General features: G+C 35.5%; 5 protein-coding genes and 1 long non-coding RNA gene across 9 annotated transcripts in view; 3 read left to right on the forward strand and 3 right to left on the reverse strand.

Moving 5' to 3' along the window:
* The first annotated feature begins 7,836 nt into the window (after positions 1-7,836).
* LOC140792768 (ribonuclease J) lies at positions 7,837-26,109 on the forward strand. Its single transcript, XM_073143955.1, has 17 exons — positions 7,837-8,153; positions 8,688-8,916; positions 9,599-9,722; positions 10,549-10,605; positions 10,899-11,090; positions 11,174-11,251; positions 11,751-11,933; positions 12,061-12,141; positions 14,638-14,703; positions 14,803-14,895; positions 15,564-15,689; positions 16,678-16,791; positions 20,190-20,285; positions 20,374-20,471; positions 21,861-22,309; positions 22,603-23,021; positions 25,647-26,109. The coding sequence occupies exons 1-17, from the start codon at positions 8,042-8,044 to the stop codon at positions 25,737-25,739; spliced, it is 2,610 nt and encodes an 869-aa protein (XP_073000056.1). The 5' UTR covers positions 7,837-8,041; the 3' UTR covers positions 25,740-26,109.
* Positions 26,110-26,637: 528 nt separating this feature from the next.
* On the reverse strand, positions 26,638-30,439 carry LOC140792218 (O-fucosyltransferase 37). Its single transcript, XM_073143072.1, has 7 exons — positions 30,388-30,439; positions 28,440-28,755; positions 28,016-28,181; positions 27,783-27,872; positions 27,392-27,675; positions 27,043-27,301; positions 26,638-26,961 (listed from the first exon to the last, which is right to left on the reverse strand). Exons 1-7 carry the CDS (start codon positions 30,437-30,439, stop codon positions 26,704-26,706), a joined length of 1,425 nt encoding a protein of 474 aa, XP_072999173.1. The 3' UTR covers positions 26,638-26,703.
* A 5,966-nt stretch (positions 30,440-36,405) lies between these two features.
* LOC140791695 (uncharacterized) lies at positions 36,406-36,844 on the reverse strand. Its single transcript, XR_012109618.1, has 2 exons — positions 36,724-36,844; positions 36,406-36,643 (listed from the first exon to the last, which is right to left on the reverse strand). It is a non-coding gene; the product is annotated as an uncharacterized lncRNA (long non-coding RNA).
* Positions 36,845-36,958: 114 nt separating this feature from the next.
* LOC140791694 (adenylate kinase 4) lies at positions 36,959-43,816 on the reverse strand. Its single transcript, XM_073142308.1, has 6 exons — positions 43,616-43,816; positions 40,801-40,946; positions 40,597-40,716; positions 40,341-40,508; positions 39,595-39,684; positions 36,959-37,335 (listed from the first exon to the last, which is right to left on the reverse strand). The coding sequence occupies exons 1-6, from the start codon at positions 43,728-43,730 to the stop codon at positions 37,237-37,239; spliced, it is 738 nt and encodes a 245-aa protein (XP_072998409.1). The 5' UTR covers positions 43,731-43,816; the 3' UTR covers positions 36,959-37,236.
* Positions 43,817-46,510: 2,694 nt separating this feature from the next.
* LOC140791987 (4-coumarate--CoA ligase-like 5) lies at positions 46,511-59,171 on the forward strand. Its single transcript, XM_073142735.1, has 6 exons — positions 46,511-47,665; positions 48,859-49,048; positions 55,963-56,108; positions 56,905-56,972; positions 58,349-58,451; positions 58,767-59,171. Exons 1-6 carry the CDS (start codon positions 46,643-46,645, stop codon positions 58,884-58,886), a joined length of 1,650 nt encoding a protein of 549 aa, XP_072998836.1. The 5' UTR covers positions 46,511-46,642; the 3' UTR covers positions 58,887-59,171.
* A 7,480-nt stretch (positions 59,172-66,651) lies between these two features.
* LOC140791988 (4-coumarate--CoA ligase-like 5) overlaps positions 66,652-71,849 on the forward strand; it is a 19,350-nt gene continuing 14,152 nt past the window's right edge. For 2 of the 4 annotated variants that reach the window (XR_012109663.1, XR_012109664.1), the window contains exons 1-3: positions 66,731-67,852; positions 68,053-68,242; positions 70,177-70,440. Coding sequence is in view for 1 of the 4 variants with exons in the window: in XM_073142736.1 (XP_072998837.1) it covers positions 66,839-67,852; positions 68,053-68,242; positions 70,177-70,322 (1,350 nt within the window). In the remaining 3 variants the exon portion in view is untranslated. Of the gene's footprint in view, positions 67,853-68,052; positions 68,243-70,176; positions 70,441-71,849 lie in introns of all 4 variants that reach the window. The other 2 variants (XM_073142736.1, XR_012109662.1) reach the window with 2 other exon arrangements.

The raw sequence follows: 71,849 nt of genomic DNA on the forward strand, positions 1-71,849 counted from the left end.
ATACAAAAAGGACCACTAGTTAGATGGATTAAGTTTAGTATGATTCAACTATTATCACATAAAAGTGTGTATATTTTTGCAACAAATTAAGTAACCCTTGCAAGTGCACAAATCTGTGGAGTAAATCGGTAAGGCGAGCAAAGTATTGATCCCACAAGGACTTGTTTGAAAACTTGAATTGTTTAAAAAATCTCAAAAATAATTTTAACCTAGTTGAACTTTTGGTTTAGAAGATTTATGGAAAAAAAGGAAAAAAATTTACAGATTTTTTTTAAGTATGAGAGAAATAAGGTCTTTACGGGATTTGCTACAAGACAAACAGTTGAAATTGGTAAAATTGTTGGTGTGGCAGCACGTGAATGGGCGTTTGTGGTGTTTGCTGGCGTGGCCGGATAAGGATCAAATCCGTTGCTTGTGCAGTATTTGATGTAGAGTCCGGCTGCAAGATTTTAGTGCATCCAAAATCTGTTTTTAATATTTTTATCATCTAAAAGCTTAGATTTTTGTAAGTCTAGCCTATGTAGGCTTAGCATAACTTCTCTAAACTTTATTCTAATAATAAATATATTTTTTAATCAATAATTTAGCATTTTATAAAGTGAAAGCATGAATTTAGAGAAAATTATTTAAACAACTAAAAAAATTTATGTTTTAATAATTCAGCTAGTATATTTAATAGTATTTTTATGCGCTTATCAGTTATCAACAAGCTTCATCATCAAGCTTAGGAAAATTAGAAATTTATTTTAGTAATTAATAACACAACTTGAATAAAAATAAATATGAGATTAACACTAGAGAGTTGCATAATACTTCTTTCAAAAATCATAAAAAATCTAAATTAAGAAACAAGAGATTATGCTAAATAAAAATTATAATATAAAATTTATTGACTTATAAGGCTTGCAAATTTCTTCAAATAAGTTCTATTGGTGTCAATTGAATTGAAACAATTGTAAGTCTAAAATCTAAAATTTAAATTACAAAAAGTATCCAAAAAGACTTTTTTTTTCTCTACCATTCAATCCCTTTATTTATAGACTTCTTGGACTCATAAAAATCAACTCTAAATTTATCGAAAATTTGCTATGATTATGTTTGAAATTTGTTTAAAATGTGCATAAAATCTGATGAAAATTTGCATAAAATATGCTACTGCATTAATTGGTTAATTTGCTTGGGTAGAAGCCTAGAATTTGCTATTCAAATTGGAATTTTGAAATTTATTTACTGCTACAATTATTGCTGAAATTTTTGCTAAATTGGAGCTAAAAATCTATTACATTAGGTAAAGATTTCTTGCTTAAATTTTGCAACTTGATAGAAATTTGATTGCTGAAAATTTATTGCTTAATGGAAAAGGAAGAGATTTTGACTCATTATGATTTAGATAAGAAAGAAAGTGATTAGTGGATCTTAGTTTGACTTAAACATAACTTGAGATATCAGAGGTAGATTGAATTGGTTAGTATTGACTAATTAACTTAAGTGGCTAAGCCTAAATCTATTTTGAGCCCAAATTTGACCATTTTGAGTGATTAAATGAAATTTAATTAATCAAATATTTACATATAACTAAAATATATTAATTAGTTAAAATAAAATATTAATATTTAATAATTTGGTCATAACAAATATGATAATTATGAATTTAACATATACATAAGTTCTTCTTAAAGCAATCGACCCTAGCTCTGCTAGGATTTTAGCTTCTCCTTCTTCACTTTTAAAAAAGTTTTTATCGTCGACGTATCCACTCTCCTATATCCTAGCCTAAGTGGCTAGGAGAGGAGAGAGGTCTTTCTCCCTTTTAGAGAGGGTTATCTTAAATTTTTTTATCATTTCTTCTTCCCCACTTCTCCTTCTTCTATAATCGTCATCGGCATTCAACATCTCTCTCTTTCGCTATCTTTTCTACCCACATTTTCTCTCTCTTTTTTACCTTTGACCTCCACAGCCACTCACGTGCTAACAACATTTGACTCTACTCCTTATTGTCAAATTCACCTCATCGATGTCATCACCACCCCTTCATGCTTCTGTCATTATCTTTTTTGAAGCATCTATCATAGCAGTTTTAGATTTTATTTTTCTGTCTAAAGTCATTTGTTTTAACTAATTAGTGTAGGGTGTTGGTGTGATTGCTTCATTGTTGATCCAGATCCATTAAGGTCGCAATGGGGCTGATGGAAGCTTTTATTTTAGTGTAATGGTGTGATTATAATTGTTTTATTTTTGTCTTTTGTGTTTAATATAATATGTTTACTACTGGGCTATTAATATTTTTTCAAGTTGTGAAACTTGTTTAAACTATTTCTCTATATTCTTTTGTGTATCAGAGTTGTGATTTTTTTGTTTGAAATTAATAATATCTCACTTACGAGCTTTTCTTTAAAATTAAAAAAGACAAAGTGTAAGCGTAATTCTACACATATATAGACACTTTTTGATATACCAAGGATCGTCTTCTCACAAAATAAGGCCATTGGCAAAAATATAATTATAGAACTATTTTAAAACTGCAATAAAAATAAGATATAATAAATAATTCACATAAATAAATTTTGTTGCTTTTGACATGCAAACTTTCTAATTAAAGTTTTGTACTTAAGCTTTGGAAGTGATATTAATTATGATGAAGTATGTTTGATGTGTATCTTATATAAATAAACATTGTGTACACTTGAGTCAATTAAAAGATGGAACTCGAAAGATAGAGGAATTTCTATTTATACTCTTTTTTTTGTAGAGATCGAAATATGGTGACTCACTAACTATTCTATAAATAAATACTAAAATAAAATATAAAAGAAATTAAAAATTTACATTAAACTTCGCATGACAATCTTTAAAAGAAATCATGTGCAAAACTCTCGGCAACAACACCAAAAGTTTGATATGTTGAAAATAAGTGTCGCAAAATCTGCAAACATAAGTTAAATATAAAATCAAATATATGCTTCTAAACATAAGTTAGTAATAAAACTAAGTCGAATCCATAGAGAGAAAATGATAATTATATTAAAATTAAATAAAAAATAGCCAATATTTTTACTTATGAATAATTAAAAAATATTTGAAACTAATTACTAAATAAATTTGATTACTTAAAAGAAAACAATCTAAGCTCCTATTCACTTTAGTGATATTTTTTTTTTCTTATTCTAAAATATAACTCATTATTCTATAATAATAGTTGAACACCATAATATTCGTATTCTAGAATACAAATACTATTAATCAAAATTATATCTTATACCATACACTAATACAATTATTTATTTACACTTGATATCTATCCTATCAACCTAATTTATGTCAAATTAAAAAGTATTCCTGATAATTTTATAAAAATCAAAACATATTTTTTCTATCTTTTTATTACACATTCATTCTAGAATATAAGTGAACATTAGAATATTTATACTTATTTGAGAATAACAAAGAGAAATACCTATTCTAGAATTAACCATTTTTCTAAAGTAAATGAAGCCTAAGAAAATTTTGGATTTAGAATCCACGTAATTCTTTGGCTTAGAATCATAAAAGCATGCAAAATAATTTACTCATCAAGGCATGATTTATCTACTGAAATAAAGATGTATCAATAGGCATAGAATATCTCATTGAAAAGAAAGAAAATAAATTAATTAATATATAAAATATTTATTTTCTCGGCATAAGTTATCCTTAGAATACTGAGTGTCTAGGGTTATAACATATCTCATATTTAATCAAACGTAACATTATATTAGAAAAATAAAGTATAATATATTTCATAGGCGTAAGTCATCTCTATAAAAAAAAAACAAAATCTAATCATTGTGTATATATTCAAAGGTTCAAAGATGATGAATTAATTATTTTATTACTCTATATTGATGATATATTGATTATTGATCATGATACTAATAAAATTGAAAAGCAAATTTTTGTCACGAAAAATATGGATGTTATGAGAAACTTTCATGATAGAAAAAAAAAAGAGGCTTTGGTTATCACAAAAAATACACTGAAAATATTATTAAATAATTTAATATGAAAAATGTCAAATCGATTTTCTCTCTACTTTTTAGTCACTTAAAGTTTTACCGGCAAACAATATCTTACAAATGAAAAGGAGAATAAAGAAAGCAAATGTTTCAATAAATTTTAGTAGTATACAGTTTAATGTATGCAATAGTATGCATAATGTCAGACTTCATTTATAGACTTAAGGTGTGGTTAGTAGATATCTCTCAAAGTTTATCAAATAATATGAGTTATAGTGAAATAAATTCTTAGATATGTACTCCAAAATTAGTTTATATTTTCGAAATAAATGATAAACCCGAGTTAGAGGGCTTCACAAAATGATGCAGACTTGACTGGTGATATTGATACTAAGAAGTTTTTATCACGTTACATAATAACTTTTTTAGGGGATATTTTTTTTAGCAATCTAAGCTACAAAAGTATATCTACTAGAGATGTTAAATATTTTGCAGTAACAGAGGTATGCAAGAAAGTATTGTGGATGAAAATAATGTTATAAAAATTAGGCTTAAGGCAAGACAAATACATTACTTTTTATGATAATTTGATTGCTATTCATCTTAATAAAAAATCTAATTTTCGCTCTAGGTTAAAGCACATTAATGTGAGGTATCATTGGGTGCAAATTGTGTTGGTAATAATCTGAATCCAAGCGTCATAAGAAATCTGATCCAAAATATGTAAATAAATTAAAAAACTTATAAATTATATAATGTAAAATTCTGTATAGTCGAGTCTAGTGTTAGACACTATCTCTTTAAGACCAATTCGTCCTCCACTGGTTGCTTCTGCAACGGTGGACTTCGATCTCGTAGATACAACGGCTATCTTGTACTCAAAAGAAAGTAGCTATTCGAATGTCTTGTCGAACTCGAACTGTGCTATACTCTCTCTCTCAAATGTAGACAAAAGACTCAAACTAGACTTGAATGGAAAGAGCAAAATTCAGTGCTCAAAATAATGCAGATCCTTTCGAACGGTTAGATCTGGTCACGAATGGATAATAGATGCACCATTTTGAGTTTGAACTGATTAGGAACATGTATCATGTAAAAATAATTTGGACTTAACCCGTGTGCGAACCGAACCAAATTGAGCCGAGCCGAGTGGTGTGTGTGAGTTAAGTTGCATAATATCTTTTATCTACAAAATTGGTGCCATTTTTGGGACCCAAAACTCATAAGAAGTTTAACACTTATATACCAAACTAACATTTCTTAAATATCCAATATAGATTAAACTCACTTCTCTTTATTTTTCATTGCCATAATATCCACTTTAGAGCCAATTTTTATTCACTTTTTTTTCATTGATTTGAATAAGTGAATATATGACAATAAAATACTCTTTGAGCTAAATTAATTTCACCATTAGTCCATCATAAATAATGTGTGGTCCTCACTTAAAACTTACCTCAAAGTTAATAAAAATTCATGTCAAATATATGATATTTTTAATAAATTGTTATGGAAAAAATTTATTATATCTTGAAAAATCCATACTAATGAGAATAAGACGGATATAATGATAAAATCATTATCAAAGCAAAAGAATAAAATTTGCATAGTCAAGACAAACTTGGTAGAGCCCCTCACATAGGGTTGGAGGGAGAGATTTGTTAGGTTTAGACATCCCACCTAATACAAGAGTGAGAGTTACACACTTAAGTGAATAAGAAAATTAACTTAAAGAAAAAAAAGATAGAAAATGGGCTATGTTTTATTCTATTCAAGAGAAATTAGAGACAAAAAAAGTTTTATTGTAAAATCTATTTTAAGGAAGGATGTGAAAATCTTAGTCAATCATTTTTAAGAGAAAAAAATCATGCCTAATCTATCATCTTTTGTGACATTGTTCTTATGAAACATTAGTCTTTTTGTTGATTGTTTCTCTTTAGTTTAATATAAGAAAGTGATATTTTAGATTTGCCTAAAAAAGAACATTGTAAGTCAATTATTATTGATTATAGTGGAGGTTTGAGTTGAATTTATGCCTTGTGGTTTTTCCCATATATTAAATTTTTTCACATAAATTATTTATTTTTTATTATTGATTATTTATTTGCTTTTGTGATATGAATCAGATTTGAGTGATCTATTTGTGAGAAATTTCTTAGATTTTTTAGTAAAGACAGTCTTGCGAGTTATAGATTTAATGACTTTATAATTAGGTGACTTCGAGATCAGAGTAAAAAATATGAGTGAAATTGTGGAGAAGGGTCAAAATTGGACAAAATCGAAAATTCGATGTTTTGGCGGTCGTTGGAGGGTGGTGGACGGTTGTGAGGTGGTGAAGGTTCGCTGTATGAGTAGGCGGCTTATGGATATTGATAGTGGCTAGGATTGTGAGGTAAAATTAGGCTTCTAAATTACATATACTCCTAAAAAAATAAACGACTTCGATTAAAGAGAGAATAATATAAAAAAGTGGCTAAACTGTTATTTATTTCTTGACAACAAATAAATAATGACTACTCCTATTTATAGGAGTAGAGACATAGTAAGTCGAATCACACTCGCCTTACTGGGTTTATATATGCAGATTATGCACTTTAATTTAAATTTAATTCAACTCAACCTAATTAACTTGAATCTTATGGTCGGATTATATCATTTTGAATGTAGTTAACTCATTCTATTTACACAATAGAAAATATAGTATATTAATTTGAGTTTTTTCGTAACACTATCTCAAATAATACATATAAAGAGAAAGGGAGCCGTATGAAGACCAGTCAAATTAATCTTCTATTTATCTTCTCTATAGATATTGAAAATCTAACTTGTCAATAAAATTAAATAGTACCACTACACACAACGGTATTAAAAATCTCATTTTTATGAAACAATCCATATATAACCAGAGATAGAAAAAAATTTGCATGAAGTTGACAAACTTTTCATGGAAGTTGATAAACAGGTTGGGAAGAAGGCTAACTTCGTTTCTATTAATAACTTCTCTCATATTTGGATTGGATCTTAGAATAGAAAGTTTGGAAATAAAAATATTGAGCTAAAAAGTGAGGTTACTAAAAAACAGTGAGTTTATTAAGTTAGCTGAAAGTAATAGTATTACTATATATTTCTAATTAGTTTAGTATATTGCTCGATGATGACATCTTTATGCAAAAGTATAATACTAATTTTGTTTATTTTGTTGGCTTCACTCACTTGCGGAATAAGGTCAAAACTAGTATAGTTATTTTAATTTTTTATACTAACGGCCTATACTGATATAAACTATTATAGTATTTAGTTGTATACTAGTATAGTGCATAATAATTATATTTAATGTGATATATAGTTAAAATAATAGTTTAACAAATAACTAAAATATTTTTTATAATGTATGAATGAGAAAAAGTGAGAGTAGAGGAAGATAAAAAAGAGAGATGGAAACGCTAGTCGTAAAAGTGATGTCTTTTCAAGGGTAAAATAATAATTGACAAAAATAAAAATATTAGATAAAAAAAGAGAGGAGAGAAAAATAGGTATTAATATACTAGTATAAGTCTAAATTATTGTTTACTTATTATATCAGTATGAAAAAAACTTATAATAGAATAAACCCATTCATCATTCTAAAGTGAAGGGAGGCTAATGTCACCATGGATTTTACTCACCTGGCAAAGAAATAAGGCCACTGCACTACTCGGAATAACCCAACTTATCCCTTTGTACTGCACGGATCTCAAAGCACCGGAAGCAATAGTCACGTGCACTCGGTACGGGGCTGCGGCCGCAGCATGGAGGAGATAAGAGAAAGATATTTCCACTTCTAGGTAAAGAAACGCTTGCTCTCACTTGCGCTTTTTTCCTTTCTTTTTTCTCTTTCCCGCTTCCATTCTCGCCTCATCTCTTTCCTTCACTCCGGGAGCTAAAACCCACTCCGATCCCAAAACCCTAGCTAGTGTCTAGGGTTTTAGGGTTTCTGACTTCCGTCGCAGAATACTTCTCCGAGATCTCCCTCTCCTTCTCATCTCCTCTCACTGTCCGTGAGGTGAGCGATGGCTTCCCTCGTCGCCGTCCCTTCTCTCTGCCCCTGTAGGCTCGCTCGCAGACCCAAGGTCGGGAAATCCGTGGTCCGTTGCTCCGTGGGATCTCCATCCACGGCGAAAGGTCTCTTCTTTGATTTGTTTTTGTTACTAATAATTCCTCACTTTAAATTTGTCCTTGGTACGTTGCTTTCCTAGAATTGGGTGTTGGTTGAAATGGATGGAATGAAAAAATAAATCCATTTGGGCGTTTTTTCCGGACTTATGTGTGGATGTCGGTATCTTCATGCTAAATATTGAACCAATTACATTTACTTGGGATAGATAATACGTTTGATCACGAAAAATCTTCGATTTTATTTTCTACTATCTAAGTGCACATTTGAAGATATTAGTGTATTGTCTGTTTGGAGCTTTGACTTGATGCAGTGGGTTGCCAAATTTACAAACCGTACGTTTTCTTTCATACAGCCTAAACAGTTTTCCTTGTCTGCTATTCTTGTAGAAAGCACTTACTGTTGTAGGCGGAAGTAATACCTCATTGGCAGAAATTGTAAATTTTTGTTTTCGTGAAATATAGAAATGCCTTTAATGGAGCTACATTAAGGGTTAATCTTTTCATGAAATTCCTGTGGTTGCACTGACTTTTTCCTTTTAGGTGCTCGTGAATCTAAATTGCCCCGTAGAAGATCCAGAAGAACTGAGGGATTGGGTAAAAGCTTGGAGGATTCTGTTCAGCGTAAGTTGGAGCAGTTTTATGAAGGATTAGATGGTCCACCACTCCGAGTTCTCCCAATAGGTGGTCTTGGGGAAATCGGGATGAACTGCATGCTTGTAGGAAATTATGACCGTTATATCTTGATTGATGCTGGAATCATGTTCCCAGAGTACGTGACATTAAGAATATTAGCTTAAATGTTCTGTTAAATTGTAAAGCAATCTGGATATATCAGTGTTCAATGTAGACAAAGTCAGTAGCTTTTCACTACCAATATCATGATTTTTTAATGCATTTCAATGTAACAAAAAGTTCCAGAATTTAGATACTTGCAATAGCATTCCTGCTTTTTGAATAATCTGAGAAAATAAAATTGATGACCAAGAGGGACTCTACTGTAAATTTCTTGTGATTTTCTACTCAATCTCCTGTGCTTTCGCACTAGGGTGCAATTTTCGACTAGTCCTTTGGGTTAGAGAACACTTTCAAGCACCTATGATTCCAAAGTCGGTGGTTCTATTTTGAAAAAGAAACGAAAATAAATAGATTAAATGAAAGAAATTCTTTTTACAAAAGGAAAATCCTTTCTTCATACTAGAAAAAACTACTCTCTTCTCTAGAATGCTTATTGTAGCATAGCAGTCATAATTTATTGTTGCGTCATTTAAGATGAAAGATGAGAACATTTACTTTACGTTTGCTCTATGTTTTATATCTCATGGATCATATTTGCATGCCTTATGCAGAGGTACCTACAGTTGTCTTGCTGTTCATATAAATATTTTAGTGCATTTCTGCATCATTATTGATTTTCAGATATCTTCTGATTAGCAATTTTACATGCGTATCAGCTATGATGAGTTCGGTGTCCAAAAAATTATACCTGACACCACATTTATCAAAAGGTGGAGACACAAAATTGAAGCAGTAATCATAACACATGGCCACGAGGATCACATTGGTGCATTGCCTTGGGTAAAGTATTCCATCTGCTTCTCTTATCTCTTATTTCTAATGAAGCCTCACACTGTTACTGTTCATTACGTTCTAGTTTTTGGAGGCCGATTACGGAAGAGCTCAACTTGAAGTCTTTATTATATATATATATTTATCTTGTATGCATAAAATCTTGTGAGACATCTGTTCTAGATATTGTAATGCAGGTATTAATTCTTTTAGAGTTCACATTAGAATGTTTTCCAAAGGCCTATAAGTTTCTAGTTCTTCATGCTACTTGAGATGCTAGCTAAAGTTCAAGTTGAAGTATTGTTGCTATTTACATTTCTTTCCTATTTGGTAGGATACTCAGGATCTAGAAAAATATTAATTGGTTTAGATATACTATCCAATTGATTTAGTTGGTTTGCTACGCTTTGTATATATTAACAGCAGATCTAATCATCTAATTGGTCAAAACAGAAGATTTCAGAGCTGTTTACCATGATTTAATTGTCTAGATAGACTATGTAATTGGTTTACTATGCTTTGCGTATGGGATTATAATGCTATTATCAGATTTGAAGTCCCAAGTGTTATCTACTGATTAAGTCAAATAGTGGGGGCAGTTCCTGCTTACAGATTCTTGACATTCTTGCAGAAAACTACCTATTTTTATATCAGATAATTTGTTTGCAACTTATAAGAGCTTTTGGGAGTGCTTGTTTAGATCTGCAAGCAAGTCATTAGAAGTAATTGTTTGCTTAATATTTTAATACCTGGACATGATATATAATAGTTATTTTATAGTCTATCTAGACAACAAGTCTAAGAATGGTTCTCATGCATTGGTCAATTTGAACAGGTTATCCCAGCACTGGATTCTGATACACCAATATTTGCTTCATCTTTCACAATGGAGGTATATGCCAGTAATGAGCACCATAATGATTTATTTCAGTATTTCATATTACATTTAGGCATTGGGTTGTTATTATTAAGAAGATCAGTATCTGGTTTGTTCTGGATGGCAAATCATTGTCCAACACCTTCTACTTATATCACAAGATATCTTTTCTTCTCTAGACTTTCCCCATTGGGTTTTGCATTGTCCAAGAAAATTGTCTTCTCTGATTGTTTCTCCTTCATTCCCTCAGGCTTTTTTGGCTGTATTTTGAGTAATTATGTTGGTGCTATTCTTTAACTTTTTGACAGCTAATGAAGAAGCGTTTGAAGGAGTTCGGAATTTTCCTACCATCCAGGCTTAAGGTTTTTAAAGTTAGAAAGAAGTTCCTTGCTGGACCATTTGAGGTGGAGCCCATCCGCGTAACTCATTCAATTCCTGATTGTTGCGGTCTGGTGCTTCGCTGCAGTGATGGTACAATTCTTCATACTGGTGACTGGAAAGTAAGTTAATCAGTTATAGCATCTGTTTATTTAGTTTTTCCAATGTGACTCTTTGAGTCTTACGAGTAATCTTTGTTCGGAAGATTGATGAGTCACCAGTGGATGGCAAAATTTTTGACCGTGAGGCATTAGAGGAGCTTTCCAAAGAAGGGGTGACTCTGGTAAGTTTTACAAATAATGGGATCTTCTTTTTTTGGGTCTTATTTTGCATCTTCACTGCTTAGTTTCTTATGCAGTTGATCAGTCTATATAATACTGATTTAAATTTTTAGCAAAAAGAATTTAATCCTTTTAATTTCTTTGCTGTACAAGATTTTCAGGCCTCTTGTATTTCTATCAACAAGTAAATAATTTCAAGTATATGTCTTGCAAACTTGTTCAAGGCACAATTTGATTTTAATGCATTCCCACATGTGAACCTGAGAGATGCAAGATTAATAACCAAAGCCCTGACTATGAAGTTTAGCATCTTGACATCTTGCTTGCTTCTCCTTCCTTTTAGGATCAGATGAAGTTCTGTAGGTTTTGTCAAGGATACTTGTTAGTCATTGGTCATATTGCAGAATCTGGGATTTGTGTATATGTTTATTCATCAATTCCCAAGTCCCATAAAGAGACAAGTCCTGATATTTCCTTTTTTTCTCTTTTCTCCTTCTTAAGATGATGAGTGACTCAACGAACGTGCTATCTCCTGGAAGATCTAGCAGTGAATCTGTTGTAGCGGATGCATTGGTACGGCATATATCAGCTGCAAAAGGAAGAGTAATAACTACACAATTTGCTTCTAACATACATCGTATTGGAAGTGTCAAAGCCGCTGCCGACTTAACTGGCCGAAAATTGGTAACATCAAGTTTTTTAATTATATATTTATTACTCACTTTCCTAGGGAACTGGTTGGCTTGCAATTGTGATCTAAGTCAAATTTTTCTTCCTTTGTCAAGCGTCAATTCTTTTCACTATGGAACAGGTATTTGTTGGCATGTCACTTAGAACTTATTTGGATGCTGCTTTCAAGGATGGAAAGGCACCAATGGATCCTTCAACCTTGGTATGGAATGACCTGACAATTATGTGCCTTTCTTTTCCTACAGAATTTGATAAATGATAATTATATCTAAGGATTAAGCTTATCCCTTTTATGGGCTTGTGAGGTTTTATATTTTGTGTCATTTTTTTTTCTTTCACGTTTTTGTTAACCAATCAATCTAGAGCATATTTCTAATTTTCTATATTCATATGAAAAATTTGCACCGGGACCCCTACTTTAGCCTACAGTTAAACACATTTCAGTAAGGTTTCAAGTATCAGAATCAGGATCATGATTGATCGTTTAGAAAAACGATATGTATTAGCCGTAGCAGCAGTATTGGCGGTATGGATCGTCCGTATCGGTTTGTATTTTAAAATAATTCTTAAAATGTAAATTTTTTTTAAATATTTTAAAAATAAGAATAATAAGATATACATATAAATTATTCACATATAAATCTAAAAATAAAAAAATAAATATTATTTTTCTTAATTTTTATCTCTTTTTCTATTACTCACACTCTCTTTTTCTCACAAATAAAAAAGTTCTTTCTCTCTCTCTTATCAAACTCTTTCCCCTACTCTCTTTCTTATTGATTTATTTCCCATTAACTCCTTTCCTTCCGGTAACTCTTTCTTGTATTAACTCTCCCACTATCTCTCACTCTCCTGCTACCACTCCCTCTCCTTCACCGACTCCCCCTCATTAACTCTCTCTCCTCTTCTCTTGCATTGACTCCTTTCACTCAATCCCTCCCTCTCCGATTCTCCCTCCTCTCTCTCTCTCTCTCTCTCTCTCTCTCTCTCTCTCTCTCTCTCTCTCTCTCTCTCTCTCTCTCTCTCTCTCTGTCTCTCTCTCTCTCTCTCACTTAAGTCTCTTTCTCCCTCACCGACTCCCTTCTCTCTCAGTCTCTCCCTCTCTGATTCTTCTCTGGCAATGCTTCTCCGACGATCTCCAATGGTATTTTTTGTTCTCACTCCCTCCGATGAGCTCTCTTTTATCTCTCTCTCTCCTCTCTCTTTTTTTTTTCTTACTCTCCACCCTCTCTTTTTCTCTTTCTCTCTCCTAATTCCGGTCGGTTTCAGTCGATATCGCAGATCCCGATCCGAAATGGATTTGGTATCGGCCGAAATCAGTCATTGGATTAGTTTCAGCCCGGAATTGGCTGAAATTTGGAACCATGCAGTTCAGGACTACCTCACTTTATTGGTCCCTATCTTGTTTTGTTGCAAGGATGCCCTATTTATTTCATTCTCCCTCCAATGCTTGGAATAGTGTTCCATGACCACACACGACTTTATATTTGAATCAACATCATTGATTTAGCAAGAGAAGAAATATTAGGTATATAAGTACGTAATAATGTCTTGTGTTTCAACTTATTTTGTGTAAGTTGAAGTAACAAGGAGATTGATGATGTCAATAATTTAAAAGAAAGATGTAAAGATATGGCTTATTAAGGTTTTACATATTAACGATTTATATATAAAAATAGCAGTACTTAGTGGCCATGAGACGACTCGGGCTTGCAGTGGACAAATGATTCAAACATAACCAATACCATTCATCATAGTATAAAGTGTAAAAAAGGATACAATATTGAAGAATGCTAGACCAGAAAAAACTGCTCGTGGAGGTGTAATTAACAGTCATCCCTTTTCTCCCACATCTATCTGATCTATCTACAATGAGATCATTTTCCTTTCGGGGAATTTTGGAGCCTGAGGAAAGATCTAAAATAATAGCCATGATTAATGTATATCAGCTTACTATATCCTTTAGTTCTTACTGCTATATATTTGCCACTGATCTGATTTCAGGCTGCTCACCTATCTTATCATCAATAGTCAATACACTCAAGGTTGCCTCAAACTCGATGAATTACTTTATTATGATTCACAAGCATACGAAGACCACTGTTTTTGGTGGCTCTGTTTATGTGTATATTACCTTCAATATCTTTGTACATTCGGAGGCAACATGTTGATGGAGGTGCCCACTTGACTGATTTTATTCTTTCATACATATCTATTTTCTTGGTATATTTTTCTTAAATTTTATAGTTTGAAGTTTTACCCGAGACTGAATAGTAACAACCAAAACTTAATGAAAACTAAAGCTGAAACTCATTGGTTAAAGTCAAAATTATCAAAATTTCTGGTTTTGAAATTTATTTGGACTACAATTGGCTAAAACCATTCTATGTTGGCCTAAAATATTAACTTTTTTCTAGGGGTCAAAACTGAAACGAACCGAAACTTTGAAGCATATAATCCTTTATTTTGTAAAAATTGCTCTGAAAGAGAGTTGGTATCATATATAAGATTTTTTAATTATTTTCACCGCTTTCCTTTTGGTAGGCACATTATAAAGGATATCCAAGATCTCATACAAAGAGATGATTTCTGTGTTACTATATTATGTTACTTATCATATATCATTTGGATATCCAGTCAACCTCACCTTGTCATACCATGCAAGCAGACTAAATTTTTCAAAGACAAACTTGTGCAGGTGAAAATAGAGGATATTGATGCCTATGCCCCAAAAGATTTGTTGATTGTTACCACTGGTTCTCAAGTAAGATGCTTTTCCTGTCTCACAAGAATTGTTCATAGTGCCTGTGAGGTCCTCTTAGGATTTTTTGCTAGCATTTTACTGTGTTCAATATTGTGTCAGGCAGAACCGCGAGCTGCCCTAAATCTTGCATCATATGGGGGCAGTCATTCTCTCAAGCTGAACAAGGATGATGTGATTCTCTATTCAGCAAAGGTGTTTTTTGTGTCTCTTTATTGCGGCTTAAATGTGTTAATAATCCTATATGAGTATTTCTGATGAAGTTAATATCACCAAAATCTTATTATTTTAGTTTTTCTTTTTCATATTTTCTTTGATTTATGTTGACATCTGTAACACTAATTTTCTGTTTTCGATATGCTCAAACTCGCACCAAGATATTAGCCGAGCAAGGCGTTGGCACATAATGGATCTTCAAGAATAGTATTGCATTCCCTTGATCAAACCTTCTACATTGGGACTTCTTTCATCCGAGAGAGAATTGCAAACATAAATTGAAAATCAGCTTTCTTTCATGAACTTTAGAGTGATTTCTTCTGTAACAGTATGACCTTTAAGGTATAACTTTTGTCATGAAAAGGGAGATAGATGTAGGCACAGTGTGAGCCATACACAACAAAATTGTTTACTTGGAGTTATAATATAAAGTATAAACTAACTGGCAGTGTGTTTCCTGTAGCATATTTCTGGAATAAAAGAATTTGTTTTCTTTTTTTACTTTGTCATATTTGAGGCTGTTATTTGGAACTCTTTCATCAATGTAAACTTGATCTTTTTGATCAATCAGGTGCAAAATAGTAATACACATTTATGACTTTTTTTAATATATAATGACTTGTTGCGTTTTCAAATCCACTCAACAGGTCATACCTGGAAATGAGACAAGGGTAATGAAGATGCTAAATCGCATATCAGATCTTGGATCCACAATTGTGATGGGTAAAAATGAGGGCCTGCATACTTCTGGGCATGCCTATCGTGAAGAGCTGGTGAGTTTGGTCCTTGATAATAGAATATTGTTTGACATGTTCTTGTTGGTTCCTTCTTCCATTTTGCTGTTTGCATCATGTTATTTTTGTCTTCTTGGTTGCTAAACAGTTATTGATAGGGGTGCAACTGGGACAAGTCAACATTGTTTCGCTTTGCGACGTAAGATGTATATAGTGATCATGAACTAATTGTCAACACCCAAAACCAAACTCTCAGCCTTTGGTTGATCGGACCGTCTATTGTCAAGCTTGTTAATACCTGGGCTAGCCTGGTTGATCCAATATTGTTTAGTTACAAAATGAACAAAGAAGGTGGGAAAGTTCAATTGCATATAATAACTGCATACACATGTATCAATAGATTCCCATTCCTTCGATGTGAGTGCAACTACAGTAGGCTAAATTACAAATGGTCAACGTCAGGCATGCTGTAGTCTCGTTGGAGCTAAGGAACTGAATATAGAGCTCAATGTTTTATGCTTTTCATAAAATAAGGGCCCAAGTAAAACAGCAAAAATAAATTTAGACCTGTGTTCTATTTAAGCACAAAAGAGAAAAACCAACAATATTAACCAACTACAAAGTACAGTTGTTGGAACAAAATCTTGAATGGTGCTGATTGTGGCATGGGTTAGTTATATGGGGATGCTGCCGGATGAGGGAGAGCATTCCCACATGTTGGGAAGGGGCTTTTAACAGGGGAGGTGAAAACACGTGAACTCATGCATACACAAGACATAGCAAACAGAGAGTGTCAACCCTTCACTGTACTGCTGGATAGGGTTGTGGGTAGTGAATAAGTGAATATCATTAAGGACCAGCATTAAATCAAAGGGAGAATTGTCCCATCCTACTAGTGTAACAGTTAGCACATACGAAGAAATGTATATTACGTATATAGTCTAATACATGTTCTCGTACGAGTTGCACCCACTTAAACGGTGTCTTCAACCCTCAATGATATGTCATTAACTTTTCAAATTTGTAGGAGGAAGTTCTACAGATTGTGAAGCCCCAGCACTTTTTACCCATTCACGGAGAACTCTTGTTTCTTAAAGAGCATGAATTACTTGGACGGTCTACTGGCATACGACACACTACTGTAAGTTATTATCATGCAGATAATCTTCAAGCTTTCTTCACCTATGTCAATACCATACATATATATACATGTGTGTGTGATTTTTCTCTTCAATACATATATAGTGACGATCTTTTGAAGGAAAGAATGAATGATAAGAATGATATTGGATAAGAATATTTTGTTCTCAACCAGTAGAAGGGCTAGAGTAATGTAGACCTGCTAAGCATGCATGAATTTGATATAACTTGGAAGATCAATCTATTATTCTTCTTGAAAATGAGCTCTTGGTACTTGCCTTTATACATGCGTATGGTGTACCTTGTAGAATGAATACCATATTATGTTGACTGAATGCAGGTGTCCATTTAAAATACCAAGAGTTTTAGGACAAAAGACAACATTTGAATTTCTGGTCTTTAATTGTGTAGGAGACATTAAGCTTAAATTGTCCCAATGAACTATAGTTCAACTTGAATTAATGTTTCAATTATGTAGTTGAATTTTGGTCCACTCAGTCTTGTGGAGTTTAAGTTTTGACAGTTTTAATGGTTTACTATTTTCATTTTCAATTGAAAAGTTTCAGAAGGTTTTAGAACAATTAGGAAAAACTTAAGAAATTGTAACTTCTCGGGGAGGCATAAATCTGACAATTAGTACACTTTGTAATCAGTAATATTTGGATTACTTTGATGTAATCAATAATTAGTTTTCAAGTTGTTTCTTGCTGCAATATCATAAAAAATAAGTATTAAATGAAAATCATAACAAGTGCTTGTTTTTATGTCCATTTTAGATTTGTACATGTTGAACATCTTTCAATATAAGGAGTTCACATTTTTAAATATAAGCTGTGTCCAGGTGCAACCATCAATGTTTTGAAAGGTGCCCGCAATATGCGGGCAGTTTGACCATTGCATAATGCCTAGGCAATATGCAAGCGCTTATGTAGTGTAGCATTTTTAATATGTTAAAAGATCGCTTATAATATAAATACACTAGAATGCATAATCTATTCATGAGAGATAATCAAAGTGTGCACAATACCACAAAAATATCATAATAAGGCAAAAATGATAATGTTAATATGTGATACTACAATTCAATATTTTGAGAATATATACCAAACATTGTTTTTCCCTTTATATATTACATTTATAGGTTATAAGATTGCAAATTACTACCACAATGGATGGAATAGGCGAACTTGTGATTTTTGCAGTAATCTGCAGTTCTGCAATAATATTCATTTTCTTGGATCCACTGACTTCTGATTTTTGCAGAATATATAGAAAATTATTGCAATGGATGATTTCTATTATAAATATCTGCAGCATATGATATATCTTATGTCCAAAATGTATCTCAAGAGTGTTCGAAAGCCCCAACTAGTCTCCAATTTATATTTCTTTAAATATGGGATACTTATTAGAAGTGTTTGAGATGTGTCCAACAAGTCTCCAATGAGTGTTGGTGTTCGACAAGTGTTAGACACGGACATGCTATTTGAAGTGTCTGCGCTTCCTAGCCGGTAAGCCAAGTCGAAATGCTTTGCTGATCAACCGACATAGTTGGCCCTATACAACTTCCGCAAATGCGACCTGCTAAGTAGGGCTGTCAAAATAGATCGACTGCTAGCGAGTTGCTCAAGCTCTAAACGAGCCGAGCTTAGGTTTTAGGCTCAAACAAATAATCAAGCCGAGCCAGACCCAACTCGCTCGAGCTTGGCTCGAATTAACTCGATATGGTGTAATACTGTATTATATATATATAGTTCAACAAAGTATACCTTCTCTCTAATATAGCTGGTAAAGCATTTATTTTTTGCATTGGAGATCGAGGGTTCAAGTCCTCGCCATTACATTTATTTAAATGGCTTTATTTTTTTTATGTTGTTGCTTTTGCATTTGCTTTTCCTATTCCCATATCGAAAAACTAAAGAAAGAGAGTAGCCTTGATAGTTTTGAGCTCTTCCCCAAATTCATCTATTATTTGATTTGTTTTTCTTCTAGATGTGATTTTGGAAATGAGCTGTATTTGAGCCCTTATTAGCCGACTTGTCTCGAGCTTAAGCTGGAGTTTTTCCAATTTTTAGCTGAGCCGAGCTAAGCTCAAGTTGCTTGAGCTAGGCTTGTTTACACCCTTACTGTCAAGTGCCAGGGTGGGCCGCCAAACCGCCAAGGCGCCCAGCTGCACTTCAAGGTCGGCTTCCTATTTGCATGGTGATCGGGGTGCACCACCACCAAGGCAGCCACCCAACTGATTTTCAATACATTGGCAGCCGTGGGCTGCCAAACCGCCAAGGCGCCCAGCTGCACTTCAAGGTCGGCTTCCTATTTGCATGGTGATCGGGGTGCACCACCACCAAGGCAGCCACCCAACTGATTTTCAATACATTGGCAGCTGTGGGCTGGGATGCCATGTGCCACTACATGCAATGTGTTGACACATGGCAAACCTTGTTTGCCAATGGAACAATGCATGTGCCATGCTGATGGCATGCCTACATGCAGAAGGCATGGTGGTAGTTGGGTAGCATGACTTGGGAGTTATGCAGTGAGGTTTTTCACCTTTGTTGGATTGTTGGTTAATGTGCAAGCTGAAATATTTAGTAGACGTGATACACTGATGCTGCTTCTTTAGTTTATATCTTAGAGCTACAACATTGCTGTTTTTGCGATCTATTAGATAAATTGTTTCGAAATTTTATATAATTGTCCCATATATATGTGATCTTGTTGAAACGTGTAGTATTTTTTGAATTACTGTGAGAAAATAAGTTTTATTCTAACAACTTGTAGACGAATCCAGATTAAAATTTGAAATCCTTAGGTCTGTTTATAAAATCCTTAGGGATCTGTAGGTAATTATTGTGAGAAAATAAATTGTTTCATTGTAATTCTGGGTTGTTTCATTGTTAGGTATCTGTCTTATAACTATCTCGGAATTGTTATTGCCTTTCTCAATTGAAGATATTTTACTAGTCAATTAGGGTTCTTATTTCTTAAAGCCTTAAAGCTGAAACCCAGAGCTGCTATTTGTTTTATAGAGCATGCCTGTGATGAGACAGCACTTTTAGGATATAATTCTAGCATTTTAATTCAGTTACACTATCATACACCATTATGATGTTAGTCATGCTTGTATCGACATTTTGATATTAGTACTGCTATATCGGAAAACATGACAAGGATTCATTCATAGGAGGTGGTCAATTCATCTGGATGTAGAATGAGTGTACTGATGCTGTTTGGTATGCCTTACAATTTATTAATGTTGATGGAGAAGGTTTCACACTTAATTGTAGTTTATATTTATCATTCTGGAACACATAATGTTCTCTTAGCTTCATGCACCTTGTATATAAGATTATGACCTGTTGACTAAGTCAATGCCATAATGTTTTCTATTATTTGCAGGTAATTAAGAATGGAGAGATGCTCGGTGTTTCACATCTCAGGAATAGAAGGGTTTTGTCTAATGGGTTTATTTCACTAGGAAAAGAAGAATTGCAGGTATCTGATGTTTTAAATCTTTTTGTTTTTCTCATTTGTTTGTTCTTTTTTGTAAATTTAGTTCTTTAAAACATGTTGGGCTGTTCAGTTGATGTATAGTGATGGAGATAAGGCATTTGGGACATCAGCAGAGCTCTGCATTAATGAGAGGTTAAGGATAGCATCGGATGGTATTATCGTTGTTAGGTAACAGCTCAAAGCTGACTTTTAGTGTTCATTTGATTTCATAACTGAGATTGTAATTCTTGTGATACTATAATTGCAAATCTTATACTGTTGACCTGGTGCATGAAGTTCCCGTCTCTTGCTAGTGTCGGTTCCAGGAAGGGAAAATATGTATGGAACTTTACTCTCCACTGTTGGAGAGGTTGTTTCCATGATTTAACTAGGAGAAATCGGAAGAAATGTTAGGGCATCTTTATGAGTCAATCGATTGGTTGAACATACCTCAATTTAAATATTAACATGAACAAAGGTGTCCACTTAGGCTTCTCAATAGGATGGAGCTAAGTATATTAATCCAAGAAGCACCCCTTAGAGCATGTCTGGACTTTTTCTTCATAGCAGTTATGCATCATATCATGTTAAGATCTTGTTTTTGTGATTCATTACTTGGGCTTGATTATGAAAAGTTTGGATCTTTTGATTGACATGGCTACGGGATTTATATTCCAAAAGGAGAGATACATGTTTTACATTGGAAGTTATTTTGCAAATCGGAGCCAGCTTAAAACCTGTTATAAAAAGAAACTGGTGCAATGAAGGGCTCCTTAATATCAGGCCAAAAGGTAGTAGTCCAATGCATTGAGGCTGCCACTATGCATTGTCTAGAGAGGGTGAGTTGTGTGCAGCCTTTCCTCCATTATGGGAAAGATTATCTGTTTTACGTGTGAAGTGAAACTCTAATCATGCATGAGTACCGTGTACTAACTTCAGATCCATCAACCTTTTAGTTTGTGTAGGTGATGACTATGATGCCATTATTGTCAGAAAGTGGTATTCTGATGGTTGGTTCCAATATAACTTTGTTAGAAGTTCTGTGCTCCTGCCTTTTGAATGAGTTATAGCAAGAAGCTTTTTTGTGCTTCATATTAGGATAACTTCCTAAATCAGAATACAATTAGGGCCTATTTGGATAGAAAAATTCCCCATAGGAATCCATGGGAATTACAATTTCCTTAGGAAAATCTAGAGGGATAGGAAGCAGTTCATATGTTGGGTGTTTGGAAAGTTGTTCCTGGGGCAAAGTTTCCACATGAAATGACTCTTTCCATTTGGTCCGACCTCTTCCTCTTTTTGATATTGCTCTCTCTCTCTCTCTCTCTCTCTCTCTCTCTCTCTCTCTCTCTCTCTCTCTCCTATTACTCTCCCTCCCCTCTCACATGGAAAATCATCTATGTTCCTTATTCTTTTTGTTTCCCAGAATGTATGTTAATATTAAATTGATTTTCGACAATTTCTAGTATTCTAACAGACTCTTCAGTTCATCTTTCACTTGAAAGATGATGAAATTGAATAATGGGTGTTGGGAAGTTGGTATTAAGCATTCATTGTTTCTTGATCTATTTATTGCAGTATGGAAATTTCGCGCCCGCAGAATGTTGATGGTTTATCACAAAATTGTTTGAAAGGCAAAATAAAAATTACCACACGATGCCTATGGCTTGACAAAGGAAAGCTATTAGATGCACTTTACAAAGCTGCACATGCTGCACTCTCAAGCTGCCCAGTAAACTGTCCACTGGCTCACATGGAACGGATAGTATCTGAAGTGTTGAGGAAGATGGTGAGAAAATACAGCAGTAAAAGACCTGAAGTTATTGCAATTGCTTTGGAGAATACAACTGGAGTTCTCACTGAGGAACTGAAAACAAAATTATCTGGAAAATTTCATGGGAACTCCAACTTTTCTGCAGTCAATCAACCAGCTGATAGACATCCAAATAAACTTTCAAGCAAGAACATGGATGAAGACACTGATGAAAAGCACTTTATGGAGAGCCCCACTGAAGAGGAATCTCAAGGTACCATTGCTGATGTGATTTATAAATTTGCATTTGAGTAATATTGCAGTACAAATTGATTATTTCTAGAAATGAACAGTATACTTTTTTTGTTGAGAAAACTCTTGGGGAATTTCTTTCTTTTAGCATTTGAATTGTGTTCTTTTGCTAGCTATGGCGTCTAACTTAGTTGGGGCAACATTTCCTTCACTTTTGGTATAGCTAAGCATAATTAATTTCAATATGCTTTGTTTTGTTTCTTTTTATGAATTATATTTAGCTTTATGGATCTTTTCTTTTAACTCATCATACAGGTGACAATTCTGATCTTGAGGAGTCACTACCTGAAGATGCATCTACAAGTGAGAGCCCTGTAAAACTGGAAGGTCTTTGGGAATCATTCAAAAGGTCGTCAAAACTTGAGCCTGTAGAAGTCCCCAATGGCTCAGTTCCAGGAGACAAATTGAGACTAAGCAAAAGAAAAGTAACAAGCAAGGAGCCTCAGAATTCAGACCCCCTTCCGACAGTTAAATCTGCTAAACGGAACAAATGGAAGCCTGAAGAAATTAAGAGACTGATAAAATTGCGTGCTGAATTGGATAGCAAATTTAAGGCTGTGAAAGCAAGAATGGTTCTTTGGGAAGAGATATCTTCTAATATGTTGGCTGATGGAATGAGTCGTACCCCATCACAGTGCAAGTCTCTTTGGGCATCACTGGTACAAAAATATGAGGTATTGCCATCTATCGTCAGTTATATATGCATCCTCATTTCATGTCTATGATAATAGTAGTTAAATGCAAGATGATCCATTTAAAGTTTCAATTGTTAATGCCATTTCTTGCCATTAGTTGAGTTATAGGATATTTTGTTTTTCTACCAATTGCAACATCTATTGGATAACTGAATGCTTGAGATTATAACATAATAAAGGAGCACAGAGCCCTGATATAAAGGATAGGAAATGGAAATTATTGGAGTATTCGGCAGTCTCAGAGCCATCAGAACAATGCCATGGATATGTTGAGAAGTCCTTAAGAACCTGAGAATCTTCTTTTATTAGGTTTTATTATTTTATATTAGATATTGGATATCTGATATTTGGGCATTTCAACTATTAGGATTAGTTTTATTTAACCATTAGTCTGATGAGTCAACAGACTGCATTTTTTTTTATTTTCTTTTAAAAAAGGTTATCCCCACTTTATAGCTTCTGGCATCAAAGAAATCGGGGGGAGAGCCATAAGTTATCGAGGCATCTGCACGAATAGTCTGAATGTCTTAGAAGAGTTTGCTAACTCTTTACCCTTATTTGTTTTCGTAAGAGTAAAATAAGGATACTTTAATTAGTTTATACTATTTTTGCATTAGAAGTTGAGTAGCTGAAAGTAGGACAAGTCAAATATTAGGATTGGTTTTTATTTAACCATAGGCCTGCTTTGTCAATGGACTGCATTAGATGTGATGGATAAAGACCTTTTGAATGATACCAAAATATCATTCCAGTTTTACTGGGCTGTCACTTGTACATGCGACTTCAAGTATAGTGTCTACTCAAGATCAGAATTGTCACCTGTATGATGAGTAAAAAGAAAAGGCCCATAAAGCTGATAATAACTTCATAAAAGGAAGTAGAAGCATATTTCTAAATGTGGCGGCATCAAAATGAAAATTCAAAGAGTCAATCAGCAGCATAAGTGATTAGAGGTGATGTATCGAGGATTTTTTGACTGACTGGGGTTCAATTGTGTCAATTTTTTTTATGTTAGATCATTCTATGACTGAGATTAGAATAATCCAGCCATTAAGGTTACATTATTAAGACATAGGGCTAATAGCAAAGTACTACATTCTATAATTTTTAATATTTTAAGTAGCCAGTTTGGGGAGAGAACCAAAAAATACTGGCACATTTATAAGTTTGACAAAGAAGTTGTCTTTTCCGCCTGTTTTTTTCCCTTTAATTCTTTGATAAGGGCTCGTATTAGTCCTTTGGATCAATAGGTCTCTGTCGTAGCTAATTCTCCAAATAAAGATTAGGAGTTAGAGAATGAGATCTAGGAGGGATTTAAGAATTTCTTTTTTCAATTCCCACTAAAAAGTAAAATTTTCTTTCATTCTTTCAAGTATTTGGTTTTACACTTCAAAAAACCAATTTGCGGTTTACAAATGAAGATCTAGCAAGATTGCTATACTTAACTTAATTCTACATGATTTATCATTTGCAATTTAATTCTATTTAGAAATAACATTTAGTGCTAGATCTATGATAAATATTATTTAGAATCATTTATCAAAAACATACTACGTTTTGCATTTATTATCATTTATAGACTAGCTTATGAGTATTTGTCATTTGACACTTGTATTTTTAGTTTAATGCCTGAAAGACATTTTGTCGCAAATTTTTTTAACCCATAGTTACCGTATAGATGACTTAAATTAACTATAGGTATAGAATGACTTTTATACCCATAACTAAGCAATTCCTCAAAGTGAAGGCAAGTCAAGTTCAAGCATGATCACCCCTAAATTCTATAGCATAATATGGCAGAAATACATATTAGAAATTCATGTAATAATATTAAGACAAGCTTTATTGTATACATTATCCTTATTTTCATAATTTTTCAATCTATAAGGTAAGATATTAAAGTAGTAGTCTTCAACCTATATCCATATCCAGAAATAACCATTCAAATATGTATTCAAAAATCAGATAGGAAGTTAGATAGGTAGATCTACGTTCATAATCAGTAATGCTCATATGGGAATGGGTCGGATATTATCCAACGCGTTTTTGCCTTAAATACCTACATGAGGGTCTGGAAAAGGGTGACTAGCTTTTCAAAGAGAATCTACAACTTGGCAAGCTAAATGAGTTTGAATCCCAGGGCCTGAGTCCAGCAATTTTTATACTAAAACAATGAATGAGATGGCACGAATCAATTTAATTTGTGGCTCTTTGTTATCTGAAATTAATATAGTAGTTTTGAAATCAGTAGCTATTCACAAGATTTTTCCATATTAGATGATCTTTGATTACTTAACTTTCTTCATAGTTCTTGTTTAAAGGTTGCTATGATATCTCTCACAGTTTTCTCAGTTGTACCAGTTGCGTAATCTAGATTAACCACTTTGTTTTAAGTAGCTTCTAGTTAAATGTTTAATTAGAAATCCAGCTTACAAGTACATCAAGATAAATTTCGAGGTGTTGTTTGTTAGGGAGCAAATGCCAACTTTTAGGTCTTTTCTGGTTTCATTTCTCTTATTAGATCAAGTAAATTTATGCATAAATCTTGTTTTTATTACAATTGTTTTCATCAGAACAATCAGCATTCTATTCTTTTGTTTATAGGAAAGTAGGGGAGACGAGAAAAGTAAAAGCACCTGGCCTTACTTCTCCACCATGGATAAGATCCTGTCTGTTGATGAAGGGGCAACGAAATAGATGGATTAGAGTTATAGCTTTGCACTCAATTCAGACCAGATTAGGGAGCATTTAATACTGCTACTGCTTTGTGTCATGTTCTCCTGTAGAAGAGGTTGGAAAGAAAAATGGTTTCCCAAGAGCAATAAATGGTAGATGCGAACATGCTGCCACTCGCCAGTGAGAAATTTTTGATGTGTTTGTTGCTGGAAGCTGCGTGTTGTATTGAGAATCTCGTGTTGGTAGGGAAGTAAGAAGGCGAAGAGAAGACCCTCAGTTTTGATGAAGTGCCGCCCTACCAGAAAAGGTTTTATGTATAAAATTTGACAAGCATTTGAAGTGCTTAATCTTGATTACAAGCCTTATATTGGATTAGCATGAAATTTTGAAATGTCGATTTTGCAAGTGATTTTTTTTAATTAATTAATTTAATGTTGCATGCATCTATATGATGTTAGAACCGAATGCATTCGGATATCATTTTCTTCATATGGAACGCCAAGCATTTGTACCACCGTTCTGCTCTAAAAATGAATCAAAGCATTATTAAAGTCAATCTATAGCTGCAGAGGAAAGAACGTTTCATTTATCATATTCTGTTGCATTACATGTTTGCCGTTTACCAAGTTACTTGATTTACATCCTTCAGCTGTTTGAAGTTGACATCAGTTAGCCGTCAATACGTTGTTGACTTGCACGTACGACTTCTTTGGTACACCGTCATAACCACCGTAATAACCAGTAAAATGAGTTTGTTCCTAAGAAAAACAAAATTAATTTGTTATATAAGATGGCCAACAGCAACGTGGATCTCATCTGTGTCCTCTATATTACAAAAATCAGTTTGTCGATGCATGTATTCAAAACAAACAAACTTGGTTCTCAAAGCCTATTTACAAGGTATACAGCTAACATCTCGACATATCGAATCTCCCAGCAACAAAATAAAACTAAAAAAAAAAGATACCACCGTATATATATATAGCTACACAAACAGAGGAAGAAGGCGGCGACGACGACGACCACGACGGCACATGCACTCCGGTGCAGGGTACGCGATCACGTCGCGTCCCTTCTTCCTCCCCCGCTCCTCCGGCCCTCCCATCCGGCCTGCATGCACTCGCCTCATCTCCCTCCTTATCTCCTCCTCCGTCGCCCCTGACGCCGCTTCTCTTAGTACGTGCATTATGGCATGCTTGTTAGGCCTTATGTACTTCATGTGCCCCGTGTACGCTCTATAACCCTGCAACCAATTCAAACTCTCATGTAAATATATATATATAACTGAGTCGCCTCAGTGAGTTGGTATGCGTGATATTGATACCTGCATGACTCGGGCCATGTTCCCCCCGTGCGATGGCACGAACACGTCGCTGCTCATCGCCACCATGAAGTCGATCGCCGCAAGGGCCGATGACTTGTTCGTGTAGTGGGTGAGCTCTCCGGCGGTTGCCAACGTCCCTTTGCTGATGAGGTTGGCGAACTCGGACCTCAACGACTGCAATGCCAACTCGCCTCCGAGTGGCTCACCTCCAGCCCAGTACACCCGGGTGCTATTCGGTGCTCCCAGGCCCCTCAGTAACCTTCATCAGTGTCATCATCATCATCAAACTATATATACACACACACACACACACACACACTCTATTGAGTCTATTCCTAATTTTTGTTACCTGGCAACTTGCAGAGCGTTGAGAGGGCAAAGGCCGGCTTGATGGCGTTGGTGGAAGGTGAGGTTGAGCCGACCAGTGAGGAGGTCCGGGTTGGACCGGCGCTCGCGGAGAACGACCCGGTCGAACTCCGGTCCGATTCCCGGGAGGCATCCGGTTCGGACCCAAACGTCCTTCTCGAGCCGGAGGTGGACGGCCACGTACGGACCCCCGCCTCGCATTCGGTTTGCCAACTTTGCCCCCAGCTCCCGGATCGGCGCCGCGAAACGCAGCGCATGAAACGCCACCTGGCCAGGGTATAACAACAACAACAACAACAACAACAACAACAACAAGAGAAGAGTAAGAGATTCTCTATTTCCAATAATTACGTAAATGCCCTTGGGGATACCACCTTGCAGCGTAGCTTCTGAAGGTCCAAAGGGAGATCTCTGGATAGCCTCGAGTCGAGGCCTTTTAGGACCAAAACGCCGTTCTTGTTTAACTGGAAAAGACCAAAACATTTGGGGGGGAGGGAGGGGGTAAAACTCGGCATATTGAGAGATTAATATTAAAACAATTTTATTGACAAAAATTGAAGGGGGAAAAAGAAGTTGTAATTGGTTTAAATCGTTTTATTAATTGGACCTTTTGGGCTAATCGGCTGCGGATCCAAAGGGGTGAAACGTTGCGAGGAAGGGAAGCTTTCGTCGGTGGACGGCTCCGATGCGATGGAGGAAGTGTGGGGACTACGCGGACGTCAGATCGAAGGGTCTGGATGAAGTGATCAACATCAAAGATTTGGGAGAATTCACTGCACCCAAAACCACATTCTTATGTCACAAAATAACTCTTCTCATAGTGCATAAAAAATTAATTACTAACCCATATCATGCGCTAGTAATTGAGAAAAACAAACAGAAAGAAAAAGAAAACCAGTCGAAATTAATCAAAAGGGAACCAAGAAATCCAACTAAATTATAACCCATCTATTAAGGATTAACCCAAAATAATTTATTAAATAAATTCACCACTACTCCATTTCTATGTATGTATGTATGTATGTACCTACCTGGGATCACCCCACACGACATTAACTCTCAGTATCGGCACGACAAGCGCCGCCCCGAGAATTCTGGCGACGATGACGGCGTCGACGATCTGGTTCCTCTGCTGGTTCAACCCACCGGAGACAAGCGCCACCACGAACCGCCGGTCTTCTCTTCCGATTTTTCTCGACTCTCGCCGATACCTGAGGCTGAACTGAATGCACGGCCGGTAGCCCATCCCGTCCGGCTGCCCCCAGAACTCGCGTTCCTCCGCCGTCACGTTCGAGGTTGCAGTGCCGGTTTCGAGGACTTGTGGGGAGCCGGGGTGGAAGAAGAGGTCTGGGATGGATGAGAGGAAGAAGGAGAAGAGGAGGAGGAGGAGGAGGAGGAGGAGGTAGAGGTAGAATGTTAGGGGGATGTTGGGTTTTCTTGGAGTAGTATTGGAGATCAGGGGAGAGAGGGAGGTGGGAGATGGAGTCGTTGGGAAGGTGGAGGAGAAGTGGAAGAGGTAGGAGGAGATGGGTTTTGAATTCTTCTTGGGGATGAAGGTTGCAGCAGGCATGGTGAGGAGGACACTTCTTCTTCTTCTTCTTCTTCTTGCATGGAGTGGGATTCGCTTCAATTGAGGAGAGAGAGAGATGGAAGATAGCGTTTGTGAGATGATGGTATTAATTTGTAGGGTGGATTCTTGCATGGGTTTTGGCGGGCTGAGACGGGTGACCGTTAGTTAGTTAGTTAGTTAGGAGAGTTAGTTGGGGCCCACAATTATGTGAGTAGTTTAAATAAGAAATAGCCTTGAGATTTTGTTGATGATGAAGTTACCAAGAATTCAAGGGAAATTTTCTTTTTTTCTAATTTTTTTTTTTTGGGAAATATAAGTTTCATAGGAACAGTAGTAGTTTTTGAGAGAAATGAGAAAATCCCATTAGATTAAAGTTTTTTTTTTTACATAATTGCAATTGAAGATTCTTTAAAATACCATAATAGTCACTGATTTTTTTTAACCCTCTTCAAATTACCATTACATTGGCTAGTTTTTTTTTATCACAAATTTGTAGAATGTTCCTAAAAGATAATTAAGAAAGTTATAAAATATAAGTAAAACTTTTTCTTTTATAGTAAGAATAATGGTACTTAAGTTCTTACAAAATAATAAAATTTTCTCTTCTTATATTATAATATCATTAGAACCATTTGATGCAATTTATACTAGCGGCAAAATATCTAATGTTAATTAGAGGTCATGTTTGACAATGGTTAGTTAGATCTAATTACGCAAATGTGGTCGTCAAGTAGTTCAATAATTCAGTGACAATTGTAATATTTTAAAGAATATAGTAATTATTATAAGATTTTAAAAGTTTTCACAATTGTATACAAATCTCTAGATTAAATCATATATATAGGAACAATATTAATTGTGTGATAAGCCAATGAAATGTTTGTCAGGAAATCTATGCATGCTTTGCGATTGACAAAAGCTAGCAAATTGATTAGAATGTTAGACTACAGAGTTTCAGACAGATATTTTATATATAAAAAATTGCATATTATTTATATATACTTTGCCTCAAAGATAGCTTGTTCAATTTTGACATTAGAATACAGTTCATAAATTGTTACAGAACAAATATATTATTCTTTACAGTTAATTGCTCAAATATCCAGTTAAACTCATGGCAAAAAAACTCCCAAGATTATATCCATGAGGAATTATATTACATAACAAAACCACCCAAAGTTATTTTCCTCTAACTTGCTTTTTTTTGTTTAAAATTTTCTATTGATAGTTTCCATTGTAATTTCTTCTTGGTGTCTCGCAGGATTATGTGTGCCTAGGTCTGCAATAGTCAGAGTTACCAGATGCTAAGCTCTCTGTGCATGCAGTGCCATTTGGAAAGTGTGTCTTGTATTATTTATGGATGTTCCATTCCTAAGTGCTTGGGAATAGTTGCACTGTCTGCCACTGACTCGCATCTCGGGAGGCCTTTACTGGACCAGATCGAAATAGGGTTATGTACATTCTTATTATGAGAATGGGTCATTTGAGACATTTTTTTATTGTGCTATTTAAACTTTTAAGAATGTATTTCCTTTTTGTGTTGAAGATGACGCGGCAGTTTTGGGCTTGTTCATAGGCCATTGTCCAAACTCTCCCTTTCTATTGTGCGGTATTATAAGAATTAAAATTTTTTTCCCCTCAAAAAAGAAAAAGAAAAAAAAGAAGAAAAATACATTCAGTCTAGAATAAGATATGTATGTTTTTTTTTTACAAAAAAAATATTTCAAGTATTTGCTTAGTATATTCGTAAAATTAAGAGAAAGGAACACACTAATTTGCATGGTTCGATAAATTACCTATATTAATTCTAAATATATTAATTCTTATGAGTCTCTAATTAAGTTAGCAATATACCTAATTACTCGAGTTAAAGTTCTTCATAGATGTTTAATGATAGAGTATATCGGCCTGTATATCCAGACTTATGGATATGATTATCCCATTAATCTTCTTTAGGTTTATATTTGAAGAAAAGTAGAACGAGAAATATACAATAATCTTAATCTACTCATATATATCCAGCAGAAAACCAAGACCCAAAAATTAGGTATGATTGGTAGTACTTAATCTCAATCCTCTCTACCTTGACTGTATGATTGATAGTACTGAAAAATTAAAATGGTGGTCAAAAGCTTGGAAAGAAAAATAATAATCAACCTTAGTTTTTCTCCTCTCTCTCTCTCTCTCTCTCTCCCCTCTCCCTCGCCCCTAAAATTTCTATCCGAGAATTTGTTCTCTTACCTAATTTCTTCTCTTTAGTCTTATAATAAATTGACTAATATTAGCTTGATATACTTGTTATATATATATATCCATATGTATTAGAGCAGCCTGAGAAGGACCAGACCAAAGATTATTCTAGTCTTAATTGTGACACCCTCCTAGCTTTTCTCACTTGTCTCTTGGTCAAAAACACTACTATGCTTTCAAATATTCTATAAAAGTGATGAATAAGCATCTTATTAACTCTTAATTATCATAATCAACGCATAAGATGATGCCACACCATCATTTCTTTTACAATGCTTGTTTGTGAGCTAAGGTATTTTTTCTTTGGGTGGTCAGTAAACCATTCCTAGTTATTTTTAATTGTTATAAAAGAGATTATTTTTTCAATAACCAGTTACAATAAAATCCATTTGGTTTGCAATTAATGTTTCAATTTACTTATACAGTATCAAAGTATAGTAATTATTAGAATATATAAAAGATAAATTATCCTAATTCTCTAGGACTATGTAGGTTTATCGGTGAGTTATCAATAATTATAAACATTATTAATTTGTAAATGAGTTAATCTTGATTCATTCGTTTCGGCTTGAAATTAATCCAACGAGCATTCCGCTTTTTAAACCTCAGTGAAAAGGATTATAATTAGTGGGAAAGAAGTCAGCCGTTTTTTTTCTTCTTCAATGGCCTCGATTGTTTCTATTGAGAAAATTAAAAGTCAACGCCAATTTCTAATTCGATACATCATACGTATATATGGTTGACCAGCAATTAAAAAACAAAAAGAGAGCAGAATGATCATCAAAATCAGACGATCATGGAGTCGTTGCAAAATCTTAGTTAATATCTTAACACGTGGTTTAGAGAACAGTTCGACAGCATGACAAGTTAGAGTAACATCTAAGAAGTATTTAGTTATGAATAATAATTCAGCGACACATATAACTTGAAACTTAGATTAGATGGTTTAGTATGCTGGCTAAAACTTGGTGAGATATAATATATTTTTATCTAGAGAAGGTTGATATTTTATCTGGCCAATATTTAATTTTTAGGTTCTTAAATAATAAAAAATAAATAAAAGAAAAACACCTTGTGATTGGCTCCTTGAGGGGGTTTACATGCAAAAAAATCCTTTAAGAATATAATTTTCTACTTGCCTAACTTCAACATCATTGTTTATAGGAATAAGGTCGCTACTATTTAGGCTGGTTTGATATTTGATTCAAGTAACGTTTTGTGGTCCAATTAGACCAACCAATTTTCTTTCAAGGCTTTGAAATAAACAAAGTCCAAGAGAATTATCCATCCAAACTCCTTAAAAATTATACTCTCATTTACTTTGATTAATTCTGATAAAAAGTTTCTTTAAACTCGTCTCCATCTTCACCTTCATCGACAAGCTAAATCAGTGCTATTTTCTTGGTTAATTATTATTTGTAGTCTATAGTTTTATATACTTGATAATAAGGTCATGCTACCAAATATTGATATATATATATATATATATATATATATATATATATATATATATATATATATATATATAAAAATGCTTTACATTTTAGCATAAGCTGCTCTCAAATAAATAAATAAATAAGTGCATCTTTGTTATTTCAACTATTTAAATATGTTAAAAAAACATTTTAACATAACCAAAACTCAAGGCTGCGTGCGTGTCACGTGCCAAGTCCGGCCTAATCCACCGGCGGCCGCCAGCTCCCCAGTTTGGCTCGGTCTCTCTCTCTCTCTCCCCCCTCCCCCCTCCCCGCCCCAACCCTGCATACCTTTCTATAGACGGCACCGACTTTCCAACTACACGACCACGTCCAATTCCACACCTCAGACTTTGAAAACCAGACGGAATTTATTACGATTTTAATTACGATTATGAATCATCTTAACCCCACGATCTTTACATCATTCAAACCCACCAACCTAAGTACCTAACTCTCTCTCTCTCTCTCTCTCCCTATGCATATATATATATATATATATATATATATATATATATATATATCGCTTCTTTGTCCGTCAACAACGTATTGCCACCAACCATCATGTCTTGTTCTCTATGTAGATGGTTTGTTCTCTTCATCTTCATCTTCATGCTGTCGGTATCTCCTCTTCTTCTCACTTCAGCTCGGCCATTGAGGTTGCCAGCCGATGCGGCCGCAGACCGACCGGAGTTGTCTTTGCTATCTTCCTCGGTGTCGGAGCTCCTGCAAGTCTTGCCCAAGGGGCCTGTGACATGGTCGGGTCCGTCGACTTGCACCCATAACCCTGGACACGGACATGGTGGCACTCTGAAGTGCCCCCTGAGGTTGAACCAAGTCGCTCCTTCGACGTAGAGGAATATTAGCAATATTTTATGTTAATGATGATGGGCAGTAGAATTTTTATCTTTATTTTTCTTCACCATTTTCTTTTCTTGGATGCAATATGCACGAGGCGAGAGACCAACTTGAATGGTTTTACAAGATCTTTTTCTTTAATTTTAGGTTTACTTCTTTCTTTTTTTAATCTCCCTCTCCAAGGATGTTGAGAGGAAGGCGATTCGTTCATTTTGATTCATGTGAGAATATTGAAAGAATAAAACAAATGTTACACTATTTCTATTAATTTACTTGAAAGAATATTAATTTTGATGTGAGATTAAGTAAATTAATCAGGACTTAATTTGATGTGAGTTGATATCACTCCTTTAAAAGCATTTATATCACTCCTTTAAAAGAGCAAATAAAAGAAGAGGAAATTTAATATCCCTAGATCTTTAACTTAATTTTGAGTTGATTATGTCAAACTTTCTCAATCATATATGATCTAAAAGTCCTAATAAATCAATCCTAGAAACACAACTATTTATACAAAAAAGAGTCTACAATGACTCAAATAAAATGATTTTATTCACAAATTTACTAGTATTAAAATATTGCTATTACAATTAGTTTACTAATGGTAAATCGAATGATATTTGAGAATAAAAGCAGCGGTATATATAGTTGGTGAAAGAATATGTTATAGATCATTGGAGCATTAAGTATGCATTTTTCCTAGAATACTAACTTTACATATTAGCAGCCATTTCAATTAGAAACTGACTATGAGAGTAAACTCATTTTACTGCACTTCTACTCTGACTATTATCTTATTGACTGCTATGTGTTGTATGTAATTATGTAAAACTATATTTATTCATAGTAAAGCAATGCATTATATTGAAACATTTCTTAGAATTTTGATTCGTAGGTTAAGTTAGTCGATTCAGTCGAATCGAGTTAAGTTAGTTAGTTAAATTTATTTATTATTTTTAAATTTAAATAAAGTGGATAATTCATATGTGGATCCTGTCTGTTAGGATGTTACTCCTATAAATAGGAAAGTGGTTATGAGTTGATAATTATCGTAGAATTAATCATTGAGTTTAGTTATTTTATTATCTGTCTTTATATTTTATTTTAGTCATTAGATCGTTCCTATCTTCATAAGAGTAGATTGTAGCCGTAGAAACTCTCAAGCTTTCAAACCCTAGTCACCGTCTTCCTTCACGAGCCATCTTACTCTAGGCCATCTGTACAATTCTTGCACTCTTTTATTTTTAACTTTTTATCTCAATCTTAGATTTACGTTAAGATAAGCTATTAGAACCCTAAATTCTAAGTTTACTACCCACAAAAAATATCATAATTTTTTTATATTCATATCGATCCAAATTTGATTGGTAACAAATTTTGACCATCAATCGTGAGTCTGACCTTCTACTAGTACTCTTATCATATTGTGAGAAATGGAATTAGGCTATAATTTCCTTGCATGCACAATTAGAGAATACTTTCCCGTATTCCTGTTGTACGTATACACAGAGGATGTGGATTTTTATTGTTCAATGCTCCGTTAAAAGTCAAAGAGCACCTCGAGTCATTTTTAAAAGTTTTTGACCGAACTAGACCCATCTTTATAAATATATATTTTTTTTATCAAATTAGAATGACGCTAAAATTTATTACCAAATAAAATTTAATTCACTATAGCCCTAACAAAAACTAAGTTAAAGAGATTTATATACATACAACGCTGAACAGTTCAACGTTTTTATTATTAGACAATTTTTTATCATAACTACTAATAAATTAAATTAAAAAAATTATATACATAAAATATTGATCAGTTTAATATTTTTATTAGGGTCACAGTGAATTAGACTCTATTTAATAATAAGTTTGAGCAGTAGTCAATTTCGGTAAAGAAAATTTAAAACAGGACTAGTTTGGTCAAAACCTTCATTTTTATCCTACCAGAAACTGAAAAAATAGATAATATTATGTTACTTAATTTTGAAACTAAAGAAAGAAAAATCTAAGATATTTTCATTTGACTTTCTTTTAAATATAGTTTCTCATTTATTTTCAATATAACCTAAAAAAGATTTTTTTAAGAGAATTAAGATCATTTTGCAGCTATAATTATTTAACTCATATATGTGGTAATTGCCCATTAAAAACTATCAGCATGATACTTTTGCAATATTTTAGGTACAATGCAGGGGTCAAATAATAAATATTTATATAGTAAGGTATGAGTAACAATAAAGGTAAAAATAATAACGTACATTAGTCCTAATTCTTTTATTTAGATGAACCTTTTGGCATAAAGTCTTTTAATACTTTTGGCAGCCATTGAATGCAACAACATAGGTTTGCGAAATCTCCCCTCAAACTGAAAGAAAGTGCATTCTATCGCGAATGAGAGATTTAACTCCGATTGTTAAAAAGGCTCACATTATATGAATATTCTTGGATTCAAATTCCAACAGCAACCCTTCAGCTGAAACACAGGTTAAATAGAAGGATGACTGATATTAAAAGTAGCTCAATCTTTATGATGAAATTATTCATCCTACAACAATGGAACAAAATGTATTTCCCTAACAACCTGACTCTATTTCACATAGAAGCAAAAACTTTATAGTGTCTCAATTAAAACGACGCTGCTAATAGTTGAATTCGAAAATATCATAAGCTCCTTTTAACTATCTGAGAACAGTCCCAATTGGCCAGCTCTGCCCATTCTTTAGATGATCAATATGTGCTGGCCATCATGTCAAAGTATTGATGATATAGTATTGCAATATAGAGAAATATTTTCTCTCAAATAATAATAATAATAATAATAAAACATAAAGAAGTATTTTCTCCAAATTTGTCATTCAAATTATCTTCTTCGCATTACTAGGAAAGATACTATCTCCTTTGTTAGGAGTTTCCATGTAAACATCAAACAATAAGATTCATAGCACATGTCCAAGAGGAATATTATAGAATAAACCTCTGAAAGTCATGATCAAGTTGAGGTCAAGAACAAGAACAAATGAATATTGCAATCAAATAAGCCTCTGAAAGTAAGATAAACCTCCTTTTGTTTTTCTTGTAGTGATGCCTATAAATCCACCCAATAATAAAGTTGTCACCACTCCTGTAAGAATATGAATTCAGGGAAACAGTCTTGAAATTTCATACCTTTTTGTCTTCCAAATTCTTATTTATTCAAAGTTTTCGCCACTATCTAGCAGCCATTGTTTTGCCAATTTCCTTCAGACAGAAGCATGCGGTAAATATCTTAAAGCATGGTCCCTTTTCATCTCACAATGTAAGCTAAAGCCTAGACAAAATCCATACCTCAATAGAACTCCAAAACCAGTATCTTTAACGTGAACGATATGCATCTCATGTAACATGGAACTGCTGTTTCAACTTTTCAGTCAAACAAGAATAAGAGCCTAAAACTGGATTTCTTTGAGGAAACATAGCAAATATTTCCAGATTCATTACAAAACTTTCCAAACAAATTACTTTGGATCCAAATTTCTCATGACCTCGAAAGGTGAGCGAGTCGATGTTAAGTATCTCTTGAATGAGTCTAGGAGGGGAAAAGGAATGGGGCAGGCTTCCTGCCACTAATGTATTAGGTGCACATGCCCAGGATGGTTTGAATAGGTTATCAGTTTCAATAAATAAAGATGGAGAGATTACTCAAGAAAGAACCTTTTGAACCTCAGCAGTCACTACTTGTGGTGGTTTCTCAGCATGAAGCTCAGCCACAATACCCTTCTTAGAATAGTAATCAATGACCTGCAGAACAAAGAGTAAAATGTAAAGTGAAAACCCTGTATTCTAGGATAGATGCAGTCATCGAACCTGAGAATACATAATATTTTATAAAAAACGTTAAAGGGTTGTTGATTGCAATAAGATGAAATGTGATGATTTAGAAAGTTTCATCGTTATGTCTCTACATATGCAGCCTAGTTTCAACTTTCACACACATTCATATGCCTCTACATATGCAGCCTATTTGCAGTAGGCCATCTAAGGGAACTATATATGTTAACACAGGATAATTTACCCACCACCACAACCAACATAGCTACATAGATTGCTTCCATGAAAACAGTATTAAAAAGTTTATAATAATAATATGGAGCATTATGTTAGAAAAAGTCACAGAGTAGCTAGTAGAGTGTTTCACTCAATTTGGTTTCAAGTCAAAATTTTCAACATTGAACTTAATATATCAAAAATAATAAAGATATTGCAAATATTAGATGTCTTTGTCCATTTAAATTAATATGGTCAACTTCATTAGAATACTACGATTGACACTTTATAACAAAGTGACAATCTAATCAACAGGAATGATTGAAACAACATGAAGATGGGAGAAGTTTACTAGATAGCTTGAGTTATAAGAGTGAAGCCAAAGAAAGTTGCCAAAAAAAATCTGATTGGGTTGCAAGGGTCATAGGAGGGGCTTGACAAAGGAAAAACTGGAGAGATTGGAAGCGCACGATGGGGAAGTAAGGTTCTGTCAGTAACATGTTTACTTACATTGTAGGTAATGCATTTGATTTCATACCTGCAGGCTCTGCATTTAGAGCATATGAGGGATCAAAAGAAAATGAGTTACAAATGGATTACTTTATCACCAGAGTTTAGCTCAACTATGGGAGATAGGAGAACCATTCATGATGTTATCAATATCATCTTGTTTATGATTTATCGAATTGCTAGTCTTATTTTTTAGTTTCTTTGTTTTCTTCTCAGTTTATTGCTTACTGGGTAATTTAATATATTAGACAATGTAGATTAGTGATGTGGCCCAGGGTAAGAAACATAGAAATATAGACAAAAATAAGAAGATACATAGGTCCATGCCCAAGAAGAAAGGATAGGGCTTCAATGGATCTCTTTTTTCTGCATCGAAGTATCCCTTCCAAAGTACAAGTCTAGAATAGCAAGATAGATAAGATAGATCGAAAAAAACCCACCACGCCGTGAGGGAAAGAAGGCAAACCCACCTAGCTGTGCAGGAAAGGAAAAGCGTGGAATCCCCTACAAAAGTGAAGAGGGAGGAGAAGAGGGGAAGAGATACATATAGAATCTTCCATAAGAGTAGTATTTTTTTAATTTTCCACTATTTATAAAGAGACAGGAGATTACATCACATCACAAGCTAAACTTACCAGAAACTAGGACTCCTTTAATTTCAAAATCAACAAAATCCTAACAAAACTTATCTAAGAACAAACTAACCACCAAATCTCTTAGATTTTAGGAGTTCAAAACAAATAAGTTATTCTAAAAACAAATTTAATTTTTAGCTAAAAATATATCAGAAAAAAATGAAGATCTAATTCCCATCAATTAGGTTGACTAATGATCAATACCAAATTATAATATATTCAAAAGATTATTCAGATAAATATAATATAATTTGGTTCCACGTCACAAATCCAAAGAGGCCAACAAGAAATCCAACCCCAACGTCGAGCTGAGAGCAACTACGTCCATGTCTATTCCCAATGCATACTGCGAAGCCGAGCACGACATGATTATGTCTTATAATTGCTGAGATTCACTCTTACAATTCTAGGTGATTCTCTTGAGCATTACAAGTCCAAAAACTTACTCTGTTACTCATCCTTTGATTTCTTACACATAATATGATAATACTCTCGTTAGTTTAGTCCTTTATCAAGAAAAGAAGAAGAGAGTATTACTACACAAAAGAGCAACAAATTTACAGAAATAGAGCAACAAGAACAAGTCAACTTCATAACTAAGTGATGCTTCTTTGGCGTGCATCTCAGTCAGATCCCAAGAACTAGTTATCAACAATGAGAAGTTTATATCTTGATTCCATAACAATGGTTATGCCCATACCTAAATCTAGCCATTATAATAAAATGCAATTTAAGCATGAGAGTAGGAAAAAGATAGAACTAAGTATGTAGAATAACCTAAATAACTATATTAATTTAGTCATATCTTCTTAGCAAGTAGAAAGAACTGAAAACATGAGGATGTGAATGCACTAATAAAGGAACATACTGGTTCTGTTTGTCTATGGAAAGCTTCCAGCCTTGATTTAAGAACTGCTGCTGTATCATCTTTTCTTTGGATTAAAGGCTCTCCTGTGACCTTTAGATAGGTAAAGAAAATGTTAGTAAACACATATATGGAACTGCAACCTTAAGTGAGATAAAAAAGGGGGCCATAATACATGACATCTTGTAAGAAACAAGATTAGTAGCTTATTCATGTATAATACACGAAAAAATGGGGGAAAAATAAAAATTAGAGGAGAAATTGAGAATGCAATAAAACTCTCAAGATTATGAGTAGACATTTCAAAGAATTAATAGAGAAAATTATTTTCTATAAAGCATAAAAGAGGAAGTCCTTTAGTCTTGCTTGAAGAAAAAAGATTTGACCAACTGGAAATTCTTTGCTAGAATATGTTATTTAGAGAGCTTTACATTTTTAGACAGAATGAAATCAAAAACATTAGCTAATCTAATTCCTATTTCTCTTAACTTTGACATTTTAAGTTAAAGGTATATTAGTACAGGAAGAACCTTCTGCATGCTTTTCTTAGTAATCTAGAAAAGCAATACAAGACAAATTTCTGCAACCATACCAAACTGGCCTGTTTTTTGAAAGGTAGTTCACTATCAAATGGTTCTCCAGCCGTAACTATTATTCAACAAGTTATCTGCTTGTAGATCTATAACTTATAAAGACAAACATAAAGGCTTCATTAACATCAAATCAGTGACTAGTTTTCACCAGCTTACATCATCAATTCCTGGAACCTTTGGAGGTGCAAACTTTGTATGGTAAGTCCTGCCACTAACTTGATGGATCCATCGACCAGTAATCCTTTCTTCCAGTATAGCATCATCAATTGCAAAGTTAAGAACCTTGTCAATTTTGGCACCCTGACTTTTTAGCATCTCATCGAGCTGCAATCAAAAGTACAAAGTTGAGAGCACATCAACAGAAAAAAAAAATCTAGAACCAATGATATACATTAAAACACATTTAGTAAACCTTTTCTGCTTGGACGACTGTCCTTGGAAATCCATCAAGAATAAAGCCCTTTTGGCATGAAGGCTTTTTCATGGCTTCATCGATTATTCCAACAACCAAATCATCAGAAACAAGCTCCCCCTAGAGGAGGCAACATAAGTCATGATTAAACCAAACAGTATAATTCTATAGAAGTACATTCATATCTAAATTTGTAAAGAGTACCTTATCCATGGCTTCTTTAGCTTTTATCCCTAAAGGAGTCTTAGCAGCAACAGCAGCTCTCAGCATATCACCAGTGGCCAAATGACATAGACAATATTCATCTTTGATAATAGGTGACTGAGTACCCTTTCCAGATCCAGGTGGACCTACCAGTTTGAAATCATTATTTAATAGCATAAACAGTGGCCTAGAAGTGTGATTGCCACTACTTAACGATAAAAGGAGAAAGGAAACTATTAATTATGAATCCGAGAGGGTTCATAGTTATATTAACATGAAAATGTCTGGTATCACTTGTCTAGATAAAAGATCATCGATAAATATAGTTTTGAGCATTTTCTCATACTATAGGGAAATATACGTAAATTGAAACATTTAGACATCTCAAGCTTTAGCAAATTAAGGCTTCAACATACTTTTTCTTCCAAAAAATTGAGAAGGTTCTAGCTTTGTTTTTTATGTCATCAAGATATTTACTTCTAAGGAGAAGAACTGCTGATGATACAAGAGACCTCTACTCAAGGAGGATAGCTATTTATATTCTCTTCAAACAGACTCAGAGTATGAATTTGTCCACCACATAGTGATAAGTGAGAACAATTATGGTTCACAGGAAAAGTGCATACCATAAGGACCTTGCTGAAAAAAAAATGAAAATGTTCATCTATACAATCTTGCCTATTTTCCATAAACCAGCCTTATTCAGCTGATCCACGTCTCACATGGCCCCATCCAACAAGATCAGAAACTGTAGAAGTAACCTGGCACCCAACCATGCTACTTTAACTGTACTTGAATCTCACTAAATAGTAAATCCATCAAGAATATTGGAATTAGTTGGAAATGCTTACACAACTTGAAGTAACAGCTCGTTTGCTTGGCCTAACTAAACCCAATTACCCAACTGAATGAATTGACTTAATCATATAAAAATTTATTACAATTAAACTTTATAATTGATTTATTCTCTGTCTTGTATCCTATTTTCCATCTTAATCTTCTTCCAACGCTTTAATTCACACGTCGAATTCATCTTTGCTCCTCTGATCTCTTCCAGTGGTTTGTGGACCATGGAAGCTCACTACTGCACCTTCGTAGCAAACAACTTGGGTAAAATTCCAGATTTTGATTGATATTATTTCAGTTTTCATTTGTGTTGTTTTTTCTGTTGATATCCTTCCACTGCCTATCCATAATTTCATTGATTCCTCTTTGGCCTACCCAAAAATCCTCAAACTGGCACCCTTTATCCCTAATAAAAGAGACATTCAAATGTCCTACTGCTAATTGATTTTGATTTGGATTTCTTCCGAAAATTGAATAACATCCTGGATGAAGTGAATTTAATATCCAGAATACTTGTAACTATCATATGGGATAGTTTAACTTGAATTGTGGGCTTATGATTTTGTCAACAAAAGTAAACAAGGCCCTTCACCATTAGGCAACTTCTTTCCCTCGTCACTTGTGACCTTCCTTGGCTGGAAGATTATGCATTTCTCATGGCAAATATAGGGATTCCTGTATCAAATACATCTGGCTCATAACAAGTGACACATTCCAGTAGGTTGAAACAGGAAATGTAAGGAATTCTGGATAGCAGAGTAGGCGAATGGTGCAGCAATGCGGACAGGCAAAGAAGAATATAATTCACTTGGGGTTTTTGAGAGAGTGGGAGAGATGAAAGAACAAGGATTAGTAATCTATGATGGAACTTTGGTGGAGTAAAGGGACTAAGTTCGAGATTATTATTCAACATTAACAATTACATTGGGTCACATGTAGGTTTTGGGCCTTTTGGCTATACCCGTGTCAATGCCACTTGATTAAACTTTTGGTCAATGAGATATCCAAGGCCTAATATCACTATGATAGATAAGCTAGTGATAGAATTTTGTATGACCCAAATAAATCTCACGTCAAAATCAAGTTTGCGGATCTGGTTCTCTGTAAATAACATTTTTAACAATTGCAACTTGCAACTTCTTTGCCCCCTGTCATCCATTTTTCTTCATATACTCCTACAGTTGCATGTAGGAAAAAGTGAAATAAATCCAGATTTGCATAAAAAAGTATCCAAATTCCTATATAAAGCTACAAATGTAGCACAATTAAGTTTCTAAAAATCCATTGTCAAATAAGTGAAAAAAGAATTGAAACATCCAAGGCAAATGCAAAAGGTGAGACCTAAGTTTCGCGTGTGAACAAAGGATTAGGCGGCAGGCAAAGATTCAGATCCAATACCTACTAACTTGTTATGTTGGTCATCTGTTTTTTGCTGACGCAAATAAACTAAATACCTCGCACAGTGAATCAAAACAGATACTACTAATTCCATCGAAAATTGACCCCAATTAGAACAAATTCTTATGTTGGTCTTTTTTGCTCTTGCATCATCTTGTTTGGCACATCCCCTCTAAATCTGATTCTATTACTTTCTAAGTGCTTCTTTACCTCAAGGAATTATATTTCCTTCCCTCCACTAACATCATTAACTTTCCATACCCCTCGCTTCAGTAAGCCCCTAGATCTTCACTTCCTTATTAAGAACAATGCAGAATTTAGAAAAGAGAACAAAGCATCAATCATCCACAGACGTAAAATTTTCATTCAAACTATGTTTGATCTCACAAGCCCATTTCTCATACCGCTACGAAATTAGGAACTATTATAAACGAAAAAGAAAAGGTCAAAATTTTCAATTAAAAAACATGGACACAAGCCAAGATGTCTTAAGGTAAGACAAGGCCACATTGAAACAAAGAAGGAGAAAAAATAAAATAAAATAAAACAAATAAAACGAAGGGCGAGATACCAATAAGGATAAGGCGTTTGTCGGGCTTGGATGCGCACTTCATGCGGCGGAGGAGCTCCGTCATCAGATCCAGCGATGGGATCTCCTCCAAAACTACGCCGCCGCTGCTCCCCATCTCGATCGATCTACCGTCAACTCACCTATCGATCGATAAAACTAAAAATTCGAAAAGAAGAAGAGAGAATGAGAGCAAAACGATACTGCCTACTGGTCTGTTTTTTCTCTCGGTAAAATAGTCCTGCGGAACTGTTTATTAGAAGATGATCCGTAGCCGAGCGCCGTCGATCCTGATGCTTCGAGATTCATAAAATGGAAGATGGGAGAGATCGAGTGGGTTGTTGCAGTTTGAGGTTGTTAGATAAACTGCTCTCACTAAGACTAACCTTTCTGTTGGGCAGGCAGTCAACTTGGCTCACTTCTCGCCCGAGAATTCCTCTTTGTCCGAGTTACACTTCAAGACACCAGACGAGTTATTGACTAAACTAGCCCTCCCAAACTTGCTTTTTTACACGTCTGGCTCACTTCAAAGATATAGACTAGAGTTTTTTGACCAAATTAGCCCGTCTAAATATTTCTTTTACCAGTCTAGATAAAAGTGTGTTTTGAGAACCGTTGAAACAGTTCACTAACTTTCAAATATAAGTTGCTAAATTTTAAATCCTTTATAAATATTACTTAAGTGTGAAAGAGAAATTTTGATATAAGTGGATCAATAATTTATATTTGGAAGTCGATTTACATAAAAATTTCTCTAAAACTTGGCAAATTGTTGTAAAGAATTTAAAATTTTCATGTAAGTCGTTAAATTAAATCAACAATACTTTTAAAAGTCACTGATTGGGTCAACGGTATTTAAACGCATATTGTCTTATATTTAAGTTTAGAAATGAATTAGATATGTAAAAAAAATTAAATGGTAGACTTAAAATAATTAAAGTTTATGTGACTAGGTGAGTTAGAAAATCGCTAACTAGGACTACAATTTTTAAATATAACTTAATTTAAAATTTTACAAAAATTTAAATTCTATTTAGAAAATTGTTAAATATGAGAAAAAATATTTTCATATAAGTTTCTTTCCGATTCACTGACTTCAAAATATTAATGACTCATATTTAGAAATTGTTATCCTAGTTAGTAATTTTTTTTAACTCACTTAATTTTGTATTTAAGTTTCTAGATGAATTAGATAAGTGATAAAAATATTTGGCAGATTTAAATAGCCAATAACTCCACTATGTTGTACCAACTTTTTTTTTTATAAAAATTTATTAAACACACAATGTTTTGGGTTATTTGCACCGCAAACTCGCTTGGTTTTTCAAAACTGTGCAGAACTAAAATTTTATAGTTTAACTATAAAATTTGTACTTAAATTATGAACTTCATATTTAAACTACAAAATTATATTAGTAATTCATAATTTCTACATTTAAGTATAAAATTTTATCTGTAATTCATATTTTAATATTTAAACTAGGAGCTATTCGTTCCATTGTAGATAGATTCTTACTATGAAGAAACTCCGAATACACTTTTTTTTTTCTATACAAGTCTCTTCTTTTTCTTCTTATGTTATTAATTCTTCTTTTTCTTCATTTTCTTTATTTTTGTTGTTGTTTCTTTCTTTCTTTTTTGGCGGTGCTATTTTTCTTTTATCTCTTAATTTTTTTCTATATAAGTCTCTCTAATCACTCTTTAATTAAGAGACTAATTAGAGATAATTTAAATTAAAAAATTCTTTAATTAATGTTTCAGAAACAGAACTTAATCTATATTGCAAATAAATTACAATATCTACTTAAAAAAACTGTGAATTATTGTCAGAATTTTATACTTAAAATATAAATTTTGTATTTAAACTATGAATTCTTCGTTCCATTGTAGATTTGAATCTGCAAAATATCCAAATATAAAAGCTCTAGATCATGATGTTACGCCTTTTATCCAATTGATTTCATAATTTTTGGACATAATATGATTATCTTTTGAATATTTTTTTGAACCTGCGCAGAACTAAAATTTCATAATTTAAGTAAGAAATTTGTATCTAGATTATGAATTTCATACTTAATCTACGAAATTCTAATTCTGCGTAGTTTGGAAAAAATAATATCTTACATATTTAATCATTGAAATTTATATAAAAATAAATAATGATCATCTAGAGTTATGTTTTTGATTATTTAACTAATCATAATTATATCACAACTATCTCTGATTAATCTCTTATTTTATTAATTAATGAGCGATAATAAAGACTTATATAAAAAAAGAATTAAGAGATAGAAAAAGAGGAGGAGGAGAGATTAATCTCTATAAATCTCTCTAATCACTCTTTAATAAAATAATTATAATATTTTATTTAGATATAATTAACACAGAATTATTAAGAGTTTTACGACAAATAATTTTTTGTATGTCAAATTTATAAAATTAGAGAAATTAATCTCCATAAATAATATATAACGTATTATTAGTAACAATATTAATATTTACTATTTAAATAAGCAAATTAAAAACTGTAAATCATTTAAAAAATATGCGGATAAATGAATATCCGATATCTGTATCCGAATCCGAAAAATATATCCGAATCACTATCCGATTTTTTTTCAAAAATTCTATCCGAATTGGATAGAAATTTTTTATCAGAATCCAATCCGAATCGGGTCGGATAGAGGGTCGGGTCGGAGTTAATCCGACCCGTTTTAGTCCACTAAACACAGCTGCCTCGGATATCGTGAATTCCCACCTGAAGGACACACAGTATTACATATTTTTAATTATTTATCAAGCTGTCCCTATAAGAACCTTCTATACGTTACTATCCATCCGTCATTCAAATGAAGTCCAACTATCCTTATAATGCGGAATAATATGCGGATGGAATTTAATAATTGCACTCCTCTCGTCATTTAACTCTGTCCACCATTCTACTCCTCCATCGTCATTACTACTACCTCTTCTTCGCTCCGCATCGCAATCCCTCAAACCCTAGCCCTACCTAGATCATACGAGAACACAATGCCGTCCGTCGACTCCCGGAGTGGCTTCTGCCTTGAGACGAAGACCTTCCACAGCCTCCGCCCGCCAACCTCTCTCCCGCCAGAATCCCTCCCTATCTCTGCCGCCGCCTTCTCCTTCTCCCTCCTCCCCTCCCCTCTGCCCTCCAACCCCGCCCTCATAGACGCCGCCACCGGCGCTTCCATTTCCTTCACCGACCTCATCTCGCAAACCCGCTCCCTGGCCGCGGCCCTCGCCAGCGCCGGCCTCGTCTACCCCGGCGATGTCGCCTTCGTCGTCGCCCCCTCCCGCCTCGACATACCCGTCCTCTACCTCGCCCTTCTCTCCCTCGGCGTCGTCGTCTCCCCTGTCAACCCCGTCTCCACGGCCTCCGAGATCGCCCACCAGATCAACATTTCCAACCCCTCCGTCGCCTTCGCCACCGCCGCCGCCGCTTCGAAGATCCCTTTGCACGTCAAAACCCTTATCCTGGACTTCCCATCCTTCCGGTCTCTCCTCTCCGACCCCTCGCCGCCGTCTACGCCGTCTACGCCGTCTCCGGAGATCCGGCAATCGCACGCTGCGGCGATACTCTACTCCTCCGGAACCACGGGGAGGGTCAAGGGGGTCGTTATAACCCACCGCAACTTCATCGCCCTCACCGCCGGCAGCCACGCCGGCCGGGAGCGGCTCTTGAAAGCGTCGGAGGAGGCCGGCGAGCCCATGGCCTCGGGGGCGGGGCTGTTCACGATACCGCTCTTCCACATGTACGGGTTCTTCATGCTTCTAAGAGCGGTGGCGGGGGGCGAGACAACGGTGCTCATGGAGAGGTTCGAGTTCGGGGCGATGCTGAGTGCGGTGGAGAAGTATAGTGTTACGTTCATGCCAGCGGCGCCGCCGCTGGTGGTAGCGATGACGAAGTCCAGCGAGGTGGTCGGCCGTGATCTTTCGTCCTTGCAGATCGTCAGGGTCGGCGGCGCGCCGCTCGGCCGTGAGCTGGCGGAGCTGTTCCGCGCGCGGTTTCCCCGAGTCGAGATCGTCCAGGTGAGCACCCGGATCCGGTTTGGGATCCATCTCTTTTATTGGACTTTTGCCCTTTTTAGCCAATGTCTAGAATAACAAGAATCTTTATTTGAGAATATTATCTCTTAGTTCAGAATAGCTAAATAGCACACTGAACATATTCTAGAATATAAATACGATTTACTAAAATTATACATTAACCCAATACTAATTTATCTTTGATTTAACTATAACTTATCTTAAATATCTTATTATAATTTATCACTATCTCTTTTTTTTTTTCAAACATCTTATTATAATTTAGTATTCATCCCTCTCTTACCATAATTCTTATTATAATTTATCACTATCTCTTTTATTTTTTTCAAACATCTTATTATAATTTAGTATTCATCTCTCTCTCTTACCAGAATTTATCACCTCCTATTTACTCTTTCTCTTCTCTTATCGTATTTTTCATTTTACACTAAATAAATAAAATTCAACTTGAACAGCATAAACATCAATAATTTAGTATTTCACAAAAATAAGCACAATTTAAAAAGTATTATTATTATTATTAAATATTATTTTAATTGTATATACCGAATATAAAGAATATTACAAAATTCTAAATAATATAATATTTTTTGTTATAAATTATTTTATTTAAAAATAATTTTTATATGTACTAATAACATCAAAAACATAATATTAAACTAATACTTTATTGGATTGCATACCTATCGACCTAGTTGTACATACTGAGTTAATTGTATTGCATAAATAAATATAACATTGCATAAGTACAACCCTATATGTGTATTGCATGCATTGCATAAGTACCACCCTACATGTGTATTGCATGCATTGCATACATAGAATATTTTAGTTTATTTACCATCTATTCTATCAATCTATTTATAATCAAATCAAAAGGTATTTTAGTAAAAAAATTTCTTTACCTTCATCTTGTAGCACATAAAATATAATTATTATACCTTTATTTTAAAATACAAGTAACATAGGAAATAATAATTCTTAGAATAAATCCTTCATTTTGGTAATAACAATCCCTATTTGTTATTCCTTAGTATATTTAAATAAAAAAATTATTATTCTGGGTCACGGGGATTTTGCGATAAGATCAGTGTGTTGAACTATTGATAGCCATATGCAAAAAGATTCTCTTTTTTTGTTAATTTTTTGGGGCGGGTATATTCATTGTAATATAGGCGTATGGCTTGACGGAGTCGGCCGGGATTGCTGAGGCGATGATAGGGTCGGAGGAGTCGCAGGTCTATGGGTCGGCGGGGAGGATATCGTCCAACCTGGAGGCAAAGATAGTGGACCCCACCTCCGGGGAGGCATTGGGCCCAAGGCAGCGGGGGGAGCTCTGGATTCGTGGGCCAACCATCATGAAGGGTAATCTCATCTTTCACAACTCCTATAAAATAATGAGCACGTGTTCTTGATTCAGTGCCCCCACTGAAGGATTGTTAGCTAATCAATGCCATGTACTAGGATGCAGCAAATTTTTGCATTAAAACCAGCAGTTGCTAAGATGTTATCAGTAATGTTTCTTCCTGCAATAAAAGATTATTGTTCTGGACTAACAAGCGAAGGGAAGAGAGGCTTGAGCCTGCTAACTAGAATCTTTGTGATAATCTTGTAAGCTATATTACAAAGAGAAATAGGTTGATAATCCTTTACCAAAGTAGAGTTGACTTTTTTGGGAACTAAAATGATGAAGGTATCTACCCACCGACGCAGTAGAATCGCTTGATCAAAAAATCGAGACACACCTACAAACAGATTGCTGCTTGAAATGGACTGATACTTGATGTAGACTTCCACTTGAATTATATTCGAACTTGGTGTCTTCCCACGAGGGAGACTACACAGGGCCTTGCAGATCTCTTCATCAGTAACCGGCTTCACCAACTTGTTAGCTGCATCCAATGAGATGACCTAAAGGGAAGGCCATCCCATATGCTGATTGTCTCCAGCATCATTTGGACCCCATAAAGTACGAAATCCACAAATGCCCTCCTTACACCTTTATGACTCTAGACTTAACGATTAGCCTCCACTTAAATACTAGGGACTCGATTCCTTCTACTTTTACTTTAAAGTCATTTGATATTCGACTATCTACTAAGATCTGATTTGAGATTGTACTTTGAGATTGTGTTCCTATTTTTGCCCTTCTACACCCATTTAATTCTCGATCATTGAAGTTATTTGATATTCAATTGTATACTAAGATCTGATTTGAGATTGTACATACATTTCAGTTGAATCACCCCATCATCCGACAACCTTCCTTCAACATCCAGGCCCTTAAGCTGCTCTACTTGGCCCAAGCTAATTTGAGATGGGAGTCCAAATTTCCAATGACTTTTTTGCTCCATTTTTTAAGAGCTTTCTACAGCAGGCAGATGCGATGGGAAAAGACATGCATAAGGTTTTCATTCGCTCCCCTATTCTAGACCTCCTCCACAATGCAATCACAATCTTCATATTCAAGTCATAGAAGTTTAAACCTTAACAGTTTAGCTTGGAGATGAAGTTTGTAAGGAACTGAAAAGATTAGAGGAGCATGGTCTAAAGCTGATCTCATGATGGCTAACTTTGTTAAGGGGGTGAGCCCAAGCCGGGCTGAGTTGACTAGCACACGATCTAGTTTGATCCACATCCGATTGGGCCCGAGTTGATCATTGCATCAAGTAAATGGTGGGCCTTCAAAACTAATATCACACAGACCACAATCCTCTATGCAAACCTTGAATGTTGTAGCCTTTGACCCAAGCACCACCGGCCCACTCCACCTCTTCTTCTCTACATTCAGAATGGTTTTTAATTTCCAGCTACTACTCATGGAAGGTTCGATAGAGCCATGGTGCACAACTCTGCCCACAACATTCTTTGCTCCTAAATCTTGTTACTAGCATAAACAATTGATATAATTCAAGTTTAGTCATTGGGGGGAGTATTGACATGTGAGCAGCATATCTAGAGATAGCCATCACATCCATCCACCCAAAGGAAGTCTTCCATAGTAGAAGAATACCACCAGAAAACCCCACAGCAGGGACTAAGAATGACCGGCATCTTCCCAACGCCTTGGCCACCTTCCTCACCTTATCCTAATTCCCATGAGTTTCCATCAGCAATATTATCCAACTTCAAGCTTTGTTTAGATCCCTATATTGATCAAGAACCTCCTTTTTGAGAGCTCCTCTACAATTCCAGATTATTAATTTAAACATTAAAAACAAAATAAAATAGGGAAGAATATATCTCATTCAATCTATCCCCCTTTTAGGAGCGAATGAACGATCTCTGACTAATTGGTCATACCCAGAACTTGGCTCCGCCATGTCAACTTCCATGTCTACCGAGCCTTCACCAATTAGTTGTCCCTTAAGGATGATCACCAAAGCCCGATTAATATCTAGATCCACCTCCATGGTTGCTCGTTAGCCAGTGCTTGCATGAGTGCTACCTTGAGCTTGTTGATCACCGCTTCAAGGTGGGACGAGGGCTTGCCGCCCTTCTCCATCCCCGGTCTAGATTGATTGGTGGCGAGATCATCATTGCACATCCCGTCTAGGTATTATGCTTTGAAATTTCCTTTTAGGGATTTTGATTTAGTAATTCTGACATAGGTTGACCTCGAGTTCCCAAGTGGTCTAGTCCTCGACCTGATGGAAATCCCATTAATGTAAATTGCTCCCTTCTCAGAAGGAGCACATTCACATGTACAGGCTTGGCTTCACCCACCCCTTTAGTCTCCTTAGGGAGTGAGGCTTGTACTAAAGAGCATCCATTCGAGTTGTGGGGTTTGCCACTTATGTAGCCTTTCCTTTTTTATATTTGTAACTTGAGCTTTAGCCCCTTCCCTTCTTGGTCCTTTTTCCCTACTTTGGAGGCCTAAGGGGTAGATTGTTTCTTTGCTTTTTTTTTGTCCGTAACTTGATAGTTGCTTGTAGGACGACATCCGAGTGGGAACAAACACCTAGGCTTAGGCTACTGACGCCGCCCGCAATGGTCTGCACCTTGAGCCGAGTGGCGAACCGGCTTAGAGTCATTCCGCATTTGACCGGGGTGCATCGTCAGCCCCTATCCACTTTCCTCCCAATAATTTCAAGCACTTTTGGTTCTCTGTTTCAAAGTCTTTTCATCTTTTCCTTGCGATACTTGTTCGCTATCGATCTCTCCCCCGTATTTACCCTTGGACGAAGTTTATCGCTCGATTGGCGCTACATTCCCAAACAACTTTTCCCATCATTTCTAAATGGGCCCTGCTCTTTTTGTACTTGGCTACTTAGCCTTATCTTGATAGCAGGTGTGTTGGATCTAGCCTTTGACCCACCACCATTTGACTATAGCTCAACTAGACCTTCATTTACATTGCTCTCTATTAGTCGAGGCCTTGCTATACACATCTTCTCGAGCAGCCGACTTGGTCGCACCTTGGCCATTCTAATCCCATTAGCTGTGGGTTTGGATGCACCTGGATGACCATCTTTCTTCGTCTTCCTCTGCATAGTGCCCTAAGGACCATAGGTAGACTTGCACTCTGTTGGCTCCTCTGATGAGTGGAACCTTGGCTTTGGATCGCAACATTTTGTCGCCGGTACCTCTTGCTCATCGACCTTCTCCTCCCACGTCCTAGAGGTACATTTGTCCGCTCTATGCGTAACCAAACCACAGAGGAAACAAAAGAGTGGTATGCTTTCATACACCACATTTTGATCAATTTTATGTTCTTTCAGACCTAACTGCACTGCTTCTTTCAAAGATTTTTTGAGGTCGATATCAACACACTAATAGATTACAAAACAATCCCTTTAAGATCTGAATTTATTGTAGGAAGCAGTCCACGCAATCGAGGAAAAATATTCACCAAATATTCTCTAGTAGTCATAAAATTACAAAACTAAGTTTGATTGATCCATAACTTCTTGATCTATGCTTTTTGTATTTACGTCCTTCGCAGATTCGAACTGCAACTAGGACGAAATACGATATAGTGGTAGTTTTCATTGATTCTTCTTCTCAGACTTTATTCAATTGTGATGAAGGTGGTGGTGACGGGTGGAGTGGATGTTAGGGCTATGGATGATAATGGAGATGAGGGTGGATGGTTGTTGTAGTTTAAGGGATAAAAATGAAGGGGAAGAATTGGTCGAGATCCCAAGGAAGGGGGAGGACTCGAAAGACGAGGGAGATTAGAAGTTAGGAGAGACCTTGCCAACGGTAGAGGTGGTAAGTTGGTGAAAAGGGAGGAGGGAGATTATGGTAGAAAGACTAGAGAGAAGATAGAGAGGCAATAAATTAATATTCAATAGCATTCTGATTTTGGGTGCCATCCACACCTTTATAGAGGCTAGCTAATAAGCCAAAATAATAATTATTAACCCTAATTCTAGTGGACTCCCGTCGATCACATTTGAACGCGCCCGATCGTGTTCGAACGCACAAAAGACGTTATCTGTCGATGAGAACCCGATGTAGGCATTCGAACGCACATTTCACGTTTCTTATTTTTGAGAACCTAATGCAGGCGTTCGTAAAGGCGTTCAAACGTGACCCCTTCCGCGTTCGAACGCGACCTACAAGAAATTTATTTTAATAAAAATAAATAACTAATGCAATAAGAAAAGACTCTAACTAGGTGTATCACACACTCTGGCATATTTACTTCTAGTATAATCTAGTGTAGTTTTATCCACCCTCATAGGCTTGTCGAAATATGTTGCTACCGGAATTAGAGATTTAGCTCCCAATATTCCTTAGGAAGATTATGTAGTCGTTTCCACACCGGTGTAGTAGTAAAAGCTTCTGGCAATGGTCTAAAATTATTTTTTCATGGAATAAGATTTAGCACCCTCCCAAATAGGGCTGTCAAAAAAGCCCGTGGACTCGTGAGACTTATGGGCTCGACTCCTTAAAAGCCCAGCCTGAGCTCGGTTCAAGCTCTAAATGAGCAGAGTTGAGCCAAGCCAGCACTGGCTCGCTTAGATCCAACGGTTGGTATGATCTCTATAAATAAAAGAAAAAATTCTACTCCAACCTTCATCTCCCCAAACCCATCGATGCTAGACTCCCCAGACCCCAAACCCTTCGATGCTAGACTCCCCAGACCCCAAACCCCTCCGTTGAAACATAAAACCTATCTTCACCACCTCATCGATCACTACTCACTACCGAAACTCAAAACTTGTCTCCACCGCTCAAGCGTCTTCTCAGGAGCCACACCGAGCGTCCTCATTAGAGCCACAACAAGGCATGACGTTCAAGGATAGAAGCCCATCTCATTAGAGCTGCTTTGCTTTGGCCACGATGGAAGCCTTTGCGGGGTTGCGGTGCAAGCTCTCCCCACCACTAGTGAGGGCTTCTTCTAATGAGGCTGAAGTGAAGATGGTAACAACGCCAATGCCCTCTCCCTCATCCACCGCCTCATCGATGCCCGACCCCAAATCCTCCCTGGTGAGTCAAGTTGTAGACCCTCATCGAGCTGGAAAATAAACCGATCCGAGCTTAGCTTTTTAGCTCAAATCGAACTCGAGCTTGAGCCCAACTGAGATTTTCCATCTCTCTAGCTGAGCCGAGCTGGGCCCAGCTCACTCTAGCTAGACTCATTTACATCCCTGCTACCAAGGATGGTCCAAAGGCCATTATTGAGCACATAGTTCATGCCATCTTCCTTTTCAAAATGAAAGACATAGAATCCTTCAGATCTATATGACACCGGGGAGCTTTGTATCCCATTCCATAACGAGCCAAGCTGCCTTTCAACCTAACAATAGGAATTGCCCAATTCAGAAACCGGCCAAATAAAGATAATTTCCATTTGGCTCGGCATCTGTCGAGCATTTCTTTTTCTAGGATTATACAGTCCTCTGTTTGCTCTTTTAGCTTGGCCAAGATTTCTTCCGATATATGTCCATTTGAGGAAGACGCCCTAGATGCTTCAACAACAACATACACCCAGGTTTTGCGAGGAGCATCACTACTTGATTTTGCTAGTTTGGAGGAGAAAGTTGCTCTCCGGAGATGCACATCGTCACCGCCCTCTGGCTCCGGCTCTGGAGGCACGACATCCTGCTTATTAGATGTAGTGCAGTAACCACATGTGCAGAAGATTTCTATCTTCAAGTTAAGATTTGCTTGAATGAGTAGGTGATTGATGCCGAAAGCTTGCCTTTTCTCTTTCTTTGAGCACTGTTACTTATTTTATTGCTGAGTGTATGAAACAAACTCAGATTAGACTTGGCATGGACAGCAGATTTGCTTTCTTCTTCAGTTGGTCGGAATGGCGTGTTGATAGTAATAGTCTGAAATGTTGTCAGAGAGTAAGAAGATACATAATAACCAAAAGCTACCACGTAAAGTAGTCACCTCATCCTACCAATCTAATAATTTTGTTAAGATGTAGTGTTGATTCTATAAAATTCACTTGATGTATGTGCCATCATTCTTTCATTTAGGCAGTTGTAACATCAAATAATTTATAAATTATATTTGACGTTTGCTGCCTAGGGTATTTGATCTGTCATCATGGGAGATGAAGGATTACCCTGTTTGTCTACCTTTTAATAGGTGATATACATTACTCCAGAGAACTAAATTATGATGCAAATAATGGCTTCACATTCTCGAATAAAAATAAGTGGCTCGAAAGAAAGGATCTTGTGATCTAGATGTTCCCTTATAAGCTCTGTATTAGCTTGGCATAACAAGCCAGTGAATTAATTTTTGCCAAATTCCATTTTTAGGCTAGCAAAATTGCCTTTTTCTTATGTTAGGGAAGATTTGTTTTTCTTATATTTTTTATTTATAAAACTAGAGATTCAATATTGTTTGTTCCAATGTGATTGGTTCAATTTACACTAGGGTTTTTTGAATCTAAGTCAACTCTCTACTTTTTCCGAGTGTTTGCCTTTTTGTCAAATTAGAGTCTTGAATCTTATTACAGCCTAAATATGATAATGTAGGCTTGCTGCCATTGTATTTTAGTTTCCTATTTAAGAAGTTCAAGAATTTTTCTCAAATTTCTAGCATTCGTGTTTTAAAAGTTGACATTTGATCTGGTATACAATAGAATCAATAAATTAGAGAAGACTTTGGTCCAGTGTTTCCTCTGCGACTAGATGGATTTAAACTTTTATTTCATCTTCCTTGATGCATCTATTTCTTTGCTTGACTCTTTCTTGTAGCTACTCTAATTCTACCTATGTTGATGTATCAACCACTATTACAGTGCATAATTTATGTTATGTAGCTTTTCCTTGATTCTTTAATTAAGATATAAGAAGTTATCCTTGCAGGTTATGTAGGTGATGATGAGGCAACCAAATCTACCTTGGATTTAGAAGGATGGTTAAAAACAGGGGATCTTTGCTACTTTGATGAGGATGGATTCCTTTTTATAGTTGATAGGTTAAAAGAGTTGATCAAGTACAAGGCATATCAGGTATTAAAAGTTTAGATTGAGAACTATGAAACATGAATACTCCATTTGGGATGCCATACGTGTATTCTATATGTATCAGATATCAATACACTTTCAATACAACTCTGATAAGTATCAGATACAACTCAAAGAATATCTAAATAAAAAAATTAATTTTAATTTTTTGATATGGCATGGATACATCCCGATACAGCAGGATATGAGCAGGATATATTTTTAAGTTAGTTTTGGGTTTGTGGGTCGGTTTTGCAGCATAATGTTGTATCTACTCGCTAATCCTTTTAACTACCAATTAAGGGTTAAATAGAATATAATTGGACAGCCTTTGATCCTTCTCATGTTAATTGAATTGAGAGGAGCAAAACCCTAACCTCCATTTTTCTCTCTCACGCTTTGATGGCGAAAAGCTTGTGGCACTCCTCCCTCATGCTTCGATGGCACAAGGGTTGCGGTATCCTCCCTATGGACTTTTGGCAATATGAATTGCTTAGTGTGGATTGAATGATATACTTTTTTTAATCATTATATTGGTTGATAATAGATTGCAAATATATTGTTGTATTAATTTATTTATTGACATATCCTTGCCATTTTTGTATCCTATATTTTTTTAAGGATTTGCCATATCTGAATCAGTTACTATAAGGATTTTACCATATCCCCATATACATATTCTAATATATCCATATCTCATATTCATATCCGTGCTTCACAGTTTGAGAATTATGAACTCTTTATTTAAATTTAAGTTCTTCAAAACCAAAGTTATTGCATATATTAACTGTCCCAAGTTCAGGTGCCTCCTGCTGAGTTAGAGCATATTCTTCAATCACATCCGGAAATTGCTGATGCTGCTGTCATACCGTATGTATCCACAATGAAATAAACTTCTGATTATCTCTGTTTTTTTATTACTTTCATATGGTGCTTTATGTTATAATGCAATAAAGTGGGGAATATTTTTTTTATCCTTTCATTGATGAGACTGCATAACTCGGAACCATTTGGTTTATCAAAAGCCTATTAGTGCAATGTAAAGAAATTTCATGAGTCGCAACCATCTCAAAGTACTCTAGTTTTCCTACAAACAGTTGAATGTTCTTGAAGAGTTGACATAAACAGAGCATAATATACTAGGCTGTATTGTAGAAAAGTAGCTTCAAGTAATGAAAGTAGCGAGTATCAGAATTAACTAGTTCTGTTAGCACTAAAATGTATTTTAATCTCATTGGTACAAAAATATAAGAAATAATGTGGAGTAGAAGTAGCTTAGTGCAGAACTTTTAAAATCAGCACTAGGCGATCCCAATTATGTGGGCCTTTTGACAATAGTTTGTCCATGAGTGGTACCAAAGAGTCTACGTTGTCCATGAAGTATCACTGGTCAGAAATTCTAAATGAGATTTTGCACTATTACAATGAGCAAATACTTATAGAGTTTAGGACATTAGGTGCTTCCTTTTAGGATTAGCTGTGAGTGACTTGCGCTTTGTGCATGTATATGCGATAGAGATGTAAAATTAGGTGGGCAAAGGTAAACTGACCTTTGATGTCTGGCTGGAAATTTACAATTTCAAGATAAATATTGTAATATTTGAATACTGTTGTGAATGCTTGGTTTAATGAGGAAGGACAAATTAACAAATATACTAGAAAGTTGTGGACTTCCTGTTCGAGTACAGGGTGAATGGATGAATGGTATGCTCACAAAGAGTTGACATTTGAAGTGGTTGCAATGAACAAATCAGTTATTGACGAATGTCATAAGACGAAATGAAGGACCTAAGAAAGCATGGAAGAGTTTGTGAGGAAGAATACTGGAAATCTTGGAATTAGATCAGAGAAGTGCATGATGGAATGAGTTGTCAGAAATCTATCAGAGTAAATTCTACTCAGTTGGAACAAGGCTTGTTATTGTAGTGAGGTCATGGTTAAGCTTGTTGGTTTTGGGCCTTTTGGCAACAGTTTTACAAGCATAAGTTAGTCCAGATGAACTGAGAGTATTGTAAACTAGTGAAGTCTTCATCAAGTTAAAACTTCTGATGAAGCATCTACTCAGAAACTGCATCTTATGACAGTCCACAAAGAAGTAGTACTATGACCCTCAACCTATATCTAACGGTGAATCCACTTGTGTTTCTCGGATCATGACATTCTTTTAATGTTTTAAGCTGAAAGGCTTGTTCTTACTGGGAGAAAAAGGACAATTGATGATTTCAATTTCTTCTGTAATATGACAGGTATCCAGATGAAGAAGCTGGACAAATACCAATGGCATTCATTGTAAGAAAACCTAATAGCATCGTCACTGACAAACAAGTCATGGATTTTGTTGCAAAACAGGTAATATACAACAGACAATGATAATATTACCATTTGTTCTCTATTGTTCCATTTGCCACAGACAACGTAAGGTCATCTCTGCATGTTTTCTTTGGTGATTTCTGTCGAGAAAATAAATGCCAATTTAAATTTGCTTCCTTACCTTCCCATCTTCTCCACTATCATGAAAATAGCACACTAATTATAGTGGTTTCCTGATAATTTCTTACTCAACTATATGTGGTTCTTGCTGTAGTTTTCATTACCATTATTCAAGTAGTTTGGAAGTTCTGCTAGCCAAACAATTCTTTAACAAAAGGTTCTCCTTTTCAACAGGTTGCACCATACAAGAAAATCCGACGAGTTGCCTTTGTTAGTTCGATACCAAAATCAGCTGCAGGAAAGATTTTGAGAAGGGAGCTCATGAATTATGCTACATCAATCCCTGCCCTCTAAGCTTTGATTGGTATTGTTGACCTTAATACATGTGTAATTGATTTGTTAAAAGAGAAAAGAATGATTAAGTATTGAATTTGAAAAGGTAATAGAGGAAAAAATAACATTTGGGGGGGGATTTATATAAAGGAGCCAATCCATCCAAATATGTGAAGCAGATTACAACATCAAACAGCACAATGGATTTTTGTTCTTCTGCATATGTGATGTGTGCCAGAGCTTGCCCTTCTGTTACTCATTAGTAACTGAAGAGATTATGCATATTGTGGTCTTATTTGCCCATTAGCAAGTGAATAATTTTCCTAAACTTGTAAACATTTTTTTTTTTACATCTGGATCTCATAGGTACCTTTACTATTTGACATAGTCGGTATGCAAAAAGCATTTTCATAAAAGTGTTCATATGTATATCTGCTCTATAGAATAGGAGATTGATAGATAAATACTGTCAAATGGTTGGCAGAGATAGAGCATTAAAATATATTTTTCTGCTAAATTTCATGCCATTGAATGAGCGATACCAGCTTATAACCACCAATTGAGCTTTCTAAAGCATAAGCATTTCCAGGGGTAAAACTTTTTGGACTCAAAAGGTCCAATCAGCTAAGATCTATTGAATACACTGCAGAGTTTGAAAGATTTTTCCCATTTTACCATTCTTTCAATTTGGATCTCATGAATTATAATTTGAAGATCTTGCACTTGGTTAATTACTGGTTTAGTGTCAACGATCTTGTACTTAAGAAATGTCAACCATCTTTTGTCTTGCACTTTTTGTCTAAGAATTCTCATAATTCTTTAGATATTTTTGCTGAATTGTACACGTTGTACAATGAGTTGTCTAGTCCGTTGAAGATATAGTTCCGACATAAAGGTTGTCATACTTCAATGCATCCACTACAACAACTACTTACTTATCTATTTTCTTCTTTTGAAGTTTAGACACATCTTCGTGTAAGAATTTAGCCAAATTCAAAGTGGTAAAATAAAAATAGTATTTATTGCTGCATCTTTTGAAATATGTACCATAGAACTTTTCAGACTTTTCTCCATAAACTATAGTCACTAGAGAATTGAGTGATAGGGGTAACAACACTCTTTACTATTTCAGCTATCTAAAAAAATGAAGAAAAAATAAAAATTCGATCATAGAAAAAGAACAGTGACAGGAATTAGATTAAAACACTAAGAAAATAATTGGTGATAACAATCTGATTCTAAAAGTCACAAAAATTCGATCGAAAATAATTAAATAAACTTATAGATTATAGAATATAAAATTATATATAGTCGTGTCTAGTGTTGGACACTATTTCTTTAAGACCAATTTGCCTTCTACCAAATGCTTTTAGAATAATGGATGTCGATTCTAGAATACAACTATTGCATTGCACTTAAAAAGAAGCTACTATCCAAATGCCTTGTTGAATTTGAACTGTGTAGTTTTCTCTCTCAATACAAATAGAAAACTCAACATATGAATAGAATAAATAAAATTTCGTGAAAATAATGTAGACTGACAGGCTATTTACAGGATTAAACATTCATGATGAAGAAATGCAAATGAAAAGATCTAGTTACGAATAGATGCACTGTTGGAGGAAAATTGAAAGTGGAGATTAATGAAATCAAATGGCTAGGCACTTGCAACGGTCAGGCGAAGTTAAATCTATCTCTTGAACAAATTTGCCATCCACTTGTTGCGATTGGAAATTTACAAAGGCAATTTGTTCTCAGAATACAAGACCGTCATGAATCAAGAAGCAACTCGCAAAATTGAACCTTGATCTGAACTAGAGTTAATTGTAACAAAGCAAGCACTTAGTACAAAAAAATCCAAAACAATAGCACCATCTTCTATTTATAGCAAATGAAAGGACACCAACTAAAAGGTGCTAGTAGTTATATAACTAAAAAATAGCTATGGTAGTTATATAACTAAAAAGTGGTTAGATAACTAAAAAATAGTTATGGTAGTTAAATAACTAACAAATAGTTATAATTATGAAAAGGTGTCTAATCAAAATATTTATTCACAAAATTATTTATTTTAAAATAACACTATAGAAATATTAATATTTCTAACAATCCCCCATTTATTTTAAAATAAATAACAATAACTTTGATTTCAAATATGCTTGCTGTTACACAAAGATATTGATACATAAGTGAAAATACCATATGGTTTGAATTTTCACGTAGTGTAAAATTTTCAAAGCAGTATCAAGATGTTAATGGACATAAAGTCCTTGAATTAACAAAATTTACGACACAACCGGAGAATTCACACATATCTTTATCAGAATCTCAATGTTCTTCCCAGCCGCGCATTAATGGCCATGCGCTGATCCCGACTTCATGAGTGTGCTAGGAGTTGACCAAACTCCGACATAAGCGGCCTAACTTCGCACTCATATAGGTAGAGTTCTTCTAGGTGCTCTTGTAGATTAAATACACCTATTATATGAACCCATTAAAAGTTTAACTCAACCTCACATGTTCATTACAGGAACATAGCACTTACCAAATAATTTCTGAGTAGGTCCAAATAGCGTGCTATATCATCACCCTCAAGATTTGTTTTTCCCTTTGAACCTAGAGCATGGAAATCCATAGTTTAGGTAGGGTTGCCATCTTTTGGTGATATTATTCAACTGGTCTAAGACCCATCTCACAAGATGCTTTTCTAATTAGATCCTTGTTAAGGCTTTTAGTCAAAGGATCCGCTAAATTTGTGCACGAACGAATGTAATCCACGATGATTACTTCATCTTCTAATAGCTGTCTCACAGAATTATGTTTAAGACGTATATGTCTCGACTTTCCATTATATGATTTGCTATATACCCGTGACAAAGTGGCTTGACTATCACAATGAATTGAAATAGGAGGCATAGGATTTGACCATATTGGCAAATCAATTAAAAAATCTTTTAACCACTTAGCCTCTTTGCTTGCTGCTCCCAAAGCCACTAACTTAGACTCCATAGTAGAATGAGTTATACAAGTCTGTTTCTTGGATCCCTAAGAAATAGCAGCACCACCAAGAGTGAAAATCTACCTACTCGAAGATTTAGAACCATCATTTACACAGTTCTAGTTTGCATCACTATACCCTTCAATAACAGATGGATTTCCTCTATAGTATAGTGCAAATGATTTAGTTCCTTCCAAATATCCTAATACAATGGATATTGCTTTCCAATGTTCAAAATTAGGATAACTAGTGTATCGACTCAATTTGCCTACGGCAAAAACAATATCTGAACGTGTGCAATGCATTGCATACATCAAACTTTCAATAATCCTTGGGTATTCAAGTTGTGATACACATCGATTTTTATCAATATCAAGCTTCAAGTTTGGATTATAAGGAACTCTTGAAATTTTATCAAACAAATGAGAAAATTTCTTTAGAAATTTCTCAATATAATGACTTTGTGACAATGCAAGAGAGTTTCCGATTCTGTGTATTTCCATACCGAGAATAGTATTTGCAATACCCAAATTTTTCATATCAAATTGAGATGATAAGAAATTTTTAGTCATATTAATACATAAGTCACTCTTGCTAAAAATAAGCATATCATCCACGTATAAGCATATGATCACAATGTCAATATCAATCATTTTATAATAGATGCATTTATCCGCCTCATTTGACTAGAATCCATTAGAAAGCAAAACATTGTCAAATCTCTCATGCCGTTGTTTAGGGGCTTGTTTTAGACCATATAATGATCTAACAAATTTGCATATTTTATTTTCTTGGCCTTGTAAAATGAAACCTTATGGTTGATCCATATAAACTTCTTCATCCAAATAACCATTCAAAAATACTGTTTTCACATCCATTTGATAGATTTTGAAGTTATATATTGACGCTAATGAAATCAATATTCTAATCGAAGATATCCTAGCCATAAGGGCATAGGTATCAAAATAATCAATGCCTTTAGATTGTTTAAACCCTTTGGCTACAAATCTAGCCTTATACTTATCAATAGATCCATCAGATTTAAGCTTTCGCTTAAATATCCATTTACATCCAATAGGTTTAGATCCTAAAGGTAAGTCTACCAATGTCCAAGTATTATTAGACAAAATAGACTCCATTTCATCATTGATAGCTTCTTTCCAAAAAATAAATCTCTTGATTTCATTGCTTCATCAAAACTAGAAGGATCACTCTCTATATTAAGACAAAAATAAAATTCATTCAAAATAGAATTTGAAGTCCCTTCCACAAGGTAAGTCACAAAATTATGACCAAAATTCGATTCTTTTCTAATTTTTTTAGATTTTCTAATTTCTACATCTTCAAAAGAATTTTCAGAAAAATCATGATTTAGAGATTTGCCTTGATTATTAAAATCAAATTCTAGAGATTTAGATTCTTTAAAGGTTTTATCCTCAAAGAATTCGGCATCCCTAGATTCAATCACAACGTTTGTATTTATCTCTAGAAAACGATATGCTTTGCTATTAGAAGCATAACCAATAAAAGCACATTTAGTGGTTCTTGGCCCCAACTTTGATCTTTTCAGATCGGGTAATCTAACATAAGCTAGACACTCCCACAATTTTAAATATCCTAAGTTAGGTTTTCGACTAAACTATAACTCATAAGGAGATACTTTCCTTTTAGAAGGTATTCTATTAAGAATATGTGCAGCCGTTAGGATTGCTTCACCCCAAAGATTGTCTGGAAGACAAGAATGGTCAAGCATTGCATTAACCATATCCAATAGAGTTCTATTTTTTCTTTCAGCCACACCATTTTGTTGTGGTGTATATGGAGCAGTTCTTTGATGCACTATATCATTATTTTCACAAAATGCATCAAAATCATTGTTAAAGTATTCACCTCCCCTATCACTTCTAAGCATTTTTATTTTATCACCAAGAAGATTCTTAACTTCAGATTTGTATAATTTAAACTTACTAAGTGCTTCATCTTTTGTCCTTAATAAATAAACATATGCAAACTTAGAAAGGTCATCAATGAAGGTAATAAAATATCTTTTACCACCTCTCGTGAGTTTATGATTCAAGTCACAAACATCAGAGTGTATCAATTCAAGTAGAGTTGTAGAAACTCTATTTACACTATGAAATGGTTTTCTAGTTAACTTAGTTTTAAAACAAGTTTCACATTTACTTATATCATTTTGTAAATTTGAAGGAAGTAAATCTAATTTAACCATTCTTTTAATTGAATCAAAATTCACATGACCTAATCTAGCATGCCACAAAGACAGAGTCAACAAAATAAACAGAAGCATCATTCTTTACTAAATTTAGTTTAAACATACAATCTTTAGCATATCCCTTACCGACAAATAAGCTTTTCTTAGTTAGTACAAATTTGTCTGATTCAAACACAAGCTTATAACCATGCTTAGAAAGCAAACCACCCGAAACAAGATTCTTTCGAATCTCGGAAGCACGGTATACATCAAGTAGAGTAAGAGTTTTTCCCGATGTGAACTTCAGTTCTACTGAACCCTTTCCAATTACTTTAGTAGAGGAAGAGTTACCCATATAAAGCGAGACATCGTCATTTACAAGTTCATATTTCTTGAAAAGATTTCTCTCTCCACAAATATGACGAGTCGCGCCTGTATCCACCCACCAATCAGTTTTAGATACTACCAAATTTGCCTCAGATATAATAGCAATAAGATTTTCTTCAACTTTGTTGGATTGCTGTTGTTTTTTCTTAAGAATGCGAAACTCATTTTTGTAGTGTCCTTTTTTCTTACAGTAATGACATATTATATTTCTTTTGTTGCCATTCTTCTTCTCACTAGAAGGATTATCTAATCGGGATTTCTTCCTTTTCTTGTTGTCTATTTCAACAACATGGGCAACTTTTGTCATTTCTGCGATTTCCTCGATATTATCTCGAAGTCTTGACTCTTCCTCAATTCTGAGTTGTCGTTGAAGAGCCTCAAGAATGAAATTATCACCCTTTCTCTTAAGAGACTTGCGGTAGTCTTTCCAACTTGGAGGTAATTTGGCGATGATAGCACCAACTTAAAGTTTCTCCTCTACAGAAATGCCTTCAGAAAGCATTTGTTGTACAATAAGCTGTAAATCATGGACTTGAGAAAGAATAGGCTTATTGTCAACTATTTTAAAATCAAAGTAATTGGATATAAGATAACTTTTGTTACCAGAGTCTTCTATTTTGTACTTATTTTTCAAGGCTATCCAAATCTCCTTCGCAGTCTTCATATGAGAGTACATATCAAATAGATTGTTAGTGAGGGACCCAAGAATAGTACCACGGCATAAAACATTGTCTTCGTCCCATTTTGCTTTGCGGCTTTTTTTTCTATAGTAGACTTCTCGGTTAAGACTGAACACTCTTTTTCTATTATATAACGAGTCTTCATCACCGTAAGGACAAACTCAATTTTCTCCTTCCATCGCTTATAGTTATTTCCATCAAAGCGATCAAGTTTGTCATGCGGCAACATAGATGAAAGTGCAGCATTTGAAGCAGCCATTTGAAATCACTTAGTCAGAAAATTTGTTCAAGAATTGTTGGAGGAAATTGAAAGTGGAGATTAATGAAATCAAATGGCTAGGCACTTGCAACGGTCAGGCGAAGGTAAATCTATCTCAAACAAATTTGCTATCCACTTGTTGCGATTGGAAATTTACGAAGGCAATTTGTTCTCGGGATACAAGACCGTCACGAATCAAGAAGCAACTCGCAAAATTGAACCTTGATTTAAACTAGAGTTAATTGTAACAAAGCAAGCACTTAGTACAAAAGAATCCAAAACAATAGCACCATCTTCTATTTATAGCAAATGAAAGGACACCAACTAAAATGTGCTAGTAGTTATATAACTAAAAAATAGTTATGGTAGTTATATAACTAAAAAGTAGTTAGATAACTAAAAAATAGTTAGATAACTAAAGAGTAGTTAGATAACTAAAAAATAGTTATAGTAGTTAAATAACTAACAAATAGTTATAATTATGAAAATGTGTCTAATCAAAATATTTATTCACAGAATTATTTATTTTAAAATAATACTATAGAAATATTAATATTTCTAACATGCACCATTTTGGGTTTGAAAAGATCAACAGGTTTAATAGGAAATGATGCATCATTTAGAGTTCAACTAATAACTATTTGGGTAAAAAAAAAAAAAAAGAGTCCAGTTTGATAAAAAAGACTCGCCAAAACCATGGCACGATTTAAAATTTTGCTTCTTTGGTCTTCTATTTTAGATTTCTTTGGATGTACAAATCTTCTATAAATAGTATGAATTAATTATACATAAAATTCTAAGTTATACAAATCTTCTATAATTATCTTACAAGCTCGTTATCTATTAAAAATAAGAAAAAGAACTCTAGAACAAGATCCATCCTATCTGCGTCATATCTATCGAAAAGGTTAAAAAAAAACACCTCTACAACGAGATCCTATTCCTATGTTTGATTTCTCTCAGACCCAGGTTAGAAGTGGAATTACCAAAAATGTCCCTCGTTCGGCGAATCACAGATAAATCGAACATTTCAAGTGATAAAAAGATAAAATACTTTTCGATTTCTAAAATTCCAATTTTACCCTAACTCTGATTCTGTCCTATATAAGTAGCTATCGCCACATGACAATTGACACATAGCGTGGCCTTGGATATCGTGAATCCCAACTTGAAGGACACACGGTATTAAATATTTTTAATTATTTATCAAGCTGTCCCTATAAGACCCTTCTATGCGTTACTATCCATCCGTCGTTCAAACCGAATCCAACTATCCTTATAATGCCGAATAATATGCGGATGGAATTTAATACTTGCATTCCTCTCGTCATCTAACTGTCCACTATTCTACTCCTCCATCGTCATTACTACTACCTCTTCTTCGCTCCGCATTGTAATCCCCAAATCCTAACCCTACCTTGACCATACGAGATCACAATGCCGACCGTCGACCCCCGGAGTGGCTTCTGCCTTGAGACGAAGACATTCCACAGCCTCCGCCCGCCGACCTCTCTCCCGCCGGAATCCCTCCCTATCTCTGCCGCCGCCTTCTCCTTCTCCCTCCTCCCCTCCCCTCTCCCCTCCAACCCCGCCCTCATCGACGCCGCCACCGGCGCTTCCATCTCCTTCCCCGACCTCATCTCGCAAACCCGCTCCCTCGCCGCCGCCCTCGCCGGCGGCGGCCTCGTCTACCCTCGCGATGTCGCCTTCGTCGTCGCCCCCTCGCGCCTCGACATCCCCGTCCTCTACCTCGCCCTCCTCTCCCTCGGCGTCGTCGTCTCCCCCATCAACCCCGCCTCCACCGCCTCCGAGATCGCCCACCAGATCCGCATTTCCAACCCCTCCGTCGCCTTTGCCACCGCCGCAGCCGCTTCGAAGATCCCTTCGCACGTCAAAACCCTTATCCTGGACTCCCCATCCTTCCGGTCTCTCCTCTCCGACCCCTCGCCGCCGTCTCCGCCGCCTCCGGAGATCCAGCAATCGCACGCCGCGGCGATACTCTACTCCTCCGGAACCACGGGGAGGGTCAAAGGGGTCGTTCTCACCCACCGCAACTTCATCGCCCTCACCGCCGGCAGCCACGCCGGCCGGGAGCTGCTCTTGAAGGCGGCGGAGGAGGCCGGCGATCCCATGGCCCCGGGGGCGGGGCTGTTCACGATACCGCTCTTCCACGTGTATGGGTTCTTCATGCTTCTAAGAGCGGTGGCGGTGGGGGAGACGACGGTGCTCATGGAGAGGTTCGAGTTCGGAGCGATGCTGAGCGCGGTGGAGAAGTATAGGGTTACCTTCATGCCGGCGGCGCCGCCGCTGGTGGTAGCGATGGCGAAGTCCAGCGAGTTGGTCGGCCGTGATCTCTCGTCCTTGCAGATCATCGGGGTTGGCGGCGCGCCGCTCGGGCGTGAGCTGGCGGAGCTGTTCCGCGCGCGGTTTCCCCAAGTCGAGATCGTCCAGGTGAGCACCCGGATCCGGTTTGGGATCCATCTCTTTTATTGGACTTTTGCCCTTTTTTAGAGTATATTTAAATAAAAAACTTATTATTCTGAGACAGGGTCGGGGGGATTTTGCCATAAAGATCAATGTGTTGAATATGCAAAACGAGTCTCCTTTTACTTTGATAACTTTTGCTGGGGGTTATATTCATTGTGATGTAGGGGTACGGCTTGACGGAGTCGGCCGGGGGCGTGGCGGCGACAATGGGGCCGGAGGAGTCGCGGGTCTACGGGTCGGCGGGGAGGATATCGTCCGACCTGGAGGCAAAGATAGTGGACCCCTCCTCCGGGGAGGCGTTGGGCCCGGCGCAGCGGGGGGAGCTCTGGATCCGTGGACCAACCATCATGAAGGGTAATCTCGTCTTTTACCACTCTCCCCTACAAAATAATGATATGGTCAATGAGCACAAGCACGTGTTCTTGATCCAATGCCCGTGTGCAGCCTCTCGAGGACTGTTAGCTAATCAATGCCTGCCAAGTATTGGGATGGAGTAAATTCCTGCAGATAAAACCAGCAGGGGTCCCCTCAATTTGGTCGTAAGCTGTCCAAAGCGGTCAAAGCTATGTGGATTCCAAATATCCAACGTGGCCTAAGTATAGTTAATACAAACAGTAACAGGTGCACAAGGTTATTTGGGTGCCGTCAACATAACCAAATATTAGTTTAAGTTGATCCACAAGGTCCTCTTTCTTTTAAACTACTCCACTTGTCCTTTGACTCTTCCCTCCTAGTGATGGAAAAGGTTTAAAGAAAATTTAAAAAAAAGAAGGGAAAAGGTTTAGTACCTTTGTATTCGTGATTAGGTGCATTACCTTTTGCCGCCGTCGCCATCACCTCCTCCTCCTCCTATTCCCATGAGACGTTCTTCTTGTCCTTGTCATTCCAGTATACTCCATGGCAAACGCATGGTTGGCGTTTTGCCAATTTAAAGTTTTATATATGGTGCCTTGTAACCCACGTCTCTCCTGCAAGTGTGAATTGTGAGGCTTTAATTTCAAGCGAGTTGTGAGGCACGGCATCATGCTTATTAGAAGTAGTGCAGTAACCACATGGGCAGAAGATTTCTTTCGTCAAGTTAAGATTTGTTTGAATGAGTAGGTGATTGATGCCGAAAGCTTGCCTTTTCTCTTTCTTTGAGCACTGCTACTTATTTTATTGCTGAAGTATTTGAAACAAACTGCAATTAGACTTGGAAAGGACAGCAGATTGGCTTTCTTCTTTGGTTAGTCGGAATGGAGTGTTGATATTAATACTTTGAAAGGTTGTCAGAAAGCAAGAACATACTTAATAACAACAAGCTACCAAAAAGTAGTCACCTCATCCTACCAATCTAATAATTTTGTTAAGATGTAGTGTTAATTCCATAATATTCAGTTGCTGCATGTGTCATCATTCTTTCATTTAGGCACTTGTAACATGTAGTAATTTATAAATTATATTTGAGGTTTGCTGGGTTGGGTATTTGATCTACCATCATGGGATATGAAGGATTGTTTCTCTACCGTTTAATAGGGATGTACAGTACTCCAGTGAACTAATTTTACGATGCAAATAATGGCATCGCATTTGCGAATAAAAATAGTTGCTCCAGGAAAGAAAGGATCTTGTCATCTAGATGTTCATTATAAGCTCTGTATTAGCTTGGCATAACATGCCAGTGAGAATTTTTGCCAAATTCCATTTTTAGGCTAGCAATATTGTCTTTTTCTTATTTTAGGGAAGGTTTGTTTTTCTTGTATCTTTTTTGTTATTTAAAAAACTAGAGATTCAATTTTGTTTGTTCCAAAATTTACACTAGGGTTTTTTGAATCTAAGACAACTCTACTTTTTTTGAGTGTTTGTTTTTTTTTATCAAATTAGAGTCTTGAATCCTATTTTAGCCTAAATATGATAATGTAGGCCTGCTGCCAATCTGCCATTGTATTTTAGTTTGTTATTCAATAAAAGTTCAAGAATTTTTCTCAAATTTCTAGCATTTGTGTCTTAAGAGTTGACATTTGATCTGGTATACAATAAAATCAACAAATTAGAGAAGACATTGGTCTGGTATTTTGTTTGCGGATAGATGGATTTAAACTTTTATTGATGCTTCCTTGCCTCATAAATGCAAGACAAACTTGTGAAGTTTGATGCATCTATTTCTTTGTTTGACTATTTTTTGTAGCTACTCCAATTCTACCTATGTTGATATATCAACCTCTATAACAATGCATAATTTATGTTGTTCTAATAGTCGATAGAGATTTTCCTTGGTTCTTTAATTAAGATATAAGTTCTGTTTGCAGGTTATGTAGGTGATGATGAGGCAACCAAATCTACCTTGGATTCAGAAGGCTGGTTAAAAACAGGGGATCTTTGTTACTTTGATGATGATGGATTCCTTTTTATAGTTGACAGGTTAAAAGAGTTGATCAAATACAAGGCATATCAGGTACTAAAAGTTTAGTTTGAGAACTATGAAACACGAATACTCCATTTGGTATGCCATACATGTATTCAATATGTATCGAGTATGGATACACCTCCGATACGACACTGATAAGCATCAGGTACGACAAAAAGTGTATCCAAATAAAAAAAAAATTAATTTTTTGATATGTTGTGGATACGTTGTGATACAATAGGATATGACTAGGATACATTTTTGTTAGGTTTTTAGTGTTGGCAATTGTGTACAAAATATGCTAAATGTTTTTATACATGTACATGAGCATTTATACAAGTCTAGAAAGTAGTTGGATTGAAGAATTTCAAGATCAAAGAAGAAAGGTTTTCGCGTTCACACCGCGTTCGAATGCGCTCTCAGGAGTTCACATATATAGAGAGAACGCGTTCGGGCCGTTCGAACGCGAGCACATGCGTTCACACATACAGAGAATGCATTTGTGCCGTTCGAACGCGTGTGCAGGCGTTCGCACATATATAGAACGTTTTTCTGCCGTTTGAACGCAATCAAGGCCCGTTCGAATGTACCTTGCATACGTTCACAGCACGTTCACACATACAGAGGAGTGTTTTTGTGCGTTCGAACGTAACTTGTGAAAATCAAGCCACCACGTTCGAACGCACTTGGGCCCGTTTGAACGCACCTGAGAATAAGTCAGGCCGTTCGAACGCACCCGGGTCGCGTTCGAACGCACCCGGGTCGCGTTCGAACGCACCTGCGTAATATACAATTTTTTGGACTTTCGTGATTACGGATATGACTTGGATTTGACTCTATCTTGGCTACATATATAAGCATTGTGATGTCCTAACTTTAGGGTGGTTGGTGATGGCAATTGAAGGAGAATTCTTGAGGCCACGTTGTTTCTTTAACCAAGGTCCGACTCTTCTACAAGGCATTAAACTTTCGTCTTAAGGGCTATTTAGACGAAAACTCAATCTTGAGGGCTACTGAGGTTGGATATCAATCACGAGAAGCGGTGAATCGTGGGTTCTAGCGAGCAAGACTGAGAGAAACAAAGTCGTGATGATCGACGGATTGTTTTATGAGTTAGACTTGTAACCACCATTATTCTAGTGATTAGTTTTTATTCGAGTTTGGATCCGTGGTTTTTTTCCATTTGTATTTTTCTATGTTAAAATCTTAGTGTTCATCTTTGCTTTTATTTTTTAATATTTATTCCGCTTTTTACTTAAGCAAAAGAATGATATCATTGCCTAGGGTTTAGATACATACGTGTGTCTAGGTATTTTTCAATTGGTATCAGAGCAGGTTCTCTCACCTTTAGAGAGAGATCAGATAGGCATGGATTTTCATAGAGATGGACAATTGTCTATTAGACCTCCTATTCTAGATGGATCAAATTATGGATATTGGAAAAAGCTAGAATGAGAGATTATTTGAAGTCTATAGGTAAGTGAGTATGGATTGCCGTTGTGAATGGTTGGAGTGCACCAATGTACATGGTGAATGATAAGCTTGTTGAGAAACCGATTGAGTTGTGGGATAGGA

The sequence above is a fragment of the Typha latifolia genome, chromosome 7, assembly GCF_019914945.1.
Source record: "Typha latifolia isolate L0001 chromosome 7, TyphaL0001v2, whole genome shotgun sequence".
Classification (NCBI taxonomy): domain Eukaryota; kingdom Viridiplantae; phylum Streptophyta; class Magnoliopsida; order Poales; family Typhaceae; genus Typha; species Typha latifolia.

What these genes read in the sequence shown, in the direction of transcription:
- LOC140792768 (XM_073143955.1), top strand. Translation starts at nt 8,042, where the DNA reads ATGGCTTCCCTCGTCGCCGTCCCTTCTCTCTGCCCCTGTAGGCTCGCT. An exon ending in CCAAAGAAGGGGTGACTCTG is followed by an intron (nt 11,252 to 11,750) that starts GTAAGTTTTACA and finishes CTCCTTCTTAAG; the next exon opens with ATGATGAGTGACTCAACGAA. An exon ending in ACTTAACTGGCCGAAAATTG is followed by an intron (nt 11,934 to 12,060) that starts GTAACATCAAGT and finishes ACTATGGAACAG; the next exon opens with GTATTTGTTGGCATGTCACT.
- LOC140792218 (XM_073143072.1), bottom strand. Translation starts at nt 30,439, where the DNA reads ATGTACATAACCCTATTTCGATCTGGTCCAGTAAAGGCCTCCCGAGAT. An exon ending in GCAGCCGATTAGCCCAAAAG is followed by an intron (nt 27,873 to 28,015) that starts GTCCAATTAATA and finishes GGTCTTTTCCAG; the next exon opens with TTAAACAAGAACGGCGTTTT. An exon ending in TTCAGAAGCTACGCTGCAAG is followed by an intron (nt 27,676 to 27,782) that starts GTGGTATCCCCA and finishes TACCCTGGCCAG; the next exon opens with GTGGCGTTTCATGCGCTGCG.
- LOC140791694 (XM_073142308.1), bottom strand. Translation starts at nt 43,730, where the DNA reads ATGGGGAGCAGCGGCGGCGTAGTTTTGGAGGAGATCCCATCGCTGGAT. An exon ending in CAGTCGTCCAAGCAGAAAAG is followed by an intron (nt 40,509 to 40,596) that starts GTTTACTAAATG and finishes TTTTGATTGCAG; the next exon opens with CTCGATGAGATGCTAAAAAG. An exon ending in AGGTTCCAGGAATTGATGAT is followed by an intron (nt 39,685 to 40,340) that starts GTAAGCTGGTGA and finishes ACCTATCTAAAG; the next exon opens with GTCACAGGAGAGCCTTTAAT.
- LOC140791987 (XM_073142735.1), top strand. Translation starts at nt 46,643, where the DNA reads ATGCCGTCCGTCGACTCCCGGAGTGGCTTCTGCCTTGAGACGAAGACC. An exon ending in GCTGATGCTGCTGTCATACC is followed by an intron (nt 56,973 to 58,348) that starts GTATGTATCCAC and finishes GTAATATGACAG; the next exon opens with GTATCCAGATGAAGAAGCTG. An exon ending in TGGATTTTGTTGCAAAACAG is followed by an intron (nt 58,452 to 58,766) that starts GTAATATACAAC and finishes CCTTTTCAACAG; the next exon opens with GTTGCACCATACAAGAAAAT.